This window comes from Panthera onca, chromosome C2 (genome assembly GCF_046562875.1).
Source record: "Panthera onca isolate mPanOnc1 chromosome C2, mPanOnc1 haplotype 2, whole genome shotgun sequence".
Classification (NCBI taxonomy): domain Eukaryota; kingdom Metazoa; phylum Chordata; class Mammalia; order Carnivora; family Felidae; genus Panthera; species Panthera onca.
This window is the reverse complement of record NC_138347.1, coordinates 55,684,517-55,756,605: the sequence shown is the minus strand read 5'-3', so window position 1 is coordinate 55,756,605 and position 72,089 is coordinate 55,684,517. Positions and strand designations below refer to the sequence as shown.

Below are 72,089 nucleotides of genomic sequence, written 5' to 3'. Positions count from 1 at the left end.
TACTGCTCCTTAGGACATGGGGGAAAGTATGAACTTTGTATCTTCCTGGATTCTACTCCAGAGCTGGATGTGGGGTGGGGATTGATGTCAGAAGGTACACTCCTCTTGATTTCCACTTATTATAAAGGTTTAAGCTGTGTTTGGACCAGGTTAGAGTAGGGATCAGGTACCTGAAATGGTCAGAAAAATAGATAATTTTCAGAAATTTTAGCTTTCAGCTTTATTATTTTATATTAAATTAAATTTTCTCCTCACCAAAGATCTAAAGAATATTTAATAGGGGGCACTGTAGCCTGGCTTTTTGTATGCATTCCCAAATATTCCCCGAATTTTGTTTAGGACAAAATTTTTATGGTCTGAGTCCTTCAAGCATCTTTGTCTTGGTTTTTGACAATCAGGGGTCATTTTTCTACTACTGTTTTGTCATTTTGTACCCACTGAGACAACACATGTTGCCCATTAAAAAGGAGAATGTTCACAGCATAATGAAGAGTATCAGGAATAGGTGCCTTGTCTTCTCGCCTCTTTGGTCTCAGCCACAGAAACAAGATGACAAAGGGGACATCATCATTTGGAAAGTGTCACAGTAAGAAACACACATTGTGCTTCTGCTGTGACTCTAAGGCCCACCACCTTCAGAAGCAGGCCTGTGGAAAATGTGGCTGTCCTATCAAGTGGAAGAGAAAGTGTAACCAGAGCACCAAGGCTAAAAGACGAAATAGCACTGGGACTGGTTGAATGAGGCATCTAAAAGTTGTACACTGCAGATTCAGGCCTGGACTCCATGAAGGAACAACACATCAACCCAAGATGGCAGCAGTTGAGGCATCGAGTTCATCTTAAGGATTTCAGCGATTAGTCACACAATAAATGTTCTGGTTAAGATCGATAGATGTATATATCTATATCTATATATCGAGAATGGCAAACATACTGGCTACTGTGTATTTACTATCCACCATATATGCTTCAGACATCTGATCTGTCTGTCAAGTCTATACATGGACATCTCAAGCACAAGAACAGTCTTTCTTCTTGAAAGCCCACCCAGTCTTTGGATCACAGTATTAGGAAATTATTTGTTATAATGGTCTGAAATTTGTCTCTATGTAACTTACCTAAGAATATTAAAGAGAATGGAAAACAACCAGTCACTTCTGTATTATCACTTCTCTCCAGGCCTTGCTTCAGATATTGTGTTTTGTTCACCACCTTATATCCCAAAGGCAAGAGCACACACCAGTATGTAGAATGGAAAGTTGGTTTTTTGGAAACACAGTGTTTTGTGTAGCTATTCTGCCATCCAAATTCCTGCTAAAATTCCTGATTAGCAGTCTGGGCAACTAGCTTTTGATCAGTATGCTTTATCTTCCAGGGAAAGGATTTCAAGCCCAGTGGCACATGTTGGAGAGAGGTAATACATTGGTCATTGGGATTGGAGACCCTCCCCAGGTCATTAACATAAGGCTCTGTGAGCTGTATGTTGTCCAAGGCTCAAGTCTCTTTCACACTGTACTTCCCCTGTGCTTTCACCATATTGGACACTTTGTCTTTTCAATTTCTCTTCACCCACCATGCTTCCTTGGGACATAGGCCTTTGCTCTGCTGAATGCACTCCTAGAAAAGACTTTTCTTCTCCTATGTACCCAGTATTACCCTCCTTCAGATTTTAGCTCAAATGATATGTCCTTATGATATGTCCTTGGGAAACTTCCCCAAGTTCTTTAATGAAATCCTTTGTTTGTTTGTTTGTTTTCTTTTTAGAGTCACTGATTTACACTTCTTTGTATGATTATTTACTTCCTTTATTCTCTCCCTATTTTTTTTAAAGTTTATTTATGTATTTTGAGAGTGGGAGAGGGAGGGAAGAGGGTGGGGCAGAGCAAGAGAGGGAGAGGGAGAGTCCCAAGCAGGCTCTACACTGTCAGCACAGAGCCTGATGCCAGGCTTGAACTCACAAACTATGAGATCATGACCTGAGCCAAAATCAAGAGTTGGACGCTTAATCACTTGAGCCACCCAAGCACCCCTACTCTCTCCTTATGGTCTATCATCCAGCTGGAACATGGTAGTCACTGCACAGATAGTTTTTGAATGAATGAATGAATGAATAAATGAAAACTCCATACCTGTATGTAAAGTTAGACCTGGGCCCATGTACTGGGTATGTCTTTCTCTACTCTCTCCTGCCTCTTTTCATCTCCATGTTTCCTTTTCCTCTTTAATTGCAGTGCCTGCTTCTAGCAAGCACTGGAATCAAATAAATGGTTAAATGTGTGTATTTTTTCCTTAAGGCCAGTTACAGGCTGTGGTGATGATGATTCTGTGACATCACCCAGACCTTGTCTAATGAGCAACAGGAATCTATGGAGAAATGCTGTTTCCCAGGGTTTGAACCAATGGTTGGAGCAGAGGCATTACAGAAAAAAAGATGGGGTGGGGTGGAAAAGAAAGAAATCCAGTGACAATTTTTCTCCAAATGTCCTTTATATTGCTTTGCAATATTTACAACATATCTTGTCATTAATTCCACCAATTAAGGGAGGAAATGGCAGGATGTTCTCAAAAAGTTTATAATAACAAACTCTGCTCTTGTTCATACTTCAGATTAGATGTCATTTCAAATCCCTTAATTTACAACTTCCCTTCAGATACAGCCCACTAGATTACATAAAACCTTGCTGAAATACATCTTCGTTTTTCATGGAAATCAGATACGGTAATTTGAATATCGAAGGTAGGCTTAAACTGATTCTTGATTGTATTTTTATAAGTGGTGATATTTTCTCAGTATAATTTTGTTTTTACCACACACTTAGAAACCCTACTAAGAACTAATATCCAGGAAATATTTATTCTGATCAGTTGCCTCTTTAGAAAGGTATGATTCGATACTCACCTGGCACAATTTTAAATACTAATCTTGTTATATTGGTCACAAAAATGAAACAAAAGAAAACAAATTTAAGCTTGAAAAATGATGGCAATTTGAATATGAACTGTTTGCTATAATTAAAGGTGATAAAGGTAAGAAGTAAGAAACGTTTATAGGAAGATGACTTTAAGTTTAAAACACAGGTTTATTTAAAAACAAAAATGAGGCAGAGACTTACGATGCAGACATGTTGTTTATGACAGCCCAATCTGTATTACCAAGAACCCACATACAAGTATGGATATGGAAAACTGTCTGCAAATAATTCAATTACACAAAGCAAATTGAAAAGGCATAAAATCACCATCTGAAGAATTGGGGCACTTTAATCTTTTTCTGGTACTGTTTATTTGGAGGAAAGTCTGTTTTGATGGGTTTCTATTTTTGTTAAGCAAAAAAAAAAAAAAAAACATAAAGAAGCAATGGCATTTTGTTCAGTGATAATTTGAGAAGGACACTGTTGAAAGCAAAACACTTTGATTTTGAAATATTGTTTCCATTATGTGGGTTTTTTCCTGAAGTAATCTGTAAAGACAGTTTGTGATCCAATCATGAATTCTAAGGACCTAAATGCACTGTTCCTCTTAAAAAAAAAAAAAAAAATCTACCCTCTAGTTCATTATGAGGTGAGTTAGGACAGGTGATCAAGGTTAAGACCAGAAGTAGGAGAGTGGGCTTTTAGAGGCAAGGACAGTGGAAAGATCGGAGGAAACACTGATAATCAAGACAGTTGCATAAGAAATACAATTCCTGGGAGCTCCTGAGTGGCTCAATTGGTTAAGCAGCTGACTTTGGCTCAGGTCATGATCTTGCAGTTCATGGGTTCGAGCCCCGCATTGGGGTCTGTGCTGACAGCTCAGAGCCTGGAGCCTGCTTCAGATTCTGTGTCTCCCTCTGTGTCTCCTGCCACTTCCACACCCCTGCTCTGTTTCTCTCTCTCAAAATTAAAAGAAAAACATTAAAAAAGTAATAAAAGAAAAAGAAATGCAATTCCTACATTAAAAACTAAATTGCTATTATTTCTTCCTGTTGTTTGCTCCCACCTTTCCTGTTTTGAAAAAAAAAAAGTGAAGTTTTACATTAGCAGTGAATATCTAACATAATTAACATATCACAGTTCAATGACCTCTTTGTAAAATAATTGGTGTTCACACAAATGAAAATAAGTAACTCTCTGCACTGCCCTCTGTCCTGAATAAAGTTAGGAAATGTATCAATTTTTCTGTATAGGTCAAGACTGCCCATTAAAACACGTACTCTCTGCTTGATTTCTATTTTTGAAAATTATTTAGTATTTTCGACTATAATTTTTAAGGAAGAAATACGTTTCCACAAAGCTGGCCTGGTCACAGCTAGAGTATCTTATATACTGACTGAATGAATAGCAATTTAAAATGCTAAGGTCATATCAAGTGAGAAAAACAGAATGTGTGACTTATTTGGGATCATGAAACATTAAAATGCAAGTACTATTGTAGAAGATCAATTATTTTCTCTGTGATTGGTTAGGCTGACCTTTTGACTGAAGAAGTCCTAAGGAAAACCAGACAAATGGCCTCGTAGCCTCAAAGAAAAGGAAATCTCTAACCAAATCTAAATTACATGGGCACAAAATTATTTTGCACGGTTGCATTATTTCCAACTGAGTAGATACGATTTTTTTTCCTTCGTTTCATTTTTTTAAAACCAGTTCTAGCAGGAATGGGCATCAGCCATTACCCCACGGAGAGCTGGATACCCTTTACACTTATGAAATGAAACAAAATGAGAAAGATGAATCCACGTTTCTCTAACCACAGTCCCCCCATACCCATTCCCTACTGTCCAGAGAATTCTCTAGACAGAAAGATGAGTTGATGAGGCTCTGTGTCGTTGGAAAAGTGGAACTAATAAAGTGGGCAGAGACAGAAAGAGTCACCCATTAATTTGTTTTTTAATTCATTAAGTATCTATTGTTGACCTATTATCTGTCAGACTCAGAGACATACAGTAAGGTGTCAAAGTTAGTAAGACAGACAGGGACCATGCCCTCTTGGGGTTTACAAGCCAGTGGGAGTTATTAAGCAAACAAATTACAAGTATATAACTATAACTCTTAACAAAGAATATGAAAGAGAGGAAGGCCAGTTCAGCTCAGGGTTTTATTAACAATGGTAATTTAGTTACTTGTTTGGTGGACATGAAGAACATTGGCCATTTTCAGAATATAATTTTGAGACCTTGGAAAAGGAATATGTCATTGTCTTTCTTGTTTATCTAAAGGCCGTGTGGTTGGATTGGTGCAAAAGGAAGTGGAATTCTGTAAGTTTGACACTGTCTGGAACAAAATAAAATGTTTTAGAAAGAAAATATTTACATTTTATTTTTACCTGATTACGAGTACTTATGTTGGCCACAGTACAACTTTTCAAACCTTGCAATCAAATTGAATACCACCCACCACCACTTCATTTCTCTTTCCATATTGATATTCACATAGTATTTGCTTTTTTTATTAAACAGTTTTATTTTAAGATCATGATAGATTCACATGCAACTGGACGAAAAATAGAGGTCTTGGGTACCCTTTAGCCAGTTTCCCTAATGGTAACATCTTACAAACCTATAATACAATGTTATAGCCAGGACACTGGCATTGATACAGTTATGCTACAGCATATTTATGCCACCATAGGCTCTCTCATCATGCGCATTTAAGACCCACCCACTTTTCACCTGTTTCTACCTATTCCTTAACCCTTGGCAACCACTAACCTGTTTTTCATTCCTATAATTTTGCCATTGCAAGAATGTTATGTAAATGGAATCATTCAATATGTAACCTTTGGGAACTGGCTTTTTAAACTCAGCAGAATTCTCTGGAGATTCATTTAGGTTGCTGTGTGTATCAGTAGTTGGTTCCTTTTTATTGCAGAGTAGTATTCCATAGTAGTATGGATACACCCCGGTTTGTTTGCTTATTCACTCATTGAAGGGCATCTGGGTTATTCCCAGTCTGGGGTGTTTATTAATAAAGATGCTAGCTATAAACATTCCTGTATAAGTCTGGGATAAATGCCCAGGAGCGATTGATGGGTTATATGGTAACTACACGTTTAGTTTTTAAAGAACTTAAAAAACTATTTTCCAGAGTAGCTGTACCAGTTTACATTGCCAACAGCCATGTGTAAGCAATCCAGTTTTTCCACATCCTCATCAGCATTTGGTGTTGATGCTATTTTTTTTTTTTATTTTAGCCATTCTGATAGGTATGTAGCGATATCTCATTATGGTTTTAATTTGCATTTCCCTAATGACTAATGATTGGATATCTTTTCATGTGTTTACTTGCTAGTTGTAGATCTTGTTTGTGAAATGTCTTTAGTCCATTTTCCAACTGAATTTTAACAGTTGACTTCTGAGAATTCTTTTTTTTTGTCAGGTGTGTGTTTTGTAAATATTTTCTCCCTGCCTGTAGTTTATTTTTCACCATCTTATCAGGAGCTTTCAAAAACCTACATTTTTAATTTGCTGAAATCTAAGTTATCAATTTTTCTTTTATTAATGGTGCTTTTGGTGTCATCTAAGAACTCTTTGACTAACCTTAGATCCCAAAGATTTTCTGCTTTCCTAAATGTTTTATAATTTTATATGTTACATTTAAGTCTGTGATCTATTTGGAGTTAGTTTTTTATAGTGGATATAAGACTTAGGTCAAGGTTTGTTTGTTTATTTGCCTATGCATGTTTATTTCCTCCAGCACCTTTAGTTGAAAAGACTAACTTTCCTTTTAGTTGCTTTTACAACTTTGTCAAAAATCAGCCAGGCATATTTGCGTGAATCTATTTCCAGGCGCCCCATTCTGCTCCACTGCTATGTGCCCATCACACAACAATAACCACACAACTTTAATTACTTTAGCTATGTAAGTTACAAAGTTGGCAGCCTGATTACATTTTATTCATCTCTTTTCAAAATTATTTTAGTTATGTGTTTCCACATAAATTTTAGAATAATTGTGTTTATATCTAAAAAAGATGTTTCAGGGATCTGGATTTCCCTCATGACTATGCATGCAAAACCTCAGTAAAAAATTAGCAAATAGAATTCAGCAATATATTAAAGGAATTAGAAGTCATGACCAAGTGTGGTTTATTCCAAGGATATACAAAGTTCGTCCAATATTAAAAAAAATTAATGTCCAATGTAATCCACCATATTAACAGACAAAAGAAAAGTCATATGATCATATCAATCAATTCAGAGAAGGCATTTGACAAAATTCAGTATACATTCATGGTACGTATGTCTTTGGGTTTATCCTGTTTGGGAGTTCAACCAGCTCCTTAAATGTGTAGGTTTCTGTCTTTTACCAAATTTGGGAAGTTTCTGGGCATTATTTTTTCCGAGTATTTTTTCATCCCCAGCCTTTTCCTCTCCTTTGGAGACGCCAATGACATTAATGTTGTATCTTCTGTTATGATACCATAGATCTCTGAGGATCTGTTCAGTATTTTTTTTTCAGTCTATTCTTCTCTTGTTTTCAATCTGGGTAATTTCTATTGTTCAGCCTTCCAATTTGTTGATTATTTTTCCTGTCCTCTCTATTCTGCTGTTGAGCCCATCCACTGGGATTTCATTTTGAGGTTTGTATTTTTTCAGTCATAAAATTTCCCTTTGATTCTTCATATCTTTTATTTCTTTGCTGAGGCTTTCTGTTTTTTCATTTGCCTTAAGCATGTTCATAATTGCTCACTGAAGCTTTTTTTAATCATGATTGCTTTAAAATCTTTTTCAGATCATTGTAACATCTCTGTCTTCTCAGTGTTGGCATCTATTGTTTGTCTTACTTTATTCAGTTGAAATCATCCTGGCTCTTGGTGTGATGGTGATTTTTTAATGAAACCTGGATATTTTTGTATTATGTTGTGAGACTCTGGATCTCATTTCAACCTTCTGAAGATTAGCTGTTTTTCTCTCTCCATGCGCTGGTGGATTGGGGGCATTGTCTGGTTACCACTAGCTGGAGGTAGAAGTCTAGGTTCTAACTTGGCCTTCATTAACACCTGAGAGTGGGTGGAGAGCCCTTCTTGCTGCTGGGTTAGGTGAGATTTTGGCTCCCCTTGGGGTCTCCACTGAAAGTAGGGTGAGATTAGTCTCATTATTGCAGGGTGATGTTGAATGTCTTGAGTCTCTGACAGGCCTCTTCAGAAACCCAGCCACCTCCAGGTGGTGAGGGGAAGTAATGCCCCATGATGGCTGGGTGAGAAATGGAAGTCCAGGTTCCCCATGTAATCTTCACTGACACAATGGGTTGGGGGGGTGTACATCATTATCATCTGGGATGGTAGGGAGACAAAAGCACCCTACTTGGCTTTTTTTGGATACCACTTTGATGGGGATTTGAGGATATCTCTTATAGCCTCATGAGTATATAAGTATAGACCTCTCACTCAGCGTTTGATTGCATGAGTGGAGATGGGCCACAGTTTTCTCTATGGTTACACTGGAATTGAGCAGTTAGTGTCTAAAAATTTTCTCTGCCCCAAGGGTGCCCCTTTCCTGCTCTTTTGGCTAAAGAAAGCAGATGTGTGTGTGTGTGTGTGTGTGTGTGTGTGTGTGTGTGTGTGTGTGTTTGCTGATATTTACAGGCTGCTGGCTTCTTCAGTTCCCAGTATGGGATATATGAGGTAAAAAGAAAACCCAGAAGACTCACTACTTGGTTGTTTCTTGGGACTCTCAGTCCCTAGCAGGCCTGCTTCTTCTCTTCACCTTTCAAATATTCTTATGTTTGTTTTATGTATAAGGCCCAGAGGTTAACTGTACTTAGTGGAGGAATAGGGAAAAGTATGTCTAGTCCATCTTCCTGGAAGCATAAGTCAATAAATTGTTTTGATTAGTACATTTTTATTTAACAAATTCTCTCTTATTGATTTCCATAAATAAGAGTCTAACTCAGAAAGGAACATGGGCACACTCAAAATATATACCCAGAATCCAAACACTTCTCATCTTCATCACTGCTACCATTATGGCTCAAACTATCACCATCTCCCATATGAATTATTGCAATAATATTATAATTGCTTCTCCCCTTGGTCTCCCACGATTTATATTAATTACAGTATCCAGAGAAGCTCTATTAAAGCTATAGGTTAATTACTGTGCTCAAAATCTTTCAAGGGCTCTGTATCACTAGAACCAAAATCCATACAGTGGCCTACGAAACCTTATACATTCTACATCCCCTTTACCTCTTTGACTCATTTTCTCCTATTCTCCCCTCACTCACTCTGGTGGAGCCATGGTGGTCTCTGTGCTGTTCTCACCTAGTCTCACCTAGTCTCACCTAGGCGTATTCTCATCTCAGGACTATTCCCATCTTGGGACTATTGCAGTTGCTGTTTCTTTCATCTGGAACATTTTTGCCCAAGATAACCTCATGGATAGCTTTTACACCTCCTGTAAATCTTTTCTCAAATGTTACCTCCTCAGGCCTTCCCTTATTACCATATTTAAAACTGCAACTGTGGGGAAAAGACAGTTTCTTCGATAAATGGTCAGCTCCATGTCAAAGAATGAAATTGGACCACTTTGTAACATCATATGCAAAGATAAACTGAACATGGATTAAATACCTAAATGTGAGACTGAAACCATAAAAACCCTTGAGGAGAGCAGAGGCAGTAATTTCTTGGACATCAGCCATAGCAGCACTTTTTTTTTAGATGTGTCTCCTGAGGCAAAGGAAACAAAAGCAAAAGTAAACTGTTGGGACTACATCAAGATAAAAAGCTTTGCACAGCAAAGGAAACCACCAACAGAACAAGAAGCCTACTGAATGGGAGAAGATATTTGAAAATGACATATCCAATGAATAGTTAATATCCAAAATATATAAATAACCTACACAACTCAATACCAAAAACCAATCCAATTAAAAAATGGTCAGAGGACGCGAATAGACATTTTTCCAATGAAGGTATACAGGTGATCAACGGACACATGGCAAGATTCTCAACATCACTAATCAACAGAGAAATGCAAATAAAAACCACAATGAGATATCACCTTACACAAGTTAGAGTAGCTAAAATCAAAATTACAAGAAATAACATGTTGGTGAGGATATGGAGAAAAGGAATCCTCATGCACTGCTGGTGGGAATATAAATTGGTACAGCTACTGTGGAAAACCGTATGGAGGTTTCTCAAAAAATTAAAAATAGAAATGCCACATGATCCAATAATTCCACTACTGGGTCTTTACCCAAAGAGAGTGAAAACATTAATTCTAATAGATATAGAACCTCTCTATATATTGCAGCATTATTTATAATGGTCAAGTTATGGAAGCAACCTAAGTGTTCATCAGTAGATGAACAGATAAGGAAATGTGGCATATAAATGATGGAATATAATATAGACATAAAAGGGGTGAGATCATTCCAACATGGATGGAACTAGAGGGTATTATGCTACGTGAAATAAGTAAGGCTGAGAAAGGCAAATATCATATGATTTCATTCATAAATGGAATCTTAATAACAACAACACCACACCAAATGGAGAAACAAACAAAAAGCAGAATCAGACCTATAAATACAGAGAACAAACTGATGGTTGCCAGAGGGGAGGAGGGGTTGGGCAAAGTAGGTGAAGGGGAGTGGGGGATACAGGCTTTCAATTATGAGATGAATAAGTCATAGGAATTAAAAGCACAGCATAAGGAATACAGTCAATGATATTATAACAGTGATATAATGGGATAGGTAGTAGCTATACTTGTGAACATAGCATAATGTTTAAATTTGTTGAATCACTTAGTTTTACACCTGAAATTAATGTAACATTTCATGTCAACTATACTCAAAAAAAGATAAAAGTGCAACTATCCGTCACTTCCTTCACCCCACATACCATCGTCTCCTGCTTTATTTTCTCTGTAGCGATTTTCTTTCTGTTATACCATTACAATTTACTCATTTATTTTGTTTATTTTTTGCCTGTCTTTATTAAAATATAAGCCCCATGTGGGACATGGCGTCTTGTTTGCTATTTCTTTTCTATATCATGAACAGTGCCTGGCATACACTAAGTACTCAATAAATATTTGTTGAATGAATAAATGACATATATATCTGGACTTTATTGAGACAGAAACAGCTTCATGACACAGCAATAGCTTGGATGGTCTGATTGTCAGCAGCTCTGGTGATACAAGATAAATTCTAGCCCATGTTCCTTCAGGTGCATTTATACACCCATCTCTGTTCTGTCGTGTCACTGTATTTCTTTAATATTCTTTGCCCTTCTGCTTCTTTCTGCCTTTCTCATTCTAGACTCACTACCAATTACATGGTTTTCTCAACATTTCTTTAAAAATAACAAGATCGAATCTGATTGCTCCATTGAATTGTTATCCTGTCTTGGCAAAATCACATTATAATGGATCACATTATAGGCCAACAGTTGTGGAGTACCTTTAGGTCAGCCATGGGTCACAGGGAACAGTGTATGATTACCTCTGCTGGATAAATCACCCAGGGCAGCTTTCTCAAAAGCAACAAGTGGAAATGAGATACCACCTCACACCTGTCAGAGTGGCTAAAATTAACAACTCAGGAAACAACAGATGTTGGTGAGGATGCAGAGAAAGGGGAACCATCTTACACTGTTGGTGGGACTGCAAACCGGTGCAGCCACTCTGGAAAACAGTATGGAGTTTTTTCAAAAGGTTAAAAACAGAACTACCCTACAACCCAGCAATTGCACTTCTAGGTATTTATCCAAAGGATACAGGAGTGCTGATTCAAAGGAGCAAATGCATCTTAATGTTTATAGTGGCACTATAAACAATAATCAAATTATGGAAAGAGCCCAACTGTCCAGAGACTGATGAATGAATAAAGAAGAAGTGTATATACACACACACACACACACACACACACACACACACACACACACAATGGAATATTACCCAGACATTAAGAATGAAATCTTGCCATTTGCAGCAACATGGATGAATTAGAGTGTATTATGCTAAGTGAAATAAGTCAGTTCAAGAAAGACAAATACCATATGATTTCACTCATATGTGGAATTTAAGAAACAAAACAGGTGAACATAGGGGAAGGGAAGGAAAAATAAAATAAGATAAAAACAGAGAAGGAGGCTAACCATAAGAGACTCTTAACTATGGAGAACAATCTGAGGGTTGCTGGAGGGGAGGTGGGCCGGGGGATGGGCTAAATGGGTGATGGGAATTAAAGGAGGGCACTTGTGATCAGCACTGGGTGTTATATGTAAGTGATGAATCACTAAGTTCTACTCTTCAAACCAATAAAAATAAATAAAAACAACAAACACAAGCAAAAAAGCAGCAAATGGATCAGGTAGAGATCCAGAGAGTAGATTCTTCTCTAATATGCTAGGCAACTCTGTAGATTTGCAAAATTTTTATAGATTTAAAAATAAAATCCTCCCATTGTTTTTTTGACTGTTACATCCGTATACAAGCTACTCAGCCTACACCTTAGAAAAATGGAAACAAAATCATGACTCACCATTTATCAAAGGTATCCCTGGCCTTTTTGACTTTCTGTCCAGTAGAGGACTGATCTCCTTGAAGAACTTAAGAATCTATGCAATAAATATCAAATAGTTTGATTTAAGTCAACTTTTATTTTTGAATTGAAATTGAATTTCAACACAGACAGACTGAGATGCTTTCCTTTTAGGTTTATACATTGTCAGAAAAAAAGACAAAAAAAATACACCTTTGCTTTGCAGCATATCCTGGAGAGGACCCACGAAACCCTTGCAAGTTCATGGGTGCTATGGCTCACATATTATGGCCCTTTGAAAAGTACAAAAACAAAGAGAAACATCAGAACCAACTCCTGCCCAGCATGACAGGTAAGGAACAGCAGTTTGGAATCGGTGTGGATTTAGATTTTTTGTGAGAATTCTTTTCTGGCCCTACTCGGGAAAAATCTGTTTCTAACATACAGGGCATAATTAGGCTTACTGTATAATCTCTCACTTTTTATATGACATGATAAATACGTTATAAAGAAACTGTTCCGTGACAAGCAGCTTTCAAAACACAACAACAAAAAGATGAAAAAAATAATATTAAGCAGATTTTCTTCCCTAGAAAATTCCTATCACACCTAACAGCCATTTGTTATTATGTTGTTTGGTGGGTTTTTCTCCCCCCATATCTAGAGATGAAAGGAAAAAGCTATTATGGATAAACTGTGATAAAATTACTAAAACCCAAAGAACCAGTGGAATGCCTTTGTATAAGTACATTTACTTTTGGAGAAATGGGACCAATTTCAAATTTCAGCAGAAGCCTTTGTTTTCACTTTTCATCAGAATCTTGTCCTTTTCCTTATTGAACACAAGGTATCGATTATTAAACAAACGTTTATTCACTTTTCACTGAACACCACCAAAAGCAGAGCCGAAGAGTTTGCCTTTTGTTGGTGACACGAAAGCAGATGCTGTTATGCAAAATGCACATACAGATAGCTCAGCCTTTTCTGCTCTACCTTATGGAACATTCCTTTATAATTGAGTATGCTTTTAATTCCCCTGATTAGAGTGCAACATTACCCAAATTGAAAGGAGGGAGATTAAATAGTAGCATGCCTGAGCTAGATGAATTATCTGCAGATGAGAATAGAATGACAAGTGATTACCATTCTTTTTTTTATCTTTATTTGCCCAATTATCTTTATTTCTTTAATTATCCTGGATAGAAAATGAGGCCAATAAAATTTTCAAGACAGAAATTTGTATCATTTTAGTATAGCTTATACTGATAAACAGCAGCCAAATAAAATAATCAGGCCACAACAATGTCAACACTGAGAAAGTCAGGTTTATTATATTGCTTTGTTACTATTTAGCATGCTGTCAGAGCCATCTGAGGGATGGTGAATCTGGGGCAATCGTTAAACAAAAGCCTTGACAGAGTTCGTGCTCCATACTTTTGCCTCTCCTCCTTCCTTCTGGCTCTGATAATACTTCAAGGCTATAAATTCCTGAGAAATGAAACACCAAGTTGCCCAGAAGACAGACAGAAGAATGGAACTCTTCCCACTTCTGCTAATGAAGCATCTGAGGCTTAGAGCATCTGCCACGCCCCATGGACGGTACTGCATTGAACTGGAGCTTCTTGAGGGCAGAAAATGTGAGATTCACTCTTAGTAACCCTAGTGTCTAGAACTGTGCCTGTCACATTGTAGGCAAGTGCTTCAGTTTGGGCTAAAGCGAATACATAGGAACAAATTCTCTTTCTCATTCCATATTATAATACACAGCTCTCTCTTTTGACAGCTTTCCTCCATCAAGAAAGGCTTACTTAATGTCAACTCTCTAGTATAAAATCGCACTGCTGGAAAATAGGGAACTGCTGGCTAATAGTTGTAAGAAAGTGCATGGTGTGATTTATTTCTACGAGAAGCCCTATTCATTTGGGTTAATATTTTTGAGTAGATCAGATGGTCTTAATATGGGTCTTTGCAGGCAGTGGTAATAACTACATGATCTTGGATAAAATATGAACCTCTTTCACTCTTAAGTTTTTTATTGGCATAGTCCATAGGAGGGCTGGTTTTGAAATAAAATAATGTAAAAATCAATCAATTATTGAAGACGTTAATGTGCCGTTGTAGTACGGAAGGTATGGATGTGTTCTACAACACTCTGGGACAAGAAAAGGTGTATTGCTTTATTCGTGTAAATCAAATTAATCCTGGCTCTATGCCTTTGCTTGTCAAGGCTGTGTGAAATTGAATTCTGACTCTGTTTTTGGAGGATCCTCCGCCTCCCTAGAGGGAGTCTTTCATATTCATATTCTTGCAAATATAAGTGAATGCAAATGTATGTATGTTCGTATTTCTTCGCCTTGACTTTCTTACACAAAAAGGGGTGTACGTTATGCATTCTTATACACAGTGCTTTTTAAAAATTTCTAACATATGTCCTGAGATGTTTCCATGTCAATGTACAGAACATGTCCTTGTGTCTCTCCGGAACCTTCATGGTGTCCCATTTAGTGGTAGTACCTGAGTTCATTTAACAAGATTCCTATTGTTTTCAAACTTTCGCTATTACAAATAATGCTGCAATCAATATATGCTGTGTGGAAATATCATTTTGTATGTACCAACATATCCACAGAATAAACCCTAAAATATCAGAGTACTGTGTCAAAGAGCAAAGGACTTTGTAATTTTTGAAAGCATTGCCAAATTCCCTCCGGTGTGTACCAAATCACACTCTTTAGCAGCAGCGTGGAAGAATGCCTGTTTCAACAGGAAGATTGTAAACTATTGAGTCAATTTCTTTAACAGTTACATGAAATCTTTTACTTTTCTGTTTTTTCTTTTTTTTTTTAATTTTTTTTAATGTTTATTTATTTTTGAGAGAGAGAGAGACAGAGCACAAGTGGGGGAGGGGCAGGTAAATTGATGCGGCTAAGAGAGGTTTTTTTCCTGCTTTCTCCTCTAGGGTTTTGATGGTTTCCTGTCTCACATTCAGGTCCTTTATCCATTTTTAGTTTATTTTTGTGAATGGTGTAAGAAAGTGGTCTAGTTTCATTCTTCTGCATGTTGCTGTCTAGTTCTCCCAGCACCATTTGCTAAAGAGGCTGTCTTTTTTCCATTGGATATTCTTTCCTGCTTTGTCAAAGATTAGTTGGCCCTACTTTTGTGGATCCAATTCTGGAGTCTATTCTATTCCATTGGTCTATGTGTCTGTTTTTGTGCCAATACCATGCTGTCTTGATGATTACAGCTTTGTAGTAGAGGCTAAAGTCTGTGATTGTGGTGCCTTCTACTTTGGTCTTCTTCTTCAATATTACTTTGGCTATTTGGGGTCTTTTGTGGTTCCATACAAATTTTAGGATTGCTTGTTCTAGCTTCGAGAAGAATACTGGGGCAATTTTGATTGGGATTGCATTGAATGTGTAGATTGCTTTGGGTAGTATTGACATTTTAACAATATTTATTCTTCCAATCCATGAGCACGGAATGTTTTTCCATTTCTTTATATGTTTTTCAATTTCCTTCATAAGCTTTCTATAGTTTTCAGCATACAGATCTTTCACATCTTTGGTTAGGTTTATTCCTAGGTATTTTATGATTCTGGGTGCAATTGTGAATGGGATCAGTTTCTTATTTGTCTTTCTGTTGCTTCATTATTGGAGTATAAGAATGCAACTGATTTGTGTACATTGATTTTGTATCCTGCGACTTTGCTGAATTCATGTATCAGTTCTAGCAGACTTTTGGTGGAGTCTATCGGGTTTTCCATGTGTAATATCATGTCATCTGCAAAAAGTGAAAGCTTGACTTCATCTTCCAGACTCATTCTATGAAGCCAGCATTACTTTGATTCCCAAACCAGACAGAGACTACAGGCCAATATCCCTGATGAATATGGATGCAAAAATTCTCAAGTCGAATTCAACAGCCTATAAAAAGAATTATTCACCACGATCAAGTGGGATTCATTCCTGGATTGCAGGGCTGGTTCAACACTCGCAAATCAATCAATGTGATACATCACATTAATAAAAGAAAAGATAAAAACCATATGATCCTGTCAATCGATGCAGAAAAAGCATTTGACAAAATTCAGCATCCTTTCTTAATAAAAACCCTCGAGAAAGTCGGGATAGAAGGAACATACTTAAACATCGTAAAAGCCATTTGTGAAAAGCCCACAGCTAATATCATCCTCAATGGGGAAAAACTGAGAGCTTTCCCCCTGAGATCAGGAGCACGACAGGGATGTCCAGTCTCACCACTGTTGTTTAACGTAGTGTTGGAAGTTCTAGCATCAGCAATCAGACAACAAAAGGAAATCAAAGGCTTCTCTCTATTCTTAATCTATCCAGCTAGACAGGGCTTCTCAACCTTGACATTTTGGGTCAGATGACTCTTTGCTTTGGGGCTTGTCCTGTGCACTGTAGGACGGTTGGTAGCATCTCTGGCCTCCACCCACTATGTGCCAGTGACACTGCCCACCCCAGGTTGTATTTCCAATCGCAGTAAGTCTGCACACTTTGTCAAATGTCCCCTGGGAAAGAAAGATTGGGGAGAGGGGAGCAGAACTCTTAGATGCAAACCACTGATCTAGAAGTTTTGCAGTATTGAGCCTTTTTGAAGAATGAACTTTGGTTTTGTTAATTCTATTTTTCCTTTTGGCTGCTCTACTTACCTTTGTGTGTTTTCATTCTGTTTAGACTTATTGATGTTTACTTTCCAACTTTTTATGATTAGTATTGAACCCTTTAGTTTTCATCCTATCTTTCCCCTAACATAAGCATTCTAGACTCTTCATTTACCTACAACCCACGAGTAAGCGGAATTATAGTATGGTTTTAGCTTTCAGTTTTGACTTTAATGATTTCCTCTTGTATCCATGGGTTATTTAAAAATATGTTTTTATAATTTCCAAATTTGTGGATTTTTAAACTTATTTTTTAACAATTAATTTCTAACTCTGTTTAATTGTCAAGGAATATGTCTGTGTAATTCTGATGCTTTGGAGTATATTGAGATTTACTTATGGCTTAGAATGTGGTCAATAATTTCCATAAATGTTCCAAGTGTTGTTGAAAATGACATCCAGTTGCTGAATATAGTCTTCTGCACAAGTCCTTTATCCCCGTTCTTCTCAAACTTTTCTGATCATGTCTTATTGGGACAAATGAATGAGATTTGTTGAGGACAGATGAGACAGATCTGCGAGGGTGAAGGTCACTGCCAGCTATCCCAAGAATAGAGGCAATTAAGGTTTGGTCTGACTTGTAACCCTTTCACACTATAACAGTTTGCCACAGCACAGCAGCTTATAAGTTTTGCATTAGGTCAATGTCAACTATGTTTTCCAAATCTTCCAAATCCTTACTGATTCTTTTGTCTATTAATCTATAATTACAGAGAAAGTTTTGTGTAAGTCTATTATTTTTATACTTTCTCCTCGTAGTTCTATAAATTTTTGCTTTATATATGGTATTAGGTACATACAAATCAGAATTCTTACATATTTCTAGTAAATGTCAGCTTCATTAATTACAGTGACCCTTTTAATCTAGTATTGCTTTCTGTTTTCATGTCCATTTGACTAACATTGATATAACTATGCCAACTTTCTTGTACGTTATTTGCTTATTGTATTTTTTCATCTTCTTATTTTCAATTTTTGTATCCTTATGTTTTAGATATATTGCTGGTAGGCAGCATGGAGGTGGATTATTCCTCCATTTTCATAATATTTGTGAAATGTTGTTCCTGATAAGTTAGTAGACTCAGTATCTTGTTAAAACAAGAAAAATTGCAGTCATGTGCTGTAACTTCTAACATGCCAGTGATTCTTTTCTGATAGGACATGATGATCTTCCAAGTATTTATGTTGTTTAGAAACACTGAGTTATCAGTTGTAATAATATTACCAGGTCAAGCAAGATAACCAATCAGAATTGCAAGTTTCTTTTGGTATTGTTACGGGGCCTGGCAACAATCTCTAGAGTCTTCAGAGTGTTACAGAACCTTTTCTGATACTTCCAAGGACAAATTTATATTAATAGAAAGAACAGTACAAGTTGGTAACAGTTATGAATATTCACACAAGTCTCCTTATTACAAAGGAAACAAGATTGATATTCTTGTGAATGTTCTCAATTTAATACCTTATCAAATCAGACTATTTGAACATGTTTTATGATGCAGAAAGCTCTTTCTCTCTGTAGCTTCAGGAGAGGGGATATCTCTTTGTCTCTTTTAGACTTTTTTTTGTTAATTGTAAAGACTTCTACTCTTTTTAAGGTGAGGCTCTGTTAACTTCATTACTTACTCAGCATAGAAAGAAAAAACCAGGCCCAAGATCTCATTTTTATTTGTAGAAGTGGAATAAAGGATGAATAGGATTTTATTTATTAACAGTGAAAGAAGGTGCATATAGCATTATCCCCCCACATTCTTCTGATTTTGCAAATGAGGAATGTGTTATTCCTCACTGAATGCAGTGAATGCAAGAATGGCAGAATGGACAAACAATGGTTTTTTCTTCTTAAGGTAATCAAAGTTTAAAACGTAGAGAGCAGTGGGCACTGCAGCACTCTTGGTGAGAAAGGCAAGTTTCACTGCCCACCAAAGTCCCCTACAACAAGAGACTGCAGACGGGTCTCTTGGTTAGGATCTAACTGTCCCATTCCTTTCCTCCAACCTGTAGCTGAGGTGAACTTGGCAGGCTACTTAATTTATATCTCGGTTGGAACCTTATCTTCCAGGGCCTGCTAGGTTGAATGAATTAGGTCAGACTAAAATCAACTGCCTAATTGAAAATACGGCAAGAGATGTTGTCCTTAACAATTTGATAGTGAGATTTAGAGAGTGAATGAAGTATAAATAACCAAGGGATTCATTGTTAGTTTCTTAAAAATAGGTTGTTTAATATTCACTTAAGATATCTCTAAGTCTTGCTGAATATTTTCTTTTAAGTGATCTCCTAAAGGCACCATTTTATTCTTTTGGTTGTGTTTCCTCTGAATTTGTGAATATAATAATTATAACTATGCAAATTTAGTTTCCAAAGTCATATATAAAGTATTATAAATTTTAATGGAGGGGAATAAGTTTATGCATTCATAAGGAATTTCATTATTCACCTTCTTGAAAACTAGCTTTTACAAAACCTCTAAGAATATTCTGAGTGGTGGGCAGTAGATTTAGTCTGTAAGAAAATACTGTGGATCTCATTCTGCCAACCCCACCTCACCCCAAATGGCACCATCTTAACATTCCTTATTACCGTTTGGAAAAAGGTTAACTAAAAAAATGAAACCAAGGTATTTGTAAGAAAATTAGTTAAATTAGGTCCATGCACAAGTAACGGAAAACACAAATAACAATGGCTTAAATCAAACAGAAACTTCTCTCTCATGTGGTAGAAGCAGGAGATCCTTGGTCCAGGGTTGGAGTGTGTTTCACGTGTGAGGGAGTTAGGTTCTTCTTATCTTGTTTCTCTGCCATCCTCAACCCATGGCTTCTTTCCTGTGATCTAATATGGCTGCATAAATTCAGCCTCCATATCTTTCTTCCAGCTAGAGGAAATGAGGGCCAAAGAAGGCCACATGGAGCTACGGGGGGAACATTGTTCCTGCAGCTATATATTCAGTGTCAATTGCATTAGACAAAGTTAAACAGGTAAAGAAGACTTTATTCGAGACTATAAGAGTAGAGAAGGGAAACTGAACTTTACTGAACTAAAAATGTGGAGAGATTTGAAAAGCTGGGTGGAGGTAATCTTAGGCCACTTATGTTTACTAATTGACCTTACCCAGAGGTAAAAGTAGACCTCCTGTCTTTATGACAGGAGGTAGTTTTACAAATCGGAGCAAGGTAACCACTGAAATCAGGCCTCTACTCTCCCATGGATACTGGGAATTTCTGGCCCTATCTTCCTTTAATGTTCACATTGCAAAGAGATGGTTCCCAGGTCCTTGAGAAAGAAAGACATTGGGTCATCAAACGCCCAAGAGGCTTTTAAAGAACTTGCATACATTTCAAAGGAGGCAGAGGAATAATCTGCAATTACAAGTGTTTTAAAGGAAATACTCTAAGAAAAGGGGGTTCAGGGGCCTATAGTGAGGAAGAAATCTGGCTAAAGTTTGTCAAGCCAAGCACATTTAAGGTGCCCTGGTGACCCAGTAAACTCAAGATTCTGTACTAAGGATGAATGGGAGAATGGACATTGGAGGACAACTCACAATCTGCACCAGTTGGCTTCATAATTTTTTCTCTTTCAGTTATTTGAAGAAAGACTACAAAAACACAATCATATTTAATTCAAAATTAATCTTATTTGTGGAATTTCATGTGCTATTATGATTTGTATGGCAAAGATTTTGTGGGTGTGGGAGACCCTTTCAGTGTTCTAAAAATTCTTTCTGTAAAGTTGACTTGGATTTGTAGTAAAACATTTGTTAAGTGACCTCCTCTTACATGAGCCACTCTCTCTTCCTTCTATCGACAGACTGACTTTTGACCACAGCATGAAAAATGCTCAGACCAGTAGACACTCTCTTATAACCTGCTGAATTTCTTCCAGCCTCAGCATGGTATGCTTTCCAGGAGTCAGTGGTGTTCCTCTCTAAAGTTGATTCTCCTAGCTATGCTTGTTATTGTAATTACATGAGATAATTAATTGTTACGTATCCTAATGAAATATGGAGGTGGATAGAGCATTTTCTATGATAATTAAGGTCAGGCTTTGTAAAGAATCAGTAAACATGATGGCTTAAAAATCACAGTCAATTTAGATGGTAGCAATACTTATAAAAGTCTTGGAAGAAAGACCAAAAATCTGGAGACATTCTGCACCTAGATTTCATCACAAATGTTTTAAAGTTTTATTCTGCTTTAAGGAAACTTAAACTGGGGTTATAGAGAGTGTTTAACAGTCAGTGAGATTTATACAAAAAAGATGGCATGAAATTCCCATCACAGACATACTCAAGCAAAAGCTTTGGCCCTATGTCAAAAGGCTAACCAAGAAAAGCTTATTACATTTGAAGTTAAAATGTTTATGGTACATTTTCATTATTCAGTACTTGGATAAATTTTAAAAATTAATCTACTAATTACTGTTTCAATCAATTGGTATGAAAACAGAATGAAATAAAAGCCCTACTAACTGTCATGTTTTATGATGGATACTGACATGTTAAGAGAAGTTGTCCATTGCATCAGAGGTGGCCAAGGATATTACTGATTGAAACACTTACTCCCACTGGGTGTTATATGTAAGTAATGAATCACTAAATTTTACTCCTGAATCATTATACTATATGTTAACTAACTTGGATTTAAATAAAATTTAAAAAAATAATAGATTAAATAAATAAATAAGAAACACTCCATTTGCTTTTCATTTTGGATTCAACAACAAAGAATTCTCTAATTTTAAATGAGATAACTTTAACCCCCCACAGATAAAATTAGACAAAATTGAGCATAAAATTAGGTTTTAGCCTTAACGCTGATTTTTTTTTTAAGTTCTAAGTTTAGTCTTTTATGAGGTATGAGCGTGAACTTTGTATCTAATATCATCGAAGCAATGACTTCTATCTTTTAAGTCATTTAAAAGCAAGTGACATTAATAAAAATACTTTCCTGGAAAAACACTTTAATATGAACATTTTGTGGTAGATGTCTTAGTGTTTATTGAGAGCAACAGACTGTCATTTAAGTTGACTTATATTTGGATTCATCCTGACCTAGAGAGGCTCTTTGTGTGTGAAAGCTACTGTCATTATTTTTCAACATTTTAAAGAAATATTTTTTTTAAATTTGTCTTAGTAATAGTTTTGACTTTAAGTTATAGAAACCCATTCACGGTCTTTTTATTTTAAATAATGGACACCTAGTCTATTTGAAGTAGAGATTATTATGACCAAATAGGTAAAGCATAAGGCCAACCCCAAAATAGGGCTCAAAATACTTAGAACCAACTGAAGAGATCAATAAGAGATCACTACTCTACAGAGCCAGCTTTGGACTTAGACCATCTGTTCAAATCTTGAATCTACAATTTATTTGTGTAGTATTAGTAAGTTAATCTTCATCAATCTCGGTTTTCCCATATGTAGCATTGAGATTTTAATAACATCAATCTTTTAGGGTTGTATGTGATTAAATTAAGTGCACTTATTAGCCCAGTGTATTTCACTTAGCAAATTTTTAATAAATATTAGTTGCTGTTATGAAGGTTATCTGGTTAGTCTGATTAGTTATGAAGTCTTAAACTTCACTCTTTAGCAATTATCATCTTGTGCTTACTCTTGGTTTCTGTCCTCTGTAATTATGCCCCATTTCTACCTTATGGCACCCTTATGGCTCTGCCTTCTGTGATCACTGTTCAATCTGTTGCATACTGATTGTTTCAGAAGATGAGTTAGCTGTCTTAATTCAGTTATCTGCCTTTGATCCAGGCAGCCATGATTTTGTAGGTAGTGGAAAGTAGTTTAGGGTGTTTTCCCACAGAACAGGTTAAAGGAACAACAAGCAGCATGAAGAGAGTACCTCTCTTGGCTTTGTATTCTTTCTTGTTCCCTTCTCTAAATTTTGATTTTTCCTGGTTTTAGTGTCTTAATATAAATTGTCTGTTCTGTTAATCAAGTGAAGACAAAACCTCAAAGGAGATTTAGAGCATATTTTAAAACTATTCACCCTACCTTTACTTTGTCAGAAATAAGCCCTTTAATACCAAAGGGAAATGAGTTATTGCTCTTTTTCTTGAGATTCGAATTAAACTTGTTCAAGCTTTAACATTCTCAGTGAAAATCTCAAGAGTTTGGAATTCATCTGTTTTCTAGTCACAAATTTTCTCTTTATTTCCATCTGTACATCTTTTTTTTTTTTTCAGTTGAAATGTGAAAGCTTATAATGAGACTCCCCTGGGATATAAGCCCTGAGAACTGCCACAGGTAAAACATATGTTCCCTTAATAATTGCATAATGATCAGTAATTCATAACTTACTAATTAACATTTAAAAGACTACAGGTTAGGTTATAGAATACACTAAATCCCACTAAAAATATATTGTAGAATTACACTAAAGTGATATGAGGTACTTGGAGTTTTGCTTCTGGTCAAGATGAAATTACATCTTGATATTCCATGTAGATATTCCATGTAGATATTCCATTGATCGCCAGAACTTAGAAGATGAAGCTTCATGTCAAGAGAAGCCAAGAAGTGGCAATACTGGAGGTGAGAGAACTGTACACAGGGTTCTGAAAATATGCAGAGTCCCCTTTGAGTATTCAGCTGAATATGGATTAGTGCATGCATGTAAGGAAGCTACCAAAAGCCTGGGGGAAAGACCCACCTAAAAAAGATTAGAAAAAACAGTGCCCAGGGCTCATAAGAGACTGGGCAGAGTACCTGTTTTCCATAGCCAGAGTTGAACACCTCAAAATTCCTGAGGGCCAGAGTAGCTTTTAATCTAAGTTAAAGTTAGTCTACTACTGAGGCAAGACCCTGCTCTGGTCCTATCTAACAAAGTTAGTTAGTTAGTTTAAAGTTTGTTTATTTATTTTGAGTTAGAGAAAGAAAGCAGGGGAAAGGAGAGCGAGAAGGAGAGAGAATCTCAAGCAGGCTTTCCACTGTCAGCACAGAGCCCAACGTGGAACTCTACCTCACGAACTGTGAGATCACGACCTTAGCGGAAATCAATAGTCAGATGCTTAACCAACTGAGCCACCCAGATGCCCCCTGCCTAACAAAGTTCAAAAGCAAGACTCTAAAGGATCAGGTTGTATCCAAGTAACATGACCACTTTCCAGAACAAAGCTCAAGAGTATATATGTGATTATAAAATATGAATCTCCAAACAGAATAAAATTCAGAATATCTTCTCCCAGTAAAAAATCACTAGGAATTTTTAAAAGTAGGAAAATACAATCCATAATGAGGAAAATCAGTCTGTTGAAACTCAGAATGACAGAGATGATAGAATTAGTAGATAAAAACATTAAAACAGTTGTTATAGCTGCATTCAATACATCCAAGAAGTGAGAAGAAAGATTAATCATGTTTGATAGAGATGTGAAAAATGAGAAAAAAACCCTCAAACTGAATTTACAGAGATAAAAACTAAATTGTCTGAGATTAAAAAATATCTATCTTAGATTACTAGCAGATAAACATTTTAGAAGCAAAGATTAATGACTTTGAAGACATAGCAAAAGAAACTATCCAAAATGAAACTCAGAGAAAAGACTGAAATAAACATATCAGTGAAATGTGGGATAATTTGCAAGTGATTGAAGAACTTGAAAATGGGTGGGTGAGAGGGCACAGAAAAAGTATTTAAAGAAATATTAGTCATTTTTGTCCACATTGGTAAAAACTATAATTACACAGATTCAAGATGCTAAGCAGTCTCCTACTACAAGACACATAAAAACAAACAAAAACTACTCAAAGGAATATTGTTTAAAACTAGTGATAAAGAAAATCTTAAAACAATCAGAGAAAATTAACAAATAACACAGGGACCAAGACAAATATGACACTAGATTATTTCTTTGGAAACAATGTAACTGAGAAAATAGTAAAGCAGTATCTTTAAATTACTGAGAGAAATATATAGCCAAACTAAACCTTAAAATTTTTTACCCAGAGAAAATAGCTCTCAAAAATGAAGGCAAAAAGAGACTTTTTCTGATACATAAAAGCTGGAGGAATTCATCACCAGCAGACCTGTTCTAAAAAAAAAAAAAAAAAAAAAGTTTAAGAAAGTCCTTTTAGCACAAGAATGATGGTATTAGATAGAAGCCTGGCTCTACAAAAGTATTGAAGTGTTCTGGAAATATTAACTACCGAGATAACCATGAAGGCGCTTATTATTGCTACTTAAATCTCTGAAAATAAGAATTGACTTTATTAAAGGACATAGCAAGGAGAATTCCTTATTAAAGGAAAAATTAATAACAATGTATAAAATAAATAAAACCCAGAGCACAAAAGCCAGAAGGGCAGAAATGGAAGTACACTGTTTTAAGGTTCTTATACTATACCAAAGTAGTAGTATATCATTTAAGTGTAGACTGTGATAGGTTAAAGATGTTTATTATAAACTCTAAGCAACCGCTAAAATAACACAGCACACTTATAACTACTAATCCAACAATAAAGATAAAAAAGAGTCATAAAATATACAAATGTATAGTTGGCTCTTGAACAACATGGGTTTGAACTACATGGTTTGTTTATATGCAGATTTTTTAAAAAATATAAATACAGTATAGTCCTGTAAATGTATTTTCTTTTACTTGTGATTTTCTTAATAATATTTTATTTTTCATACATACTTTGTCATAAGAATACAGTATATAATACATATAACATACAAACTAATGTGTTAATCAACTGTTTATGTTTATTGGTAAGGCTTTTGGTCAACGGGAGGCTATTAGTAGTTAAGTTTTTGGAAGGGGGTCAAAAGTTATATGTGGGTTTTTTTTTACTATTGAGGAGGTCGTATTCCTAACCCCTGTATTGTTTAAATGTCAACTGTAATATAGAAGAAGTCACAAAAAGAGGAAAAAGATGAATGAAGAATAGATGAGACAAATAGAAAACAGATAATCAAGACTGTTGCTTTGAACCTAACCATACCAGTAACTGCATTAAATGAGAATGGTCTAAATACCCCAATTAAATGGCAGAGATTTTCAGATTGGATTAAAAAAGCAAACAAACTACATGCTGCCTATAAAAATGAATTTTAAATATAGAGGACATAGAAAGCTTGAAAAGCTCTATCAACCAAATTAATCTAATTGGCATTTAGAGAACATTCTATCCAACAAAAATGGACTATGCACTCTTTTCAAGTGCATATCATCATTTACCAAGATAGACTATATTCTGAGCATTAAAGAAAAGCTCAATAAACTTAAAAGGATTCAAGTCATATGTTTTCTTACTACGATGGAGTTAAATTAGAAATCAATAAGAAAGAGATCTGGAAACTCTTCAAATACTTGGAAACTAAATAACACACTTCTAAATAACCTATGGATCACAGAAGAAATCAAAGGGAAAGTAGAAATATTTGAAATAAATAAAAATAAAAACACAATATATCAAAATTTATGGGAAATTTATGAAACTAAATGCCTATTCTAGACAAGAAGAAAGTCTCATTACTGAGCTCAGCTTCCACCTTGAAAAGCTAAAAAAAGAACAGATGAAACCCAATAAACAGAAGAAATAATATAATACAGATCAGAGGACCCACCAATGAAACACAAAATATAAAAACAATGGAAAAATTATGTCAACAGTAACTGGTTCTTTGAGGAAATCAATAAAATTGATAAATCTCTAACTGGAGAGATAAGAGGAAAAAAAGAAGCAAATTCCTAGTATCAAAGAGAGGTTAAATCACTAGATTTAAGATATTAAAAGGATAATATGGGAATATTTTGATCAACTTTATGCCGTAAATTTAACAACTTAGATGAGAGGGACACATTCCTCAAAAGACACAAATTACCACATTCACTCAACAGGAAATAGATAAACTTGAATAATCTTTTATCTATTAGGGAATTTGAATTCATAGCTAAAAACCTTCCAAATTATCAGTCATCAAGTATATTTGATGCATAAAACTCAAAATAGAGTGGAATGCAAATGATATAAACTAGAGGCAAAAAATTCAAATATGTTTAGGGATTAAGTGAATAATGTAGGTGAATGATGTAGGAAAAACTAACTGCCAAAATACAATCAAACTTTATTTTTACTGAACCATGCTATGTACAGAAATGTAACATAAACATATACAATAACAAAGATTTTATTTTATTTTGAAAATTAAATTTAAAGTCAATATATCATTGTTAATTATTATTTCCTATGTTTCTGTGGTTCTCTAAAGTCAGAAACCTGATTCTTTTTTCTTTTGTCCTTAGACACTAATATTTTTTGGATTTTTTATGGCATTATGGACAACTTTCAAATATTTTACTTTGGCATTGGCATTTAGTTTTTTACCAGTTCATAATAGGAATAGTTATTGACAGAAGCTGTTACTTCCAAATATGGATAGAATTCTCATACAACATGCTCTTCCTTCCTCTCTCTTTACATTGGCGGCTCCTCATTGTTCAGTTCTCAGAATTAAAACATTCTCTTCAGAGATGCTCTCTCTCTATTATCATTTCTCATTCTTCTATTTTCTTAATAATATTTGTTTTTTACTAGTAGCTATACTTTGTTAAGCTGATACTCATCTTTCCTACTCATCTGTAAGTTCCATGGAGGCAGGGTCTCTGTTTCTCTCATTGTACACCAATGTCTAACTTGGTACCTATACACCAGTAGGAGCCCAATAGAATTGAAGAAAGAATGAATAAAATCCATGAAGCTCTGGTCAGAGGGCAGGACTGACAGCTCATATGTACACTTTTCTTGGTCAGTGATGATTTGAAACCCAGTTAAACTCCTATTCCAAATGGAGAAAGATAACAGAAAGTTTTTTAAATAACTTTTTGGAGGGCCTTACAGGAATTTAAATTGGACACATACTTTGAACAAACTCTTGACCTTTTAGAAGTATGTTCTATGGAGACTCACTATGCATACCTTTTAGAGCAGCAATTCCTTTTCTAGGCATGTAGCCTCAAGACGAAGTCAGATAAGCACTTAAACACGTGTGGAGATGCATTCTCATTACAATAATTATATGTAAAAATGAAAAACAGAACTCAGAAAATAGCTGAATACACTTTCAAATTATTTAAATAAATTCTAATGTCATCAGTGAATTGCTATGCAGGCATTAAAATTATAATATGTAACTGTATTTAGTTATAGTTTAAAAAAAACAAGAAAAATAAACCCCCAATATATTAAGTGAAAAAAGTTTAAATAATATGTATAAAATAATCACTCCCTTTTTTGGTATAAAAGAAAGAACAAAACAATGGATGTATGCACATAGGCATGTCCAGAAAAATTTCTAGAAGGGGATATAGAAAGTTGCTCATAGTGATTATCTCTGGCTAGTGAAATATCTAAATTCTTTGTTATAGTTGTTTATTGTTATAACGGACATGCATTAAATTTATAATAATTTTTTAAAGTAATAAAGGTAGTTCCTCTGGGGAAAATACTTTTTAAGAAGATTCTTCTACTTCTATTAGGAATATATTTGATGTCCCATGGCTTTCAATCAGAAATTTCTTTCAATTAAGGGGTATTTCATATTGATGAGACAGTAAAAATGCCTTTTAAAAAGTGACTTTTACTTTTCTTTCAACATGTTCTAGAATATACTTATGCTTAAAATTTTTTTTTTTTAATTTTGTTTCACTGAGTATTAAGCATTGTTGGTGAAATTGTGACTTTGTTATTAGGCTCAGTTGGCGAACTTGATTTTGTTTTACATTTTACTACTTAGGCATTTGTTAAGCCAATTCAAATAACTAATTTTCATGGCACTACATTTGGTGTGCATGAACATAAGCTGTGGATAAGAGGTAAGCCACCATCCGACTAGCAGATGATTTAGATTGTCACCCTCCCAAATCATGTTATTTTCTTTAACATTTCCAGTTAAGAGCCAGATTACTGAGCTATATCATAGTCCAGCGAGTTTATAGGTTCTCTCTTTGCACGAATCAATCCAAATAGTCTGATGGGGTCATCATGAACATTTTCCTCTACTTCCTGGCTCTCAAATGGGAAGTTGTCTACTGAAGTGGTGTTAGAAAGGACGGCATCTGCAGCACATAACTGGGTTTCCTCGTCCTTGTGTGACAGATCAGTCTTCTGTTTCTTGGGCTTTCTGCGCTTCCCCTCAGAGTTGTGATCCACGAAGGAATAGAATACCTGTGCTTCCTCGGTTGTCTAAAAAGAAAGGCATGTTAATTTTTTATTGTTAGCTCATTCTTTAACTTTGATGACTTCTGGGGATTTCTAAGGTCTATGAAAAACAAGCAGCTTGTTTTCTGGGCTCTGGCTACCTTGTTTTGCCAAATTTGGCAGTTAGGATGAAAACAAAAAACAATAGTCAACTCAAGCCTCAAGACTTTTGAGATGAGATTTTTGTATGTATATTTTTATTTCTTTCTTATACACAAAATAGACATGAACATTTTAGATGGACCTTTATGTGCATCTCCCCCTGCCTTTACCTTATGTAGCTCTTGCTCTGTGTTGCTTTTACCAAGTGACAATACTCTAATTTGTTAAACCGGGAACGAGCATGATAGGAAGGAACTTAATGAATCTCAAAATGTACTTTACCCATGTTTAATAACTGGTCATTTGACGGTACCCATAAAAGTCCCCAATTTTTCTACTTTTGAGATTCAGGAGTATAAAGATTCAGAAGTATAAAGATAAGAGTATCCATTTATGTGAGTGGCGTCTGGCAAGAATTACATTTTCCAACTTCCCCCTTTTATTTCCTCTTTGCCTGCCTTTCCCCAGATTTCCTTTGAGCTCATTTTAAGTTGTCCTTGGAGTATTCATTTGCATCCAAGAGGTCCTCTCTGGCCTAGACCTGGGTCAATACTAGAATAAGAAGGACAGAAGACTGCAGAAACTTGGGGGAACAAACAGGCTGAAGGCAAAACCTTGAATTTGGTGTTGGAAGGCCTAGGCTTGAATCCCTGCTCTATAACATACTGATCATGAGACTTTGGGCAGTTTTAAAAAACTATTTGAGCCTCAATTTTCTTGCTTATAAATTGAGAGTACCTATCTTACAGGGTTAGGAATAGAGATAATATATATGGAAGCTATAATCACTGTCCAAAGATAAATTGGGGGATTATAGTTATTCGAAGTTGTAGGCTAAAACTGCAGGACAGCCATTGAGTAAACCACAAATTTCTGTATTAAGGATTCACCTTTAAGAGTAGGCCAAAATTATATCAATTTGTGGGGCATGGAGTAAGGAAGCGACACTCAGATTAACAGACCTTTGAATGTATCGGTAAGCATGTCCCTGTTGCACCCATTTTCATGCTAAGAATTATATGTTTTATCTTTGTTACCAGGTGGAAGAGATGGTTCTCTTTGCAACCTCTCTAGTATCTTTGACTTTTTATTCCTAAAATAGTAATTCCTGGGAAATTGCAATGACTGCCTCACTGGTATCCTGGTTCTAGTCTCTTCCCTTTGCCAGTTAGCCTGTGTGCTATCTTCAGATTGTCTTCTTCAGGTGCAACTTTCATATTTTTCCCATTCTGTCTCCAAAATTTTAGCCTATAAAATCTGAATTTCATATTCTGACATTCAAGGTCTTCCATGTTTGTACTTCACCTTTTCATTTTGATTCTCACTACCTGCCCCCTCCCCAAAAGTGTATTCCAGGGAAAGTGAACAATTTACTGCTTTCTGCACACACCCTGTACTTCTACTTCCTTTGCCTTTGTCCAAACAGAGAAGGAGACATCAGTGATGTTCAAAAATAACTAGAAGGCACTCAGTGATACAAAGGGATGGATATCTTTTTTGTCTGTCCAGCCCTTTGTTCTATCATTTTTCTTTGATAAATTCCCCATTGTCCTTTGGGAAACTCTTTTCCTCTGTCTGGTCTGAGAGAGGCTGTCAATTACAGTGCTGTACCCCACTCCTAGTGCAAGACTAAGCATGTGACCCAGGCTGGAACCAATCATACCACAGAACAGAAGTTGGCAACAGAAGTTGGTCCAAGAATGGACATGTGATTTAAGCAGAGCTAATTATATGGCATCTTTGGGATTTATGTACAGATGTAGGAACAGAAAATGTGTTTTTTTCCTTGAGACTGGGAGGAAGAAAATCTGGATCTCCCCATGGCTTGCCCAGTCCATGGAAGAGTCCACTGGTAATAGAAGAGAAGGAAGTCATTAACCAAGAGAAGCAGGGAAGAGAAATGGAGAGAGTCCTCATATTCAGTCATCTCAAAAACAAAATACACCCTACATGTCCCAGTTACATGAGGCAGTTATTTCCCTTTTATGCTAAAGTCATTTGAATCTGGTTTCTGTACTTTTAACTGAAAGCATTCCAAATAATGTATGTCCGGTCAACAGTTGGTCAACTTTATCAAGCGCTACAGAATTCAGAAAATGGGAGTCCCAAGAAAGGATCACAGATTGTACATGAAGAGTCACTTCTGGGGGTGCCTGGTTGGCTCAGTTGGTTAAGCATCTGACTCTTGATTTCGGTTCAGGTCATAATATCGCGGTTCATGAGTTTGTGAGTTTGAGCCCCACATTGGGCTCTGTGTTGACAAGGTGGAGCCTTCTTGGGATTCTGTCTCCCTCTTTCTCTGTTCCTCCCCCACTTGTGCTCTCTCTCTGTCTCTAAGTAAATAAATAAACTTTAAAAAAATTAAAAATGATTCACTTGACTTCCAGAGTGTGGTTTCAGGTGAGCGGATGGGTGGGAATTATATAGCCAGGAGTAAAAGAATGTGTATCTATAGACACAGCAGAGGAGAGTAAGAATCAGTTTAGGGATTATAGAGAAACACAGGTTGATAGCAAATTTTGTTGGTTTGTTTGTTTTGTTTTTAAATATTGGGGTGATTTGTGCATATTAGTAGGTAAATAATAATGATCCTTTAAAGAAAAAATGGAAAATGGAGACAAATTAAATAATTGAAGATGCAAGATCTTGAAAGGAGAAATGGTCATGAGCATAAATAAGGTATTGGCTTTGGAAAGGAAAGTAGGTACTTCTGACGTAGGAGGGAAAGGCAACATCAGTGGGAAACTGTGACATGAAGAGAAGCGCAAGCTCACACTGTGGTCCTCAATGTGTTTTAGGATATGGGAACTGTGTGGACTCTTTTTACTATTAGGTTTCCTGATGATCTCTTCCTAGTTAATGGTAGACTTGGGTATTAAAATTACAACTTCTGAACTGTATACATCATTTTAAAGGGCGAGGAGCTTGTTTCTTTTTCCAACAGACACTTTATCCGTAACACTTTCTGCATAGTATTGTAGGCTCCTTATGCTTTTGTAATTGAACAAAGTTAACAAAGCAAGTATTGTCGTAGCAAATTGGGTAATGGTTTTGATGATAATTATCATTCTAATAAAATAGAATTGAGCAAATATAAAGAAATTATATTTAATTTGTGAAACCAAATTTATGAGAAGGGCATAATAGAATAAAGGCTAACCTCTTTAGAACTGTCTTTAAATATATCATTTACAAAATAGCAGACTGTTAAAGGCATTTTAAACTTGCCACAATTTCCACTTGAGTAAAAGCCAGATGAGGCACAATTCATATGTACTAAATAGCAACTTTTATTAAGAATTTTCTGTTCTTTGGGGGCACCTGGGTGGCTCTGTCAGTTGAGCCATCATTAATGATCTCCCATTTAATGGGATCAGGCTTCACATCAGGCTCCATGCTGACAGAGGGGAGCCTGTTTGGGATTCTCCCTATCTCTCTCTCTGCCCCTCCCCTGCTCATGCACACACACATTCTTCCTCTCCCAAAATAAATACACTTAGAAAAGAATTTTTAGTTCTTTTATAGTTATGGTGCTTTGAATCTCTACATTTATGATGGTGTGGTTATATTTTAACCTTTGAGAGATTTTCTTTTTATTATGGATTTAGCAGATCCTATTATAACATGAAGTTTTTTTTAAAGTTTATTTATTTTGAGTGAGACAGAAAGCATGAGTTGGGGAGGGGCAGAGAGAGAGGGAGAGAGAAAGAATCCTAAGCAGGCTCTGCACCGTCAGCGTATCACCTGACTTGGGGCTCGAACTCACAACTGTGAGATCGTGACCTGAGCCAAAATCAAGAGTCAGGTGCTTAACCAATTGAGCCACCCAGGCACCCCAATATGCACTTCTTCCTACCTTTTATTAAAAAAAAATTACCCTTAATTTAGCATTGGGTAACAGGTTTTGCATCAGAAGATGATTTTACATTTTGCTTAAACCTTACCACATCTTGGTTTCTTAAAAACTCCAAGAATTCTGATTTCTTAACTAATTCATAAAAGGAAAAGAGCAAAACTCTGTATTAATGGGAGGTTTACAAGATATGACCCATCTTAGGGAGGAGAATACATTCTGTTATACAGGACTAAGTTTAGATCCTCTTTGTATGTAGTATCTGAGCACTTTAGAACATGTTTTTCATCCTTCTCAAGCCTCTGTCAAATGGGAGAAATAATGCTGCTTCCCTCATAAGACCAAGAAGATAATGCATGTAAAGCACATATGATAAGGTCTGACACATAATAGCTGCATTGGAAGTGCTGGGCCTATGACAATTTCTAGAGAGTAGCAAGAGAGCACAACATTGAAGAGAGAAAATCTGGGAGGAAAAAGAACTCTTTTAACTGAAATTTATGACATGTCAACAGCATGTAGACTAAGAATTGTGAATGGCTTTTGATGAAGTCAGTGCTATGTCTGAGGAGGTTGAACTGATTGTGGTACAAAAGGGAAAAACTATCCATTTCTTCTTGGGTTTTCATATGTTCCTGCTTACACTTTGTCCTGCCTAACCCTATACAAGCTATGTGAAAATCTCTTGCCATTAGCCCATGCCCATAGAAAATATACTAAAATTTATACTCATTTGCCTTATAAAATAGAAGTATGGTCTTTTATATCCAGCTCATTTATCTTTTAAGTAAAGCCCTCTCTCTTTCTCTCTCCCTCCGTCCTCCCGCCTCTCTCTCCCTATCCCCTCCTCTTCTCCCCTTGCCCCATAAATTCCTGACATCTAGGTCTTTTGAGCATTATATATGTGCCAACTTTTGTATTTATCTTTGTGATGCACATAATTTTTTTTCAATCTGAAAGAAAAAGCTTCATTGACTAGAAAGAGAACCACTTTTCCTTTCAATCTATTGCCTTTGTAATGGTACACAATTCTGACTTTTCAAGTGTGTTTCCGAGCACTGTTTGCTTTGCCTTTGAGGTTCCCTTTAGAGCTCAGGTCCCAGAATTTGACGTTGATTCAGCCTGTAAAATCTCTGGCTGCTTCAGGTGTGAATCAGCATGTGTTGCTTTTGTGTTCTTGAAACATGTAGCTGTGCTGTGATCTAGGCTGAGCTTGATCCATAATACAGAAAACAAAGCTCACCTGTGCAGGTGCAGTGGCTTTTTGCAGTTCATTTGCAGATCTCTCAGGTCGTGCTTTCATTTGTTCATAACAATTTTCATCCACTGGTTCTGATGAGTTGAAAAGATCATGATTTACAGTGGAAAAATGAAAAATGCTGGTGCCAATAAAAATACACAACCCAAACATCATATAGCTGTAAATGTGAAACCCCCAAGAGTCATTTGATTTGTCATTTTTTGGAGATGCAAAAAAATAAGGAAGCACAAACCATTTTATGCTTCAGAATGTGGAGAAGTCTTTTGCCCTGCAGCATTACCAATAAGACAAAAGAAGGTCACTTAGGATAAGGACTAGATCATATTAATTTATGCCATTTCAGGACATGACAGGCTCAACTTAAACTACCATTTAGATGTTAGAGATCCCATGTGTTCTATTTAGCCATGATTGCAAATGGTGCACGGTGGTGGCACAGTATAGTGCACATGCACTGATGATTGAAATTTGGCAATTCTTTCCATGAGTGAGAAGTTTTACTTAAAGGCATTTTATTTATTTTTTATTTTTTTTAAGTTTATTTATTTTGGAGTGGTGGGGCAGAGAGGAAGAGAGAGAGAGAGAATCTCAAGCAGGCACTACACTGTCAGTGCAGAGCATGACGCGAGGCTCAAACTCAGGAGCTGTGAAATTATGACCTGAGTCAAAGTCGGATGCTTAATGGACAGAGCCACCCAGGCACCCCATACTCAGAATCATTTTAAAACCTATGTCCTATTTTTTTTATGTTTTTTAAAAATTCTTATTTAATTTATTTTTTCAACTTTTAAAAAAATGTTTATTTATTTATTTTTTGAGAGAGGGAGAGAGAGAGTGAGAGAGAGAGAGAGAGAGAGAGAGCAGGGGAGGGGCAGAGAGAGAGGGAGACAGAATCCCAGGCAGGCTCCGTGCTGTCAGCACAGAGCCTGACGTGGGGCTTGAACCCATGAACCATGAGATCATGACCTGAGCCGAAACCAAGAGTTGGACGCTTAACCAACTGAGCCACCCAGGCACCCCTTTAATTTATTTTTTTAATTTATATCCAAGTTAGTTAGCATCTAGTGCAACAATGATTTCAGGAGTAGATTCCTTAATGCCCCTTAGCCCATCCCCCCTCCCACAACCCCTCTAATAACCCCGTTTGTTCTCCATATTTAAGAGTCTCTTATGTTTTTGTCCCTCTCCATGTTTTTATATTATTCTTGCTTCCCTTATGCTCATCTGTTTTGTATCTTAAAGTCTTCATATGAGTGCAGTCATATGATATTTGTCTTTCTCTGACTAATTTCACTTAGCATAATAGCCTCCAGTTCCATCCACGTAGTTGCAAACGGCAAGATTTCATTCTTTTTGATTGCCGAGTAATACTCCACTGTATATATACATACACCACGTCTTTATCCATTCATCCATTGATGGACATTTGGGCTCTTTCCTTACTTTGGCTATTGTTGATAGTGCTGCTATAAACGTTGGGGTGCATGTGCCCCTTCGAAATCTATGTCCTATTTTTGAAAAAGAATGTTTAGATTATGACTTTTGTCCCATATATCAGTGACAGTTCAGCCAGGCTGTTTTGAGGGTATGGAACTATGAAATGCTGGTCCTAAGTACTTAGAGTTTTTGTGCAACAGCCAGCAGACCTGTGCTCATTTCATCCTGTAGGGACATGCATAATAAATTATCCATCCCTTTCTTTCCCCCCAGATAGGCCTATATGAAAGGGAAAAGAAAGAGAGAAAGAGTGACTTGTAGGATGGCCTGTCACCTGACAGAAATGTGGATTGCACCACTTTGATCCCACATAAAGAAAGATACATTTACTAATATAATGCAAGTTATCTTATAATCATTCAACCATTTCTGAAAAGTAACACAGAGGAGTGATGTTTCTCAAAGAATGGTCCATGGAAAACATGCATGACAATCACCTGGAGATTTGTCAACTAGCAAATTCTGGCCCTACTAAATCAGAGCCTGTGGGGTGGCACCTGTGTTCCCTTAGATACAGAAATTGCAGATATGGTGGGTTTTGCACCACCAGAGTACGTAAGAATTGAAACCTCAGACATTATAGGTGGGTACCACGATTCTGCAAGGTGAAACAGGAGGGCAAATTATAGGATAGTCCTAAAAAGTAGTTTTGATTTCTCAGAGTATAGAGACTAGAAGACACTTTACAAAGAAGGGAAAGACAAAGATTAAATAATATTTTGAAGCCTTTAATAGTCTCACATTCCTAACTTTAGGAGAATTGCATGGTGTTTTGATACACAGAGATTCAGAGAGTTTAGTCCATTCCTGGAAATCTCTGTTAACCCCTAACTTTCCTATCAGGAATTAAGTGAAGGACTTGTAGGGCCAGGATGGGGTTAAATACTAGCATTTACCCTTATGGCTTCTCTAATCAGAGCTCTGGGATCAGATCATTGTTATCTGTTTTAAGGAGTTTAGTGGCATTTTGTTTTGGAGTGGTTGGGATGTTTCAAGGAATACGGGAAGCTGGGAATTGAAAAGTACTTGTTACCTAAGAACAAAAAAATATAACCCACTCAGTGGCGATGTAGCTCTTTTCTTTCCCCATTTGCCCTTAACGTAGCCCTAGATTCTCTACTTAGCCTGAGCAGATAAAATACAGGAAACCAGAGTACGTGTTCATTGTTCCAGATTATTCAGCGTAGATTTGCTTTTGTAGACAGTGCCAAGCACTGTTTCCCTGAGCTATTTTCTGTTCTAGAAATATCTTTATTTCATAGAATTGTGTGTGTCAAAATTCATAGTAACAGGGTCTTCCTGTATTCACATTTCTTCTAGAGTAAAACAAAGAGAATATAGAAAAACAGGATGTTGACTTACACTGAGTATTTCAACACAATTTACAATATGTAGCTTTGGAAATATATACTAAATAAAATGCTAAATATTGTTGAATTTATGGTTACCATTTGGGAAGTTTAAATGTGATTGCAACCAAAAATAAGCCACCTCAAAATGCTGTGGGAGTAAGGGGAGGGATATTAATTTGTAGATAAATATAATTTCTGGAAACATAAAACTTACCTGGGACCACATCATCTAAGTTACCATAAATTGGTGTGTCTTCAATATAATACTCATCCTCCCTATAATAATGAAAAATAATTTATCTTATTAGAATCCACTTTATACACAGTTCTTACCTGGTTTCTCAGCTAAATTCAATATACGATTATATGTTCTTGTTTAACCGCAGCCAACCAAGGTAGATATATTTATGATGCAAGAGCACATGTGTGCCTGCGTGCCTGTGTGTGTGTTCATTTGAATAGGGTTTGTTTGGACTGTTCAGATAATAACAGCAAATACTTATTTAGCACTTAATGGTTGTCAGATGTTACTGGAACTGCAAGTTCATTTATTCATTTATTCCATTCTCAAAACAATCTGACCAGATAGGCACTATAGCATTCCCATTTAATAGATAAGGAACTTGAGGCACAAAGAAGTCCTATAATGTGAAGGTGAGAAGACTAGTCAGTGTCAGAGCTGTGACTAGAACCTAGGTTATCTATGGTCTTAATTATACATTATACTGCCTGTTTACATCCCCAGACTATTACTCTGAATCATCTGCTGAAACTGTGTTTACTAAATACTAATTGACAGTGATGCTTAGGAAATAAAAGGCCGAAGGAATATTGTAGAGTCAGGTTGGAAGGTGTAGCAAAATGACTGATCACCTATTCTATCCAGATGTTGTGCTAAATGTTTTATATACATTATACCAAAGTTCTAGGGAAATTCTGCAGAAATATTATTTTCCACTTTACAGACGGGAAGTCTGAGAATCAGCTAGATTAACATTATTTTCCTTAGCCTTATGTGTAATGCCAGCAATAAGTACCAGTTCGGAAAGCTTTTCTTTATGCCAGTGCTCATTCAACCCTCAGAACAATTCTGAGATGCTTTTTCTTTTTAAATCCCCACTGTGCATACAAGGAATTTGCAACTCCTAGAGTTAAAGTGGCCAAAGACAAGGATAGTAACTCGCAGTGCTAGGATTGTAATGCAAGTCTGGTCCAAAAGCCCTAAATATTATTTGCTCTTGATGTTTGATTAAATTTCCTTACAGCTTCATCTGAGTAATCCTTTTAGGATTAGAGTAGACATCTTACCATTGTCACCAGACAGTGACAATGGTCCTGGTGACCAGCTTTCACAATGGCAGGCTGGGAACAGAGGAACATATCAGGCAGTGAGAGTGGCATTTCATAAAATAGTAGCAACTGCTTTAACTTTGAGATTACATATCATCATGAGCTGGAGGGAACTGCATGAAAAGAAAAAAGAACACTTAACTGATCTCAAGGCATAACACCTATGTTACTCCCTATGCTTCTGAAAGAAGGCACAGTATATGTAAATAGTAAGTAGGTGTCCTAAAAAAAAAAAAAAATCAAATGATACCTGTATGAAATGGTTTGAAAAGTCCAGATGTTGGCATGTTTTTCTCTTATCTGATAAGAAAGGAACTCATCTGTAACCTTTCTTTCCATCACTAATTCAATACAGCTTAATATTGGGATATGGAGTAGTCCCTGTTCATGGTTTTTCTCTGGCTATGCAGAGAATATAACAGCAAAAGGTGAAGAATTTTTAATAAGACAATCCATCCATTTTCCTAGCTTACATAGATAGCAGATACAACCTGCAAATGATAAATCATGTCCAAAAAATGAATATCATTTCATTCCCTATGAATGAAAATAAGATGTGATTTATAATGCAGTGCCCTATGTCTATAGGCAGGTCTCAAATGATTAATCATCCGAAATAAACTATTACAAAGGAACAGTTGCCTAACCAACAAATTAAAAAATATATTTTTACTTGGCAATGCCAAATAGCTCCAGCCTATTGCAAATATCTAATAAACTCTAAGCACAAATATTTGGCAGTGTTTTATGTAGAAGATCAACTACTATTAAAAATAGATTAATAAATAAAGTCATATCCTAGAGGCTAGTCCATTGTTCTGAACATGTCTTAAATGGTCCTCTGACCAAAAAGCACATTTACTGACACTCCAACGTCTAAAATAATGTTAATTATATCTTTTACTGGGGGCCAAATTTTCTACTTTAGCATATATTTTCTGTATTCCCTATTTTTAAAGTTTTAATTTCATCATTATTTTATTGTGAAGAAGTCCTTTTAGAAAAGTGGTTGAATACTTTATTATCTAAGTAGATTAAATAAGTAAATTCAGTTTTTAAAAAAATCAGTACTTCCATCCGAGTGACTTTGGACATAAATTCTCTAAGTTTCAATTTCCTTATTTATAAAACAAGTTTATTAAACTATTTAATCACTATTTTTCTTTTCAGCTCTGAAATTCTATGATATGAATGTAGGGTTCCAACATCCAAATAAAAATGGAAGATATTTCTATAAAACTAAATAAAGCTATTTTAAGGGGCCAGAAAGTTGTGAGGTTGCAAAAAGAGCAAGCTTAGGGGTCTATCAGGAATTCTGGTAAGTGTTACCCTGATTTGCTTAGTAGGCATTTCTTCAAATTGTCAGATATATATGTTAGGCTCCATTAGTGTGTAACGTTTTTTAAAGCCATAAGAGGAGATAAAACTACTTTATGGAATGAGTATAGATAGAGAAGAGTTTCATGAGATTAGCCCTGAACACTCTGATGTCAAAGGTTCAGGAATCAGCAGAGGAGAAGGAGCCGCTGGTAAGAAGGAAAATCAAAGATGGAGGTGGGGGGGGCACCCAGAGCCTAGAGAAGTAAGTGTCTCAAGAAGTAGAGAGCATCGATGTATCAAATGCTACAGATGGACTGTATACAATGACACTAACATTTGGCCATGTGGATTTCAATGGTGACCTTGACAAGAGCTGAGTTGGTAGATTACTGAGGGCAGAAAATTTTTTTTTTTAATTTTGTTTTTTTATTATTTTTTTTTATTTTTTAATATATGAAATTTACTGTCAAATTGGTTTCCATACAACACCCAGTGCTCATCCCAAAAGGTGCCCTCCTCAATACTCATCACCCACCCTGCCCTCCCTCCCACCCCCCATCAACCCTCAGTTTGTTCTCAGTTTTTAACAGTCTCTTATGCTTTGGCTCTCTCCCACTCTAACCTCTTTTTTTTTTTTTTTTCCCTTCCCCTCCCCCATGGGTTTCTGTTATGTTTCTCAGGATCCACATAAGAGTGAAACCATATGGTATCTGTCTTTCTCTGTATGGCTTATTTCACTTAGCATCACACTCTCCAGTTCCATCCACGTTGCTACAAAAGGCCATATTTCATTTTTTCTCATGAGGGCAGAAAATTGAATAGAGTAGGTTCAGGAAAGAAGAGAAGAGGAGGAGAAGCCAGAAAATGCAGACAGAACATAGATGGAACTGTCATGTTTTGCCGTAAAAGGTGCAGAGCAATGGGGATGTAGCAATCTAGTATCAAGTATCTAGTATCTAGTATCAAGGAAGCTTTTCTTGTTTTCTTTTCTTTCCTTTTGTTTTTTTTGAATGAGACAATACTCTTTATATATTGAAAGGAATAATACAAAAAGAAGAAGAAATGATACAGGAGGAAAAAGGGAAAGTTGCTGAAGGGATGGGTCCTGAGTACATGCTTACTGAATTTTTACTTTCTTTGCCAGGGACTGTGCCATGGCTGTAGCTGTCTTGAACTTGGGGTGAGAGGACCAAGCATAGACCCCTGGTCCTGGGGAAGAGTATAAACCTTAGCAGTGGCTTTGTACAGTTAGAGACTAAGAAGTGAATCCAGTGGTATTCCCTGTGAAGGGGATGGTCAATGGATTCTCAGAGCAGTGATATCTAATACTAAATTTTTATTCTCTTGCTCAGTGTTCCAATTTTCTTCTAAAATATCCACTCTTTGTAGCCTATTAAAGATAAGGCACTTGTATTGCCAGTGCTTTGGAGCACTTGAAAAGAAGGATCTTTCACCACGTTTTTGGGGAATGGACAATAGAAAGATCTGCCAGCATGAAGAATTCTAAAGATATGGGGAAAGACACCTAGAGCAGTGACACAGAGCTAAGTGTGACAAAAGGACAATCAAGAATAAGATTTGATTTGGGGGGGTGGGGAGCTGGGTGGCTCAGTTGGTTGAGCGTCCAACTTCAGCTCAGGTCATGATCTCACGGCTTGTGAGTTCGAGCCCCACGTCAGGCTCTGTGCTGACAGTTCAGAGCCTGGAGCCTGCATCAGATTCTGTGTCTCCCTCTCTCCCTCTCTCTCTCTGCCCCTCCCCTGGTCACACTCTGTCTCTCTCTCTCTCTCAAAAGTAAATAAAAATATTTTAAAAATTAATAAAAAAAAGAATAAGACTTTTGAAACCTATCTGTACTTCTCAAGGATTTTTTTTATTAAGTTTTTTTTATTTCTTTGGAAAGAGAGATAGAGACAGCATGAGTAGGGGAGGGGCAAAGAGAGAGGGAGAGAGAGAATCCCAAGCAGGCTTCCTGCTGTCAGTGCAGAGCCCAATGTGGGGCTCAAACTCACGAAATTGTGAGATCAGGAACTGAGCTGAAACCAAGAGTTGGGTGCTTAATGGACTGAGCCACCCAGGCGCCCCTCAAGAATTCTTAGGAAGAAATTCTTAAGAAGGGTTAAAGCATGGCTTACAGTTATTTGTACATTAAAACTAATAAACAGAAGGCTGGAAAATGTGGAGCTATTTTGGTTACAAGTGTGGCAGTGATCACGGTGAGGGCCTCAACTCCCTATCCACTTTGATGTCTGGGAAGGCTACTCAGAAGTTCTCTTGTCACAAGGATCCTCCTTCTTGAGAATGGATGAGGACAGCTAAAACCAGAAGTCTGGTCCCAGGCACTAGGTTAGTGTATTTAGTAAAGAGGGGAAGTGAATGGAGCCTACAGAGCCCCAGAAATCCAAGAAGTCATCTTAAGATGGAAGAATGGCTGAGATGAGACCTGTTTTGTCATAAAATCATGTTTCAGTGTCACCCAGAAGCAGACCGTGCAAAAAGCTGCTGAGAATCTGTCCTAAGTTTTTTGCAACAGACTCTGAAACTAAGGAGTCATGATGTGTTTAAAGTAGTCATAAACCTGAACTGATTTCTGAAATTAGAGGGTAAATATACCGTAAACGGGCAGGAATTTTCTTAGACCTTAATTTTCATCTGATAAAGCAGTACCTTTGTTTTTAAATCAACTCTGCTTTGTATGGAAAGCATTATATTATAATCTGTATTTTTCAGATGATACAGCTGAAGTTCACCAATGCTCATTTTCCTAAGACTACAAGCTTAGTAATTACAAGAGTTTGATTAAAATCCAGAATTGTCTAGATCTCAAATCCATGATATACCCACTGTATAATACTTCTAACACAGATCAAAAGACCAGAATTGTGTAGAATTCTATTTTAAAGGAAAAATAAAGTGGCCCAGAGGTAAATGCCAGGATGTGTGTATACGACTTTCTGTTAAATATAGATGCTACATTGTCTTTAAAGTGATCACATTTTTGACCTACTAGTGCAGGAAGGGCAGGGATTTGGGGAAGCAGGAAGACAAGATCAGAGAAGCAAAGTTCTTTCCCTTCTAGCATGGCTTCCCACCCAAACCACTGTTGGGTAGGGGTGGAAAGAGGGTGCAGTGGGGGAGCCCTAGCCTCAAACCATCTAAGAACTGAGGAGGTGTCACTAATTTTACTTCTACCTAAGAAAGATAGCTTTTATTTCCACTTGCTGTTTTCATGCTGAAGTTTTAATGGCTAGAGATAATTTCACATATTTTGTTTTTCCTGGAGCCTCCATGCCCTTCCTACAGTGGTGATTTTGGCTCCCAGACTACATAATCAGAAATAGACAAGCTGTGAAGTACAGACATAAACTTGTGAATTAACATGCCACCCACTTTTCATAGATAAAGTCTGCATCACATATTCAAATTATGCTTAAATTGAGACTTGTTACAATAGATAAGATTAAATCCGTGAGGGAAGGATCTACATCTTTCCATCTTTGCATCTCTTGTCTACCACAATTCCTATTTGTTGAACCAATATTTGTTCAATGTATGAATGAGTAAGTGTTATAAAAGAACCAGCCTCTTTTTCGCATTTGCCCTATAGGTAAGGGCCTACTTACTTTGAGATGGGTATTTTACCAATTTTCCCTTCTGACTCTTAGCATCCTGATCCAAGAGTACCTACCCAGTCTTTAGCAGAATGATCAAATCACTAGATGTTCTATCACATTGCATCTTAATTACCTCTCAAATGATAATTATCATATAAATCGTCTAAGAGATTAACTTCTACATGGTTATATAGGATTTTCTTTGTCATGTTGTTTGCTGTAACCAAATCAGCAAATCAATCTTGATATGAGATAATGAATTGAAAATTATCTCATGTTATAGAACCAATGTTAAACTGTAAAAATAAAGATTTTCTTCTTTGTGTGAATCTGCCTGCAGCTTAGATCCTGAATCTGCCAGAGATATTTCCACATGGAGAAAAATTTTAAAAAGTTCTTTTTAAAGGCTAACAAAAAGCTTATAATCTTATCCTACCCAGTGAGAAAGCTCTGTGTTTGTGAAAGACCTTTCTGCCTTTCAGTCTACTATTTCAGAAAGGTCTTGAAGAGTCCTCTAGGAAATTCTCTATATTTAGATGGTTTTTTTTTAACCTAAAGGAGAAATTTCCAATGTAATAACACAGTTGGGCCAGAATATACTGTGCAAGAAAATGAAAATTCTTTACTATTGTTTATACCATAAACCTTTTTTTATAAGGAAAAATCATACAAACTTCCCTGCAACTAATTCAACAGGTGTTAAAGAGAATAAGTTATATCTATAACCATATATAATTTTAGGGTTGATTTATCACAGTTCCCTATTGATTGACATTACTTTTCAAAGGAGCACACCACGAAGCATCTTCATGTATTTGTGTATGTATGTATATCTTTTTTTAATTTTTTAAAACATTTATTCATTTTTGAGAGAGAGAGAGTGTGAGCGGGTGAGGGGCAGAGAGAGGGAGGCAAAGAATCTGAGCTGTTAACCCGGAATCTGATGCAGGGCTCAAACTCATGCACCATGAGATCATGACCTGAGCCAAAGTGGGATGCTTAAACTGAACCACCCAGGCACCCCTGTATATCTTAAATTTTATTAGGTATTGCTAGATTCCTTTTCCACCCTGGTTTCTTAAGGGCCACACAATTCTATATATAATCAGACTGAATTCTTACAATCTGATTTGAATCATAATCTAGGATATAGCCTTTTGAAATTGACAAGAATTCTGTAGATACCAGGTTAGAGTCTCACTTCGTCCCTTAACCAGCTCTGTTATTGACTCAGGATGAGTAACTAGGGAAAATAATAACAGTATAGTTCTTGATCTTCAGATAGGAGTAAAAATAATTAAAACTCACTTTTCATTTTATTTTTACCCAAATGTGACAACCCCAAGCCAAACCTAAAAGCAATATAGCATTTATTACTTCCCCTTATTAGTTGGGAATCATAATATGGAACTTATTTTCTACATACCTGGGAATGTAGTCTTCAGTGCATCTGTACATTTTACCTGAAAGATATTAAAAATAGATAAATTAAAGAAGTTGACATTACATTTGTTAAAGCTTCTTGAGAATATTGTAAGGGGAGCTTAGCCTCATTGTCCTCAGTATCAGTTAATATCTTAAATCAAGACAGTTGGCCACCACTACCAGATATAATGATCTTATCTCATTTGGGCCATTCTTCTCTCTTGGAAATTTGAGGTGGAAACACAACACAGTCTGGAAGTGATATAGAGCCTTCATGTGTGGCCATTTTATGCAGGGGAACACCAAGTGATGAACATGGGGACCTCTACCCCTGCCTTTCCGGTGGGCAATCCAAGGTAGGTGGGGCACACTGTCCCTTCTGTCTTCACATTCCATGAAACAGCTCTGCCTCCTTCTGTCATATTTCCCTCTTTGCCCTTGGTGATTTGAATAAGCTTTTCTTCCCTACCAAAAACAAACAAAAAAATATGAAACAAAACAAATCCTAGAAGACTTATGTATTTATTTCTGAAGTGTCTGTTAACACTTCTTGTCACATGAACAGGAACATAAAAATTATGTTCAGGAAGTTGCTCTGGATGTGATTCTATCTCATCCACATGGGCAAATGCAAGTAAGGGCAGATGAAGATTCTAAGGAGAAGAGAACTGTAAAAAGTTGGGAACACAGTCTAAAAGTAACCAAAACAGTAGAGTGGGTTTTTAGGAAAAACAGTATAGGGGCGCCTGGGTGGCGCAGTCGGTTAAGCGTCCGACTTCAGCTCAGGTCACGATCTCACGGTCCGTGAGTTCGAGCCCCGCGTCGGGCTCTGGGCTGATGGTTCAGAGCCTGGAGCCTGCTTCCGATTCTGTGTCTCCCTCTCTCTCTGCCCCTCCCCTGTTCATGCTCTGTCTCTCTCTGTCTCAAAAATAAATAAACGTTAAAAAAAAAAAAAAGAAAGAAAGAAAAACAGTATACTGGTCTGCAGTGACAATACTGACCAGAGATCTGATGTAGGCTTATAAAAACCATGAAAAAATTATGTGCCAAGTTTCCAAAAGGAACCCACTGTTAAAACCTTGAAGATGGTGGCTCAAATGCAAATAAAAGGAAGTATTCTTACTTCAAATTAAATATGTATGTTTAAACTGGAAAAAAATAGTTTTAAGAATTTTTTTGGTGAAAAGCAATAGACTCATAAAGAATTATTGAGAGAAATTAAGGGAAAATTAGGACACAGTTTTAATAATTAAGATTAATATTATAACAAGTCTGTATTATCTGTTCATCAGTAAATTTTCTTAGATGTTTAATTGAATGGATATAGCAAATACTGTGATATGTGGTATATTTTGACTGTATGTTATTCAACCTGGCATTAAATAGCAAAATCTTGTGAAAGCTATTTCTATAAAAATGAAGCCCATCATTATCTGAGTGTCTGGCAATATCACAGAGAAAATAGTGACCAAAGGGTGATCTTTCAGTTTCAACACACAAAAAAAACACCATATTGGTAGGGAACTGGCAAAAATATTTTCAAATGACTGAGTAAGTCACCAAACAACTAGGTAGATTATTTTTAGTTAGATTTATGTGTGACAAAGCTAAGTTATTCTTCAGAGAGGTCATTAACTGTTAGAGAAACATTATTGGGACAAATTATTAAAATCATCATGTTGGGGGATGAAATGGACCTGTCACATGTCAGTGTGTTTGGAAGAATTCTGTGAAGGACCAAATGTAGGAAGTTTTGCAGAGCATGTATACGTAGCATCTATGGGGCCAAAAATGATTAGTGTGATCCACTTAGGATATATCTGAAAGGCTCCTCTTCTAGCCCACAGGCAATGCCCTAACATGACCTGCATATAAAAGATGCAGTCATTTCGACTACCTTCAGATTAGTCTTGTGAACATGAACACAGATGGATGTTGAGGGAGGCTAGAGAAGTCTACTGTTGCACAGAGCCACAAGTTAATGGAGACACAAGATCGGAAAGCTTCAGAAACATAAATAATATCAATAAACATAAGAAAAATTAGCTAGTATAGACGAGAATATTGAAAACTGGAAAATACAAAGTATGTGTTGAGTTCTTTTTAAATGACAGAAATGTTTATACTCAGGTCGTTAATTATTGTTCATATTTGCCTGGAATTAAAATGCATATACAAGAATTTAGTCAAATGGTAGCCTGATGTAACAGAAAAATTCAAGGTGAGAAATCAGAAGAGTGGATATGGGTAGCAGTTCTTCAGTGCATTTGCCATGTGCCAACATGCAAATCACTTTTAAAACTCTGATTCTCGGGGCACCTGCGTGGCTCAGTCGGTTGAACATCCGACTCTTGATCTCATCTCAGGTCATCATCTCACAGTTCATGAGTTCAAGCTCCATGTCGGGCTTTGTGTTGTTGTCATCACAGATCCTGTTTGGAATTCTCTCTCCCTCTCTCTCTGCCCCTACCCCACTCATGCTCTGTCATTCTCTCTCTCAAAATAAATAAACTTAAAAAAAAAAAAAAAAACACTCTTCATTAAAAAAAAACAACAAAATACCTGTGATTATCTTTATCCATAGAGATAATAATGCCAACAGCATGTGAGTAGATGTAGAAGATAAATGAAATAATTTTTGTTAAAAACATTTTAGAAAATGACAGTTGATTTTCAATATTGTACATTCTAAATCCAATCATATAATAAGCCACAACTTGACTGTGCTGATTTGAATTCAATCTCTTCATTAAATGGATTAGCTGAAAACAAGTTGGTATAATTAAAATGCAATTTTAATTGCAAGTAAAGCTTGATTTGTAGTGAAATGACCGAATCTCACTTCTGGCAAGAGGATTGTCATCAAGTAAGTGTTAAATTGAAAGAAAAAATTAAAAATAAACAAAGAATTTGAAGGCAAAAATAAAGAGTGACATTACTTAAATAGAATAAGAAAACATAGGCATGGGGTCAAAGGTTACCCCACACAGACTAGTAGTTTTAAATGTTTTTTATTTTTATTTTTTTATTTTTATTTTTGAGAGAGAGAGAGAGAGAGAGAGAGAGAGGAGAGGAGAGGAGCAGAGAGAGGGAGACAGAAGATCCAAGCTGACAGCAGAGAGCCCAACGTAGGGCTCAAACTCACAACTCCTGAGGTCATGACCCAGCTGAAGTCAGATGCTTAACTGACTGAGCCACCCAGGAGCTCCCAGACTAATATTTTTAAAAGATAATGTGGATTTTCCAGTTGGAGGTGCTTGGAGTATGAATGTTGGTACCTGGAAACTATACTAACGTGATGTGTGAAAGGATAGCTCTATGGAAAGAAAATGTTGGATGGATTATCAGTAGAGAAAAGGAAAACTAGGTTTGGACCAAAAAGATTTGTGGGAAAAAGAAAACAGAAGCCACTATATGAAGGATACAATATAACGATGTGATGCTTACATGGAAGGAAAGGAAATTAAAACAATGTGGGGAAAAAAGTAAGTACTGGGTAAAGGACATGATACATCAAGACCAATCATATTGAAGAAGCACCCAGAAATGGTCCTTCAAAAGGTCAAGGACACCACCTTCTCCACTCCTCTTAGAATTTAAATGTGTATTCCGGAGCTGGAGATCTGTACTTGTGTGGTTTTAGTTTTACATCCTTAATATAAGAAGTATGGTAGTATATGATTTCTTTAAATAGGGGAGTGGTAGGGGTGCCTGGGTGGCTCAGTTGGTTAAGCATCCGACTTCGGCTGAGGTCATGATCTCACGTTGTGTGAGTTCAAGCCCCAAGTCGGGGTCTGTGCTGACAGCTCAGAACCTGGGGCCTGCCTCAGATCCTGTGTCTCCCTCTCTCTCTGCTCCTCCCCTCCTCACTCTCTCTCTCTCTCTCTCTCTCAAAAATGAATAAACATTAAAAAAAATAAATAGGGGAGTGGTAATCAAAAGTTTAGAGGTTGGAGCTAAGGAGAAAGGTCACAGCAAGCTCAGGCTCCTGAATAGAGTTTGCTCCGTCATGAAGGCTTATAAGTTTAGTTAAAAATAGGGGTGCCTGGGTGGTTCAGTCAGTTAAGTGACCAACTCTTGATTTTGGCTCAGGTCATGGTCTCACAGTTCATGAGTCTGAGCCCCACATCTGGCTCTGTGCTGACAGTGTGGAGCCTGCTTGGGATTCTCTCTCTCTCTCTCTCTCTCTCTCTCTCTCTCTCCTCTCTCTCTCCCTCTCTCCCTCTCTCTCTCCTCTCTCTCTCCTCTCTCTCTCCTCTCTCTCTCCTCTCTCTCTCCCCTCCCTCTCTTTCTGTCCCCTCTGCCTCTCTCTCTCTCAAAATAAACTTAAAAAAATGTTTTTAATAAAAATAAATGACATGATTTAAAAGCTACCCAATTATCTCAGTGATATTTAGTCAAATAAAAAGCAGTTTTTATGTTGCTATGAAGCAGTTGCATTTGCAAGATTCTGTGTGAGAAGAACTGGGTGAGTTTTCATAATCCTTTCTATGATTCAGATATAGACAACTTGCGGTCAGGTTCATGGTTGAGAGGATGTAAGCAAACATTTGCTTTTATGTTTTCCCCTTTATAGTGTTTACTCTTCCATATGCAATACATAACAAGAAAAAACAGCACATGACTTAAACTCCATAATAGCATTTTTTGATACATTCTTCATGTGAAAATGTGAAAAATGTGCCATAATTTTCAAGCGTATAGGAAATATACTGATAGGACTTTGATGTATGAGCAAACTATGAACTTATTTATCCTTCTTCTCAGAACAGAGAAGAAAGGTTGGATAAAGGATATTTTTTGGTTTTAAAGGAAGACAAAGCTAATACATTCCTAGCAGAAAAAGAAATAAATATAATCCTCCCAAAGAACAGACAAAGAATCACATAAAATGTAGGGTTTATTTTGGGAGGAAGGGATAACTCCATTACAAAGCCTCTACCTAGCACTGCTACAGAAAACCTCAAGGAGAGGCTTATCATGTCCTCCTGATTGAATGTGTAGATACTGTATTGTTGCCGGGGTGGAGATTTTCTTTTGTAAGCTGTTTAATACACCAGCAAAACTCATTCACTGACTCTTCGCCTTAGGTGGAGTCATATCTTGCAAGTTTCTTAGCCACAAAGAATAGCACAAAGATGCAAAAATAAAAAGTTCCATGGGGACACGGATACAGAGGCACTGTATTCCCAGACCACGTGGCAGAAAAGCTGGCAAACATAATTGAATCTCCTCTGGTCTGTCTGGCTAGGAGAAACAAAGCCGGAGGAGTCTTTAGCAGGACTGGGAGGAAGTCAGTTGGCAGAACTAATCCCAGAGCCCGCTGGAACCCCTGTGTGAGAAAGCGCTATTTGCTCACGTGGACTAGCAAGGGTGGCAGTTACTACTGATGCTTGGGGGAAACCGTCAGGAGAAGTGGAGATGTTCGGGAGAGGGCTGCAAACAGAAAAAGGGAGGTGGGATGAGAATGAAAGGCATTTTGGCATCAGTGAGCACTGTGCAAAGCTAATTTGAGGTTTGTACGCTAATAAAATGCATGACCCAGGGTTGTGTGCTTACCTACAAAGGGCAGGTTTTGCTCAAATAAAGTAATTTGCAGTAGGCTAATGGTTAGAACTGATTCCATGAGAGCCTGTGGAAAACTCTCTAAAATGAGCCTGTATGTTACTTAAAAGAACACAGCAATAGAGGTTATTGCATAATCGTGTTAGATAATATAGAGGTGGGGCAGGAAGTGACACAGGAGCTGGAGAGGACCTAGAGAATATAGAGTTGGTGGGAGCGGTGAGAAGCCAGAGGAACTAACATTCCCTGAAATAACCAACACTAAAGTTAAATGGGATAATACATAGTCATAGCGGGCCTTTAACAAATGTTTGTGGAAGGAGGGAAGGAAGCACCAGGGCAACCAATAGTGGTGATGTGGGCTACACGCCATGCAGGAATGACCTCCTCAGTCCCCAGCACTGTGCCGAGGTATCTGTATAATTCTGGCAAGAGCCCTATGGTATAGATGATATTCTCCACATTTTGTAGACAAGGGAACTGAGACTATGAGAAGTTATGCTTCTTGTATGAGAGATCTCCCAGGTAAATATTGAAAGCAGGGTTCTAATTCATGACAGATTGACTTCAAAAGCCATGATGCTAAAAACAAATTGAGAGAACTGAAATTGATTTTAAAAATACAACAATAAGTGTAATTTACTATTTCCTGCTTTTAAAAAACTGTTATTTCCTACCATACTGCTTTTAGACAAAGTAATTTATGGCATGCCTGAGGCAGTAAGGGTTTGTACAATTGAAAAGAAAAAAAAATAAAATAAGTCTGTTTTTTTTTTTTTAAGGAAAAAGTCTTTCTTTCTTTCTTTCTTTCTTTCTTTCTTTCTTTCTTTCTTTCTTTCTTTCTTTCTAAAAAATTAGTCTACAGTCTTTTAGTAGTGGTCAACTAATCATTATAAGAAAACAACTCTCAAAAGGAGTTCATATGATGGCAAATGGTATGAACATGGATAAATAAATTCCAATGGACAAACCATCAAAACTGAGAACTAAAAAGCCCACTTCTTCCCTGGTTCCACACAGATCTCTGGATGATTGTCACTGAAATCAGTGGGAGAGTGAAATACCAGTTCATGATGGTTATTCTTGCCCTGGCTTCCACCTGCAGACATTCACCTCTATGGCTCTACGTTCACCTTTTTCCAACTCAAATGACAATATTATCTGCATTCGTAAAACATTTTAGTGAAGAAATTAAAGAATAGTCATGTTAAGCTATTATAAAAAAAAGAATTCTAATGTTAGCTCATTTTTTTATGAAGAAAACTTTTTTCGAAGATGTTGGATGGTGGGTCATTGATGTATCTGACTTATAAAAGGTATTTGAAAAAATATTTGATAAAAAAATTAATTGCTGAAATCATTGCTAATGAAAAAGCATTGCCTGCCTGGAGTTTCAGGCATAGAAATGATAAATAGAGATCCTAAAAGAGTGTTGGCTTTCTGGCCAAGGACATTTTGATCAACAGTGTAAAAACAGAATGTGCTCGTGGAAACCAATTTGGACAGAGAATTAGACAGACTGGGCCCTTATCCTTGGCTTTGCTATTGAGTAGATGTGTGACCTCAACTATGCCACTTCACTTTCTAGTGCTTCTTATCTTTTTTGAGAGGCGTGACAATAATGTCTTCTTCTTTATATTTTATATTTGTGTTAGCAACACTGAAGAAGACACTCATAAGAGGATCAAGGACTCTCCCCAGAATCTGACTATTGTTCTAAATTAGCGCCCTGCAGTTTTTCTGGGTCACATGTTTCTAATGTAGTTTTATTAACTTCATTTTATTTATTTTCATCTGTTAAAAAGCATTGACATTTTGTTTTCTATTCATTATTACCACAGAAATGTCCTGCCCCCAATAGAATTTTGGCTCTAGCATATTAAGACCTTTCCCAGAAATAGGTGAACTTGCATAACCATCCATCCATCCATCCATCCATCCATCCATCCATCCATCCACCCGACACGCTTGTGCTGAATGCCAGTAGTGTGCAAATACTGTGCCAATTGCTGCACACTACACTATTTCAGTCATGCCCATGAGGATGAAAACCACATGGTTAAAACTGCTCACCAGCTGTTGAAAGGAAAAGCTGACCCTGGGAGTGTTAGATAATGCCTGTGGGTCAGCCTGTTGCTTTTCTAGTTCTCTCCTGATCCCAATACAGTCCTACTGCACATTAGAGGCTCTGACTTGATGCTGAGGGGTTTGAGTAGGCATGAGTAGAAGCTTCAAAATTTAGTCTTCACTTTTCCTATCACGCATCAGTGAGAATCTTTATGGCTGCTACAGAATAAATTACAATTTCTCAACTACTGTTGAATTGGAGAAGAAAAACTACATTTTACCAGGACAATTCTTTCTTACTCGGTATCTCAGGGCGGAGATAAAGCAAAGATTGGGAGTCTGTTCATATTCTAATATGATTGTATTTTTAAAATAAAAAGAAAACTTTAGAGTGGAAAAAAAGTATCAAATAGATTTTCTACAGATAAAAATATCCTATTGCATCTCATTTCATAAAATTGTCTTCTTCTGTAGATTTTCCAGTGACTCAGTCTCCATTCATGCGGGAGTAGATGTGTGGCTATTTCTCAAAATGTCTTACCTTGTCGCTGCTTTTCCACATAGTGGGAAATATTGAAGATCAGTGATACAATCAGAGCTAATCCCAAAAAGGCTAGAATTACCCAGACATAATAGTGGCATCCAGGGTTTTCTGGAAAACAAACAAACAAACATAGCTATAATATATTAGCTGCTTACCAATTTGTTTTGAATTGGGTATTCCCACAATTGAAACCATAGTATTTATTCATAATGAAGAACAAATCCTCTGCCACGAAATTAATTACCATTGACAGACAAAGGTTTCTTATAGATTTCAAATGGGTATTGGTGGTAAGTCCCTGCATTCAGCATGAACAAAAGGAAGCAAGTTTCCCACATTCTTAGTGTTGATGAAAGACATTTTTAGTGTTGCTGCTAAAATTTGACAACTGGTGACTGATTATAAAAACTTTGGTTCAAAATCAAGAACATCCAGATTCAATCCAAATGGAATTATAATTGTTTTCTTTGAGTACTTGTTGGCATTGTAGTGGTTGTTGAACTGCCCTCAGTGGTCCTGTGTTTTTGAATAGATCTTTCATTTTCTTTCTTCCTTTCTTGCTTGCTTTCTTTTTTCTTTCCTTTTCTTTTTTCTTTCCTTTTTTCTTTCTTTCTTTTTTCTTTCTTTCTTTCTCTTTTTTTTTAAATATTTTTTTTAACGTTTATTTATTTTTGAGACAGAGAGAGACAGAGCATGAATGGGGGAGGGTCAGAGAGAGGGAGACACAGAATCCCAAACAGGCTCCAGGCTCTGAGCTGTCAGCACAGAGCCTGACGTGGGGCTCGAACTCACGGACCGCGAGATCATGACCCGAGCCGAAGTCGCCGCCCAACCAACTGAGCCACCCAGGCGCCCCTCTTTCTTTCTTTCTTTCTTTCTTTCTTTCTTTCTTTCTTTCTTTCTTTCTTTTTTTCTTTCTTTCTTTCTTTCTTTCTTTCTTTCTTTCTTTCTTTCCATATTTATTTTTAAATGAATATAGGCATATATATAATTAAATATATAAAATATATATGCATTTATGATATAGATGTACATATACATATATGCATATAATTTGCATATTGTTTATTTATATATACTTTGCTTTTGTTTGAACTAGTCTGTGGCTCTTTTTTTTTTTAATTTTTTTTTTTAACGTTTATTTATTTTTGAGACAGAGACAGAGCATGAACAGGGGAGGGGCAGAGAGAGAGGGAGGCACAGAATCGGAAGCAGGTTCCAGGCTCTGAGCCATCAGCCCAGAGCCCGATGCGGGGCTCGAACTCGCGGACCGCGAGATCCTGACCTGAGCTGAAGTCGGACGACCGGGAGATCCTGACCTGAGCTGAAGTCGGACGCTTAACCGACTGAGCCACCCAGGCGCCCCGTCTGTGGCTCTTTAAACACCAGCAAATCTATTCACTAATGTCTGCTACCTCGTCTCTATTTTTGCACCATGTTATTTAAATGTTCAGAATACCATAAACTCCACAGAGAATAGGACCATTTCTGTCTTCTGCTCTGTAGTATCATATATAATGTACATAATTTACAAACATTTTAAAATAATTAATTAGTAAATGGGACAAGTTAACTGATGGTGGTGGTGAAATGGGTGGTTTATTTTCTTTAAGGGAATTTTTATGTTTCATAGAGTCTTAGAAAATTGAGAAGACTTGAATAGTCTTTTATCCTCCAATAAACCTACAAATTAATTTGGTTAAAAACACTAAGGTTTGGAAAGGCCTTATTTATTCATTATGAATATAATCCCATAAATATTTATGAGAATTCTACAACACAGTAATCATTAACTATTTAAAATGTACTACTAATTCTAGGTATCGCACGATACTGCCTACATTCCTAGAATTGTTTATTTGGTTTTTATGTTTAACTGTTTATGAAAAAAACACAAGTTCATACTAAGTCTAAATTTTAAAAATTCTAGCAATAGCAAAATATAGAATAACATATAAGGTTCTCCACTAGAGCATAAATGGGTCACTAATATTATACTAATTAGCCTTTTAAAAAAACTTACCAGTGCGTCTGGAGGATTTTTACCATGTTATGTTATCTGTAGTGGTGGCATGGAATAACACAGTGCTGTTGTAATATAATTCATCTACCCATTTTTCTAAGATGGATATTCTGATTTTTTAAAACGTTTTTCTCTTACAAACAATAATGCAACAAACTTCATTGGACAGGCATTTAACACATATGTGAGCTTATCTGTAGAAAGAGGCTCCTGGGAATACAATTGCTGGGTTAAAGGGAATTTTTAAGGCATGCTTTCAAAGAAAGATTGTTCTCTACCTCCCATTGATAATAGTCCTTTTCAGGTGGTTAATGTAACCAGAATTGTGAAGAATGAGGCCAACAAGCCATCTTAGTTCCCAGATGGGTCTCAGTTTCCTTCTTTGCTATATCACAACACAGAGGTATTAATTTCTGCTTTGTTATCAAATTAATGGTTATATACATGAATTCTGTTATTAAAGACTTCTTTTCTTCTAGTAAAGAAAAAGTCCTAGTTGTAGATTCTTTCACATTTTAAGGTAATTTGAGGGCACACACTATGTTTTCTATCAAGATAGCTCACAATTATCATTTCAGGTTATTCAGTCTAGTACATTCTAATCACTCACCCTTTGCAGTCACTGTATTTGGTGACAAAAAAATGAACTTTAGTTGCTACCCAGAGGCCAGACTTATATATATCATCCGTGTTCAATATTAAAAATATTAGTGAACTTAGACAAGCAAAAAAAGAAAGCTAAGAATCAACCATAATCCTATTATCAAGAGACAATCACTGTGAAAACCTTGGTTCATATACTTCGAATTATTTTTCTCTGTATAGAAATGATTATGGACAGAGACATAAGATTCAATTATACTGAATATACTGTTATCTCCTTTCACCCCAACAATTTATAGTGTGCTTCTTTTCCTATAAATAAAATATGCTTTCATTTCTTTTAGCGGCCTTATATTCCACTGAATGAATTTTCTATAATTTATTTAAACAATCCCTTATCATTAGACATGTAAGTTGCTTGTGATTTTTAGTTATATAAGCAGTATTGTGATGAATATCTGTAGCTAAAACTATATATCCAACCTTAATTTTATTTCAGGTAAAAATTCTTTTTTTAAAGTTTATTTTTGAGAGACAGAGAGGGTGAGCGGGGGAGGGTCAGATAGAGAGGGAGAGAGAGAATATCAAGCAGGCTCCATGCTGTCAGCATGGAGCCCAATGTGGGGCTCAAACTCTCAAACCATGAGATCATGACCTGAGTCAAAACTAAGAGTCAGACATTCAACCAACTGAGCCACCCAGGCACCCCTCAGGTAAAAATTCTTGATTTGTGAGGTCAAAATATATACACATCTGAAAGGATTTTGATATCTTGATGGCCCAGGTTTTAATTTTTTTAATGTTTATTTTATTACTTATTTTTTGAAAGAGAGACAGAGTGTGAGTGGGAGAGGAGCAGAGAGAAGGAGACACCGAATCTGAAGCAGGCTCCAGGCTCTGAGCTGTCAGCACAGAGCCCAGCAAGGGGCCCAAACTCATGAACCCTGAGATCATGACCTGAGCTGAAGTCAGACATTCAACCAACTAAGCCACCCAGATGCCCCGTTGATGGCCCAGGTTTTAAAACACAGTATTAAGGGGTGCCTGGGTGGCTCAATCAGTTAAGCATCTGAGCTGGGCTCAGGTCATGATCTTGCTGTTGGTGGGTTTGAGCCCCCTGTCGGACTCTGTGCTGGCAGCTCAGAGCCTGGAGCCTGCTTCGGATTCTATGTCTCCCTCTTTCTTTGCCCCTCCCCTGCTTTTGCTCTGTGTCTCTCTCTCAAAAATAAACATTAAAACAAAATTTTTAAGGGGCATCTGCGTGGCTCATTCAGTTAACCAGCAGACTTGGGCTCAGGTCATGATTTCACGGTTTGTCAGTTCAAGCCCCACATCGGGCTCTGTGCTGACAGCTCAGAGCCTGAAGCCTGCTTCAGATTCTCTGTCTCCCTCTCTCTCTGCCCCTCCCCTGCAGGGCGCTCTCTCTCTCTCTCTCTCTCTCTCTCTCTCTCTCTCTCTCTCTCTTTCTCTCTCTCAAAAAGAAATAAACATTAAAAAAATTAAAAAAATTTTTTAAACACAATATTAAGAAGACCCTTCTCAGGCTGGTCTGGCCTGTGATCCTATTAGTTAATTGGCCCTGACTTTATGTTTATGGCTCTTTTGGTTCAGCCACACTACATCAACCCCCATCCTGATAGCTACTATCTTCCCACACACTGTCTCATGTAGTCTCCTCCTTCGTGGTTTGTGGAGGAAGTTGTCCCTTTGTCTTTTCTCTGGAGCCTGTGACATGGGTACTTCATGAGAAGGCACCTGCTCTTATCTCTGCCCTAAGCATAGAGAACATCACAACACTTTTCTTTCCTTACCATGAACTGTTCCCACAAAATGTTGCTTTAAGTTTTCTAATTTTAGGACTTATCTGCTATACTTACCCAATAATATACCCTGCTCCAATCGTTCTGAAGCACTTATGATGCTCAATAGATACCATACTTACATTTCATGTCCTTATGTCTCTGTATATTTGCTCCTTTGCCTGAAATGCCTTTCTCCTCAGCTGTTTGACAGATTCATAGTCATCCTTCAAGACTACCTTTTCTTTGAAGCATTTGCTCTATGCTGCCTGTCCCCCACCAAGTGACATCTTTTACACCCCCCTACGTTTCAACAAATATTGAGATGACCATCTATGTGTAAAAATCTCTTCCTACTTGACTGTGAACTTCCCAAAGGACAGAAAGAATGCCATATTCATCCTGGTCTTCATGCCTCAATTTCCTCATTTTACCTATTTTTGTGGGGATTAAGTGAGTTAAGACATGTAAGGAGATTTGTAGAAGAGTGTTCCTCGCCAGTAAGATGCCCCATAAATGTTAGCTATTGCATCGTTTTCAAAAATTTTTAGTGTAGTTGACACACAAGGTTACATTAGTTTCAGATGTACGTTTCTATTCATTATACGGTCACCACAAGTGTATCTACCTTCTGTTCCCACACAACACTATTGCAATACCATTGACCGTATTATCTATGTTGTACCTTTTATTCCCATGACTTAGTCAACTCGTAACTGGAAATTATCGTTATTCTTATTCTCATCTCCCTACTAGTGAGACTCCTGTTATTATTTCTGTAACCTATTCAGCACAAAGTAGGTTCTCACTGAACACGTGTCAACTGACTAAATAAAAGACAAGTGGAATAAAGACAGACAATGTAATGACTAGGGCCAACAGAAAAGTTCTGATCAAATATGAGGTCTAGGCACACTCACAATCTAGGAAAGACAAGTTGAAGATCATAGTACATTTGTCTCTAGTGCTGTTGAGAAAAGACCTACCTCCCAGCAGCTATGAGATAGATCCTTGTGAAAAGAAGAGTAACACATTAGGCCGCTGTAATCTTGGTGAAAGTACTCATGAACAACATCCTAATTCTCTCTGCCCTGAACCTACATTTACCAAAAAACCTACAGATTATTATATTTTTTCTAAGAACTTGATACAAGGAAGTTGGTGCTAACAGCTAGGTATCTAATTAAATTTATGGGGTGTACACCACTATAAACATAAAATTTTATTTTCTTGTTTAAAAATCAGTCTTTGGGGAGTTTGGTTAGTGTCAGCGAATTCTCTGGGAAAGGAATTTAAACAATACCACTAGTTGAGGTAAGCTGTATGAGCCAGCTACAACCCTAGGAAATATATGCCTGCATAAAACTGGGATGTTAATGACTTAAGAGTCAGGATGAATAGAAATAATCTCCTCACAGAACACACAATAACTTTCAGAAGCATGAAGTGGGATATGCCTTCATTCCTCAACTTTTGCCTTGAAGACCCATCAATATCTTTACTTTTACTTATTAAAAATGCACACTGTCCTACTATGAGAAGAGAAAAATAAGGGTTTTCTTTATGCTGAAAATATGGTTCTATCTTCATAAATCAAGAATGGCCTCATGAAATAGTTGTTTTGTCTGGTTATTGTTAGCAAAAGAATGGGCAAAGTACAACTATTTATAATTATTGTTTTAGGCAAATATTTGTTATTATTTTTTTCAGCCTACTAGTTATATGCCACAATATAGCACAGTTTACCTAAGAACACATATCACAGCTAGTTTATTTTAGAGTTGACCTGAAAGTTGCATTGTTTTAAATGAAGCATTTGATAGATGTATTAACAATTTACCTTTGGCTAAATTGGGTGACTTGTAGTCTTGTGTTAGAAATAGTCCAGGGGGTCCTGAGTGGCTGAGTTGGGTAAGTGGCTGACTCTTGATTTCAGCTCAGGTCATGATCTCACAGTTTGAGATCAAGCCATGCATCGGGCTCTGTGCTGACAGCATGGAGCCTACTTGGGATTCTCTCTCTCCCTCTCTTTCTGCTCCTCCCCCGCTCATATGTGTGTGCTCTCTCTCTTAAAATAAATAAATAAACTTAAAAAAAAAAAGAAATCATCCAGTCTAATTTTTCCGGAAAAGAAATACAGATGGCCAGCAGACACATGAAAAGATGCTCAACATCACTCATCATCAGGGAAATACAAATCAAAACCATAATGAGATACCACCTCACACCTGTCAGAGTGGCTAAAATGAACAACACAGGAAACAACAGATGTTGGTGAGGATACAGAGACAGGGGATCCCTCTTACACTGTTGGTAGGAATGCAAGCTGGTGCAGCCACTCTGGAAAACAGTATGGAGGTTCCTCAAAAAGTTAAAAATAGAACTACCCTATGACCCAGCAATTGCACTACTAGGTATTTAGAGGTATTTACCCAAAGGACACAAAAATACTAATTGGAAGGGACACATGCACCCCAATGTTTATAGCAGCATCAATAGCCAAATTATGGAAAGAGCCCAAATGTCCATCAACTGATGAATGGATATAAAGATTTGGTGTGTGTGTGTGTGTGTGTGTGTGTGTGTGTACTCAGCCATCAAAAAAAGAATGAAATCTTGCCATTTGCAGTGATGTGGATGTAGCTAGAAAGTATTATGCTAAACGAAATAAGTCAGAGAAAGACAAATACCATATTATTTCATGTATATGTGCAATTTAAGAAATAAACAGATGAAGATGGGGCGGGGGGAAGAGGGAGGCAAGCCATAAAAGACTCTTAACTACAGAGAACAAACTGGGGGTTGCTGGGGGGGAGATGGGTGGGGGGATGGGCAAAATGGGTGATGAGTATAAAGCAGAGCACTTGTGATGAGCACTGGGTGTTGTATGTAAGTGATGACTCACTAAATTCTATACCTGAGATTAATATTACAGTGTATGTTAACTAACTTGAATTTAAGTAAAAACTTTAAAGAACATTTACTTTAGAAAATTTGTAATTAAAAAAAGAAGAAGAAGAAGAAATTGTCCAGTCTAGAATTATTGCATCAAATCCTATGACATACACTTTGGAACCTTGATCATTCAATCATGCACATGCTGAAAGGATGCAAAACTGATTTTGGAAGGAAATTTTGACCCTGCCTATAGGTTGTCCCTGGATCTACCTCTGAATGAAAGCAGAATGGGCTTTGATGGCTTTCTATTCTGGGAACATGTCCCAGTTATGTTCCCAAAATGTTTTAAGAGAATATCAAAGTGGTTTCCCTCTCAGCTGACAATCTGCCCTAAAATGGCAACAGAATACTGAACTTCAGGCTATAGTCAGAAAATAAAAATTTAAACACTGTCACTCTGTTTGTTCTCTTATATTTTGTACATTTTCTGTCTATGTTATCAGGGAAAAATAAATCTTATTTTAAGAAAAAGAACCAGCTGTATAAAACTTGCTACTGAATTAATTAATTATAACAATTTTATGGACTGGAAGATATTATTTAATATGTCATTCAGTATCTCAGGTAGAAGAAGCTGAGGATCTCCTCAAGGACTGTCACATTTTTGCTCTTCTAGTTCATGTGAAAATTGCTATTGGCCATCTGTCTATATGTATCGTTTGATACACAATCTATCTTAAGAAAATCTCTTGGATAATATGATATACTTATTTTTTATGACTTAATCGTATCCCTTGCTCCTTGTTTTCCTTTGTCTTGATCTATTTGGTTACCCTTTATACTGTGCTATATACGTCTATTACCTCTCTTTCTAGGGGAGAGGCGAGAAAGCAAATAAATAAATAAAAAGAATAATAGATTTCTAGAACTTATCCTTGAGAGAACTAACAATTTACCTTCTCTTTAGTGTTTTTTTTCTTTCTAGTTCTCATAGCGTCTAGTATTTAGTATAGATTCAATAAATGGTTATGGTTTGGGTAAATAAAGTAGAGCACAGTGTAAAAAGGTATACTTCAAGGCAAAACCCTTAATCTTATTTTTATAATTACACTGATTCTAGCTATAAAATATCCTATCATTTGCACAAAATTGTATTTCAATTAGAAGTTTCCCTTTATTCTTTGTAATTAAAAGGAGCACTGAAAAAGTTCTATCAGTCCATTAATTGGGACAAGAAGATAATTTGTTTTCAACTACAAAGAAACAACCAAATCAATGTCATGTGCCTACATTTTACATAAAGGGTTTAAGGAAAGTCCTGGTAATTTTCATAAAATGTGTCAGGAACAGTAAGGCCAAAACACAGGCCAAATTCTGAAGGGTAGGGTATACTTAGCATAGTTTCTGGTTTTCCTATTGATTTTGGGGGTCTGCAATTCCCTATCCAGACTTCTGTTTTCCAAGATTTTTTTCCTTGTGTAATGTGATCTGAGTTTTAAACAGGAAGCTTTTCATTTAGAAGCTTTGTTATTTCATGACATTCTTGATAGCTTTTATAGTTTTTTTTTTATATTTTAATTTTAAGTAATCTCTATACCCAATGTGGGGCTCAAACTTACAACCCTGAGATCAAGAGTCACATGCTATAATGACTGAGCCAGCCAGGCACCCCAGCTTTCATAATTTTTTGATTGTCAACAAATGCCCCCATTTTGAAAAACAAAAAAACATACACAGATGAGAAGGTATTGAGTAGCTACATGGTGGAGATTTTCAACTTGAATGGCAGATCCATATAGATGCGAATACACATGCACACGCACTTTCATACCTCCCTTTATCCATATTCAGTATATCTCCATATGCATGTGGATATCTATTCGGTACAGATAATGCTTCTTACAATGCTGGATTCACAAAGTGCTCAAAAATTCTTGCCCAACAAACGCAATCTTTACTATTATTATTCCATAATTATAGTTACTTTCACTTAAAAAGCTTTTATCAATTTAAAAAGAACTCCCACACAATTTGAATTTAGCTATTACACTGTTAAAAAGCCAAAGGCCTCAAGAAGTTATTAGTGAGGCAATGACAGCTAGGAAAACCATAATTTAAGTTTCTATATAGCATTCAACTGCCAAGGGTTAATAGTAGTAGCTTTAATTATAAGACCTCTGACTCCCTTAAAGCCAAGAGTACTTGGCAGCCACTGTATTTAGAATTCACAATTGCATGTACTCTGGAGGGAAGCCTAGCTAAAGCAAATGTATTGTCTTTCTGCTGACAGATATGACTCCTACAGAAGCCTTTATTTAAACAATTAACAACAGAAAAGCAATACATATAATGCCTTAATTGTTTCTCCTTCAGGGAGTCTGTAACTGAGACCAGTGCATACGTTTATAGTATATAAGATACGGCTTTTCATGACAGTTTCTCTTTCTTGCTTGCAAACTCTGTCAGAGCAGTGACCTTCTCCTTTTTGCATCCCATGAATGTGTATATCTACTTTAGACACCCCAGAAAGTTCAAAGAAAAAGTTCTGATATAACAATCCCCATGGATTCTACCTATACAGCAACTTTCTTACCGTGATGATAGTTTGGTGTGGAACTAGATGCATTCTTGATGACTCTTTGTGACACGTTGTCAGTATCCACAAATCCCACCCCCCTCCCCCACCACTTACATCACAATCACCCCATCAATAAAAGGCATTAGAGTCATAGATAGAAGCACTGGAAGGGATTCTCAAATCTACTCCCAGGCTTTTGAGTAAATAAAATATTGTTTTTAATGCCAAATTTGAAATCTGTCAACCTTAAATACGTGTCTTTTGTGACCAGAGGGTTATTTGAAAAGTGGGTGGTGTATGTTGAGGAAGGACTATGATGGAAAGACAGACAACAGCAATACAGGGCATTGGAATGTCTGCTTTGAAGTGTAGAGAAAGAAAGAGTGTAGTCATTTATGAGCTGTGTGACTTCTTACATATCACTGAACCTCACTAAACCAATTGTAAAGTTGGAGGTCCGATCCCCATCTGTGTGACATCAAGGTCCCTCTTTCTAGTACATCATGGTTGCTCTTCAGCAACACTTACTGAATTTGTTAGAGAGCATACATGTGGAGTGAGGTGGGGGCAGATTTTAAGACCGTATAATTCCTCCAATACTGGGCTACTTGGCACTTTTATAATTAAACTCTAATTAGGATTGGTCAACTTGAGAAATCCTATTAAGATTGAAGTGTTGCCAAAATCCCTGCTGTTGATGAGTCTTTCTTTTCCTGTATTTACTCCTTCATTTTATTTCTGTACTTACTGTTTTCTGTTGGAGAAGCACCTTGGTGAAATCCTCAGAAGATGCCCTGGTTGTTGGGAATTTTCATCCAACAAAATTTTAACTACTATGTTACTTTAATGTTTTAAGAAGGCCTGTTAATTTTTTATATCTTCTTTCTAGTTTGGGAACACTGAGAAAATTAAATGAAATTTAAAATGCCCAGAAATGTGACCAGTAATGATGCTGATGATAATGACAATGATGATTATTTTGTTTTTTAACTTTACAAACCCTTGGGTTGAGGGTAATGATATTTATTATTAACTAGCAATTTGTGCACATTTATTTCTCAGAGTTATGATTAGTAAGTGACAATCTTTCCCGAATTGACTTTCCTTAAAATCACTGCAAACATTAACTAAATTAAATGATGAAACACATTGTCTTTGACCCATCTTTAATTTAAAGAACATCTCAGTTTAAAAGATGATTCATAATTTAGTCCTACCTAGTCTCTAAAGGAAAGGCTTACTGTCCTCAAAAAAGGAGATTGAGGCTCAAGGGAAAAGAAAACCGAATAAAAACAATGAAAATTCTTTTTTTGAAAAACAGCAATGTGTAACTAAATCGTGGCACACTCTTTACACTAAGGGTAGCCCACAAGAATTGTTTTTGCCATTTGATTCAGCTAATATTGATTTTATGAGCATGCAGAAACACAGTAGGAATTATGATACTGGCCCATTGATTGATGCAGCGAATATAAAGCATGTAGGTAGAAGAAAAGGAAAGATTTGCATTTTTTCTTTTCATACCTCCTTTTACTTAACCAGGAATAATTTCACTCTTTCACACTTATTTTCTTGTTTAACCTCGCCTGTCTAAATGTAAAACATATTGTCATCTGACTCTCTTCTTTCACATTGTTCTCCCCCTCTCCTTTTAAGATCTGAGTCTTTAACAGCAAACATTTGGTATTTTTATCTCTTCTGTGGAATTGCAGAAGCTCTCAACCAACAATGGAGGAACTCCTATGTTACCTCGAAAGGGAAAATCTAAACTTGGAAATGGTATGAAAGAAATTTTATCACATCTATTGTAAAATTAGAATTAAGTAATCCTGGAAATAGTTGAATGCCATATTCACTGCCTTTGACCTGCCCACACTTCCTGAGTTCCCCAATACCATCAGCTCATGGCCACTGTAAATAGTACTGCCATGTCTATTTTTTCCAGGGCATAGCAAAACTGCAACAATTGATTTTGTTCTTTGCTAATCTATGAACCTGGAAAAAAGTGAAGACAGGTGCGAAAATCGTATGTATCCTACGTAGGTATCATGCGATTAATCAGCTGTGTGATTAATCCAATTAATTGTTTTTAAAATTTGGCAAACCAAACATTGGAAAGCAAATTCACGGATTATATATAATATCTTTACCCTATAAGTGGCTCATACAAATTGATCTTAAAAGTATGATAAAGCACAATAATTAAGCAAAAGATGTAATCAGACAATGCACAAATTGTATGATTATAGTTTAAAAACCCATGTGAAAGTGTTCAGCCTTATTATAATCAAAGTAAGTATTATCAATAGGCTAGCATATTACACTTTTTCAGTAAAGATTTTTTTTTTTTTTAGATGATACCAAACTGTTCAGGAGACACACGCTAGGATCAAAGTTACTTGGTAGCAGTCTTAGAAAAGTATTTTGGTAATAATGAGACTTAAAGTGTTCATAACCTCTTGCTCAGTAATTCCAACTCTAGAATTTCCAAGAAAATAACCTTTAATATAGAAAAAGCTATAGAGATTTTCAACTTTCTGTCATTTTAAATATAATACAACTGGATACAACACAGATGTCAAACAATAAAAAAACAACTAAGGAAGCTGTTATTAACCCAATGAATGTCATAGTCTACATTCATCTAAAATGATTAGGCAGAAGTTTTCATAAAAAGGGAAATCATTACATTCTAATGTTAGCAAAAAATCTAGACATATGATTTTATGTTCATTATTATTTCATGTAGGAAAAGCAAACCATATAGAATGTATAGAAATAAAAGTAGGAAGGGAATACAACATAATATCTTATGATTTTTAAGGTGATGGGAGCTGTGGAAATTTTTTTCTATTTCATGTATACTTCATAGTTCTCCCACTTTATATGTGTGGTTTCTTTTACAACAAAAAGATTTTTATTAAAGAAATAAAAAGTATGTAAAACAATGAAAGAGGAATGAACTATCAACATGGAACAGACATCCAGCTAATCGATGGGGATTCAACCCTTGTAATCCATGCTGCAAGCAATCGAATTTTCACTGGCCTTTGCAGAATGGTCAGCTCTCTGATATTGACAATTGGATTAATGTCTGGGAAGGTAATAAAATCCCTAAACTCAAAGGAATTAGAATGTGGTTAGTACTAACCAGCTTTATAACTAAACTAAAGAGGAATACGCATGATCAACAAGTTTCTTTAAAAATAACAGATACTTTAAATGGCATAGTTATCAGTGAACACCAGTGAAAGCTACAACTAGCTTTATATTATAAAACCTCCCATTTTTTTCTTTTAAGAGAAAATAATCAACTTATATTCAGTAAAATATTTCAAAGTATTTTCTAATTATACTAAAGGCTATCTCACACTTTAAAAATAACATGTAAACTGATTTACTTCCCAAATGTTAGGTGTTTTTTGGATGGGGACATGGAAATTATTTAGTGAATTTATAGGCATAGGAATAGAACAAAAGAATTAAAAATACTGCTTACCTGGCATGCTTCTTTTCTCAGAGAAATCCTTATGTAACCATAAGGCAAATATATGGATTAAAAATGCTCCCACAAACTTTTTTTCCTCAGTAATGTTGCTCTGTCGCTTTAGAAGTAGTGTGCCAGTAAAACTTGTCTTTAACTGTACCTCAGTTTTCTCTCTCTTCTGTGTCTTGAAATCTTTCGTGTGTACTTTGTTCAGTTACAAACAGGAAATGTGGTGATGGAGGCTTCTAGAGTTTTGATCTGAAACCAGTACGCTCTTGAATTTTTGTGTTACGTGACAAGACCAATCTCACAAGCCTCTGCATTCTGGTATTTGGATTTCTATCAATACCTGAATCTAATTTAAAAATAATAGTGAAAGCAAAGCCTGGGGGTGGATCTCCCACTCTTTGGAGAGAATCCAGGGATCTCCTCATAAGTGAGTTCACATGGAAACAAAGTAAAACATCTGACAGTAGGGAGGAAACAGTGAGAAGCCCAGGTGTGCACAGCTGTTAGCTGTGTTTTCTTTGAGGCACCATGGAGGAAAAGGGATTGGTGCTTTTTGAACATTGCTATGTTGCAGGCGCCTTCTTTACCTGGTCGCACTGGGAGACCTGGTGCCTGCCTTCTATCCTGACAACCCTCACTGCAACCAGGGTGAGGTAAGTCCCTCTGTCCAATCTAGGGCCGCTTGGCAACAAGCTCCCGCTCTCAGTGCACAACCAGTAATCTGAAGTTCCTAAATGTTGGCGTGTATAAGTATGTTAAGTGGCACTACTTTAGCATGCATATTCCTGAGCCCTACTGAATCGGAATATTTGGAGCAGAGCCCAGGAATCTGAATTTTCACAAGTTCCCCTGGTTATTTTAAAATATAGGTGTTCTGGACAGTGCTCTAAAAATAGCATGTATATGTCAATGGTGTGTTTTATTTTTACCTTTACTCAGATAAAGATGATCTCGGCAGGATCTGTGAGTACGGTTTGTATGTGTTTTGGTGTACATATATTTGCTGCATATTGTGTGCCTATGCATATTTGCTCATGGATCCCCCCAGTTTTCTTTAATTATAGAAGGATGACGAGCCTGAATCCAGTTTACTACAAAAGGGGATGTACACAAACTTTAAGAACTTGAAGGAAAACTTAAAAATGAGACCTCTGACGCACAGACTCAGCACAAAATATTAAATGACATGCAGGATATCTTACTCTTGCTGATTTCTCTAAGATTCTTGACGGCAGGGAGAGTACTGATCTAATCCATCATGAAAACCCCAGCATCGACAGTAATGTCTGGCATGCTGTTAAGTCTCAATAAATATTCTCACAAGGATGGAATAAATAAAATAATGTTAATCTTCTGCTTTCTCCTTGCTCTATTATAGAAAACAACCTCCAAGTAATCAATATACAGTGCTTCTTTATTCTTTGAATGGGGTTGACTAAACACAGATTTTTCCACTTCAATCACTTTCCCCCCAAATATTTCTTGTGAACAATTATTGAATCAGAATCTGTAAAACTGAAAGAGACCATAGTCTAATCTAAAAAAGCATTTCAAAATGTGTTTCATAAAACACCAGGCCTTTAAGAAAATTTGTAGAAAAAATGCTCCTTCAACAGATATATTTAGAAGAACTATTATTTTCACCTTCATGGATTCATATTAGTATATTAAAGGCTTAGGTAAGTCCTACAAAAAGTGAGCCTGAGTAACCATTTTAACAGAGCTTTTTCTAAAGCTATTTGGCCAGAGAACTTTTTGTTCAGCACTACCCATTAGCAGGGTAACAGGTTGTAGGAAGCAGGCGTGGATACCCACAGACTGAGAGCTCAAGGGAGTAGAAGTCTCAGGTTCATGTAGGGAAGAGAGGACAACAAAGAGTTAGAAGGATTCATTCAAGAATTAGGTGGGACACAGGACTGGAAATTCATTCAAAAGAAGAGAGCCCAGCTGTGTGGCAGTTTTGAGGGGTTGAGCTTTGGACCTAAGATGGGATAACTGGAAGGAGGATAGAAGCCCCAGGCTCAAAAGGGAACTGTGTAGATCACCTAAGCAGGAACATGGAACCATGGGCAAAGTAGATGCCCATTTGTATTAGCTGGGGCCTCCAGAGAAAGAGAGAGAGAAGGGATCTCAGTACTGGAGATTTATGTGCAGGCACCCCCTGTTAGAGCAAAAACAGTGCGGAGGATGGAGAGAAAAGCAGCAAGGATGCCCTGATTGACCACAAAGCACAAATCCAGAAACAAGGGCATTCAGTAATTGGCTTTGGATATGAAGAAGGTCAGCTTTAGTAAGAATAATTCAGGTACAAATGCAGGAATCCTATGGTTAGCCCAGGAGGTGTATGTCTCAGGATAGTCCAACAGGGAGATAGATTCAAACCAAGTGAATCAGTTGTGACAGTACCCAAAGCTGGCTAAGGGCTTCCCTGCCCCAAGTCTGTGACCTTCCACATACCAGTCTGCAGAGATCTGGGGAAGTCAAGAGCAGAGGAGACAGGCAGAGACCAGGAAAGAGTATATCCTACTCCTTCAGGTCAATAAGGCAGCCTGTGATACATGCTGAGTGATTCCTTAATGGCTTAACAGAGTTCATGAACATGATGCATGATTGGCATCTCTAAAATAGTACAACTTAGGTTGATAAATCCAAATCACTGCACTATTTCTAATTATTCTAATATTTTTGAAAAGCAATCTGCATGACAAGGTTCTCCATTCTATGGATTTATACAATCAGGAGATAGAGCAAGATTGTCCAAGGTCACACAGAAAGTCTGTGCCTGTGCATTACATAGCTCCACATATGTTTGAAATTTGCCAGGGGGGTGGGAAGATAGGTTTTCATTAAATATAGGTGGCTGAGCACATGGAGACATTATGAGAACATAAAAAAGCCTAGGTATGGATTTATGTGTGTTATGAAATACATTAGTGAGTACAATCAGATATTTGAATGATGCCTTCATGAGTCATGTTCAAATAATAAATAAATATGAGGCTTCAGTAGTACTTTTTAATGAGTTGGGCTATCAAAATGAAGTTTAGCAGATAGCTGGACTAAGCAGATCTGTCCTGACAAGCTTGAAGCAGTTAAAAATGTAGGAAATGTGAGGGGAAGGTATGTAGTTCTGACGGGCACCTGTCAAGAAGTGAGAATTTTAAGGCCAACAAAATTGAGGTCTTTTTGCCAAAAGAAAATGAAAAGTACGTCAGAATGACAGCTGCCATTCAGAGCTTACACACTCAGAAAAATGGGTCATAGAGTATAGAAAGAAGCCCAGTTTTCAAATCTCTTTTTGGATGATCATCTATATTTTATTTTAATCTTTATCACTTCAGTATATTTATTTATATCTGTATATATACACACAAATATATATTATATACACACACATACATGAATATGTATTTTAAAGTTCAAGGGGTTTCAAACCATTAACAGTAGCTACTAGCAGGGGATTACCTGGGACTTACACTTTACACTTTATAAATTTGTCTACTGTTGAAATTGTTTACAGTAACATGCACTAAATAAAATAGTTGGAATAAAAGGTGCCTCCTTATTTTGAAGGCTCTTTGGAATAACTTTGTTTTATGCAAATAGAACTTATCTCTCTATGTGATTTTTCCTTATTCTGGTAAATCATTCTTTAGTACGACTGAAGCTGGTATGCAAACCACTTTATGAAAAAAGGGGAGGGACCCTTGTCCTTCCAATTATGCTGTTGTAAATTATGAAATTATTCCAAATTAATTAGGGTGTTACAATTGCATCTGATTAGACTATACTGATGATTCATATTTTCATTGACTTTACACTATAAGATCCTCCAGAAAACAATTATTCCAGTGAAAAGTTAAAACAAGTTAAAAAACAATAGAACAATGTGTGGATTTGGCATAAGATTCTCAGCTCTTTTTATTATACTTATCATAACCCCATAGGACCAGAATTCTTGGAAAATCAAAGGCTAAAATAAAAGAGTAAATAAAATTCAGGAACAACCAGTAATGGCTAATAGGAGATACAGTCCATCTTCCTACATGTGAAAGGCTTAAGTATTCAAATTTCCTTGAAGAAAACAATGTGCCCCATTACAAAAATTTCTATGTAATGCCCTGGAGAGAGGGCTATTAGTAAAGTCAGAGCATTCTGAAAAATTTTGTTCTTACTTGAAACACAACCAGCTCAAAGTAAATCCAGTTTATTTACCCAATACAACTTTTATAGCTTTAGTGAACTAATATACAATTTCTCTTCTCAAGAGGAGGATATACTCAGTATTTCAAAAAATTATTTCATGAGAGAAACATCCTTTTATTTTATTATTTTTTCAAAGCCTTTTGCAAGACGATTGCTCTGAGGTATGTATTTTAGGAAACACTGGATCAAGCAACTTTTCTTCTTGTTTAACTGGCTCTTCTGACCTCCTCCCACATTCAGAGCCTGGCTTACTTGAGGGACACCACAGATAATATCAACTTTACCACCTATATATGAATTTACATGTCTAGAAATGTTTTGCCTGAAATTATAAAGGGCTAAGCCTTTAAAATTCAGATGTCCCAGGACAGATAACACAGTTAGCATCCTCGGAATAACCTTCCCGGTAGGACTAGTTCTAGTGGATCTTCTACCAAATAAGACATATGGTAGACTAAATTTTGATCAAAAGAAGAGATTTGAGATGAAGACACTTCTAGAAGGTAAGATCTAGTGGGAGGACCCTAAGAGCTAGAAACACAGAATGGGAGCAAGAACACCAAGAAGTGGTGCACCGGTCCGTGTCCTGGCTGGAAACAGATGCAATCACCAAAAGGGTTAATTGAATGAGTTTAATGAAGGAATTGTTTGCAGAGGTGCAACCTGGCCTAATGAGAAGAACAAGGGATGGTGAAACACATCCAGGTTAACAACAGAGAAAGCCATGACAACTCCTAGGCTTGAAGGTATTAGAGAAATACCCACTACTGCAACCTAGTGAAGTAAATAGCTGTAAGAAAGGGTTGCCTGACAAAAGTATGGCTTTCGGTTAAAACAAAACAAAACAAAACAAAACAAAACAGGGGCGCCTGGGTGGCTCAGTCGGTTAAGCATCGGACTTCGGCTCAGGCCATGATCTCGCGGTCCGTGAGTTCGAGCCCCGCGTTGGGCTCTGGGCTGACAGCTCGGAGCCTGGAGCCTGCTTCCGATTCTGTGTCTCCCTCTCTCTCTGCCCCTCCCCCATTCATGTTCTGTCTCTCTCTGTCTCAAAAATAAACGTTAAAAATTAAAAACAAAACAAAACACACATCCATTGCTGGTTATGACCAAGCAAGAAGGGAGTTGTGGAAAAACATGCTCATTTTTTTCTTCTCTG

The 72,089-nt window shown here is 36.7% G+C and overlaps 1 protein-coding gene and 1 pseudogene across 3 annotated transcripts; one reads left to right on the top strand and one right to left on the bottom strand.

Moving 5' to 3' along the window:
• The first annotated feature begins 549 nt into the window (after positions 1-549).
• Positions 550-843, top strand: LOC132682760 (large ribosomal subunit protein eL37-like; annotated as a pseudogene).
• Positions 844-27,228: 26,385 nt separating this feature from the next.
• On the bottom strand, positions 27,229-67,013 carry TRAT1 (T cell receptor associated transmembrane adaptor 1). 3 transcript variants are annotated; one of them, XM_060640086.3, is made up of 7 exons: positions 66,731-67,013; positions 53,328-53,438; positions 50,514-50,590; positions 45,156-45,192; positions 37,660-37,721; positions 34,579-34,667; positions 27,229-29,365 (listed from the first exon to the last, which is right to left on the bottom strand). In XM_060640086.3, exons 2-7 carry the CDS (start codon positions 53,426-53,428, stop codon positions 29,084-29,086), a joined length of 648 nt encoding a protein of 215 aa, XP_060496069.1. In that variant the 5' UTR covers positions 53,429-53,438; positions 66,731-67,013; the 3' UTR covers positions 27,229-29,083. The 3 variants fall into 3 exon arrangements, with proteins under 3 accessions (XP_060496069.1, XP_060496070.1, XP_060496071.1); XM_060640087.3 differs by lacking the exon at positions 66,731-67,013 and adding an exon at positions 63,247-63,325; XM_060640088.3 differs by lacking the exon at positions 50,514-50,590 and having other exon boundaries at positions 66,731-66,995.
• Between the last annotated feature and the right edge of the window lie 5,076 nt (positions 67,014-72,089).

Coding starts and splice junctions, on each gene's coding strand:
- TRAT1 (XM_060640086.3), bottom strand. CDS start 53,428: ATGCCACTATTATGTCTGGGTAATTCTAGCCTTTTTGGGATTAGCTCT. Junction 50,591..53,327: donor TGTGGAAAAGCAGCGACAAG/GTAAGACATTTT, acceptor TTCTGTTTGCAG/CCCTCTCCCGAACATCTCCA. Junction 34,668..37,659: donor CTTAGATGATGTGGTCCCAG/GTAAGTTTTATG, acceptor TCAACTCATCAG/AACCAGTGGATGAAAATTGT.